The sequence below is a fragment of the Simochromis diagramma genome, unplaced genomic scaffold, assembly GCF_900408965.1.
Source record: "Simochromis diagramma unplaced genomic scaffold, fSimDia1.1 OVJJ01000604.1, whole genome shotgun sequence".
Classification (NCBI taxonomy): Eukaryota; Metazoa; Chordata; class Actinopteri; order Cichliformes; family Cichlidae; genus Simochromis; species Simochromis diagramma.
This window is the reverse complement of record NW_024387416.1, coordinates 147,155-213,667: the sequence shown is the minus strand read 5'-3', so window position 1 is coordinate 213,667 and position 66,513 is coordinate 147,155. Positions and strand designations below refer to the sequence as shown.

Below are 66,513 nucleotides of genomic sequence, written 5' to 3'. Positions count from 1 at the left end.
ACTGACTGGACACGGGGATATAGCAACTAAGGATACACAGAGACGTGAACTAGACAAGGGATACAGCTGACAGGGGAGACAGAGCAACTAGAGAAGACAGAGACATAAACCATAAGACAGAACTCAAAGAAACCAAAGACTAGAAATTATAAATAATATAATAAACTCAAAAACCCTGGGTCAACGACCCAGGCATCCTAACACAGGTCTCCACAGAACAGAACAAAGGAGACAGCAGTGTACCCCAAAGTAGCAAAAATGATTCACCAAAGTGACTGGACTAACTGGAGCCTGAATAAAAATAAAAACAAGAGAGAAAAACACTCCCGCCACCTTCCCTACTGTATAACAGTGTGCGCACAACAATAAACATGTACAAAACAAAACAAAACAAAACACCCCCGTTGTTGCTGAACATTTAACAAAAAACAACTACAACAGAAGTGCATAAAAAAACAAAACAAAACGAGTCCTGTGCAAATCAATGCAGTAAGCTTAGAAAATATTGTGCTGGACTGATCCGAAGTACATGAGTATAACATAGGATTTAGTCTCATTATATAACAATGAAAATAAAATGAAACAGCAGACCAACAGTACAATAACTAGCGCAACGCCCTAAGAAAATGATGCACAGGAAGCGTTAAACCTAACGAGAGCGTAAACCCTTAGTAGCATTACAGTACCAAACTGAATGGCTATTGAAGCTCACCCAGAGATCAAAGTTTTGACATAATTACTGGCTTCCTCCGCTGAAACAAAGTCCTTCTCAACACCCTTATGTGTGATGAGAAGTCGCACTAGATGAAACAGGCCATACCGAACACCTTCAGTGCCATGGAATTGCTGCCTGACCGTGTTGAATGCAGCACAAGCCCGTGCTACCATAGCAGTATAGTCGGGGAAGACTGAGATGGTCAGGTCTCCAACTTTAATCTGTCGGCGTTCTCTAGCATGTCGTAAAATGTCAACACAGTCAGTGTGGTAATGAAGCCTGCATACAATGGCTCGTGGACGGTCGCCAGGCTTAGGTCTGGGTTGGAGGTTCCTGTGGGACCGATCCAAAAGTACCTTCTTCCCCAGATCAAATGCTTCCTTTAGCAAGGAGGCTACGGCAGCATTGGTGCATGTGTCAGGGCCCTCCGGCACTCCCACTATCCTAACATTGTTACACTGCGTCCTAGACTCCAACTCTTCACATTTATTTTCCAGCTTGGCTACGTTAGCTGTGAGGCCCTTCATAGTGTTTTTCATCTCAGCTATATTATCAGAGCAAACAGTAACCGCGTGCTCCATCTCCCTGACCGTACCTTTTAGCTTGGACACGGTAGCGTCATTAGCAGTTTTATCGATTGCCAGCTGCGCTTTCACCGCTTGCTGGTAAAACTTAATGGTAGACAAAGCATCACCAAGAGTAACCTGAAGTTCTTTTTAAAAAATATTGGTGATATCTTTCCTCAGCGAAGCCAGCAACTCGACCTTGAGAGCTTCAATATCAGGATTAGCTTGGCACAAGGGGGGCTTTACAGGAGACAACGGCTCACTCGAGGATGTGGATGCGGTTTGCAAACTAGACCTTAGTGATGTTTGAATAGTACTGCGAGTTTTAATATTTTTTGCTGCCATTTTACGCAGGCCCAAGTAAAACTTCTCAACACAACAAACTACAGACTAAAACAGGATTAGGATTATGCAAGAATGAATAAAAATTTAATCGAAGTCGACAGGAGTTCCCAAACTCGTGTCCTAGTCCATCAAAGCTCAACCGGAAGTCCCAGACAAGGAATTTAATCTTAACAAACAACGTACTGTTGACTTGACCGAGAAACATGAATACAAAACAAAAGGCAAAAATGAACAGAGGCAAAACTAAAATTAAAATCTAAACTGGGAAAAGCTAGACAACTATGACAAAAGACATGAATATGATTTTGAGCAGGAGTATGAGAGTAACTATGACAATAACCTCACACAAAAGATCATCTTCTTTGGACACTAGCATTTCTCTTGAACTTTTGATTTGGACTGTCATTTTTATTTTCTTGTCTTGTTTGAGTGGTGCGACACAAACAACCTGGTGCTTAACACCGAGAAGACTAAGGAGCTCATCGTGGACTGCCCAGAGCATTGCCGGAACACCACTTCCTGCCATAAAGGACATCTACAGGAAGCGGTGTCTGAAAAGGGCTGGGAAAATCATCAAAGACCCCAGTCTCCCATCACATGGACTCTTCACCCTCCTGCCCTCTGGGAGGCGCTACAGGGGCCTCCGGACTAAGACCACCAGGTACCGGAACAGCTTCTTCCCCACAGCTGTCAGACTCCTGAACTCTGCCTCCTGACATCTGACCCACGTTAAACTCATGGACTGGACATACACACACCCACAACCACCTACACACACACACAATGGACAACTGTACCCTCAAACACAAAATAATAACATGGACTGAACCACCACTCACAACCACCAGCACTTTATATAGCAACCCGTTCTCACTCCCAAAGCGTAACATTTTACGCTAGGTGACAAATCGTCACCATATTACGTTTTCGGCTACCCACCACGTTCCTAAATGACGACCTCGGAAAAAGAGGAAATATGAGAACCGTCTGGACTGAACCTACACATGTTCGCTCTTTTTCTTCAAATCGCTTACAAACACGCTATTTAACATCATTAAAGTCCTGGTTAAGGTCAGGAATAAGGTTACGGTCAGGGCTAGGGATAAGGTTAGGTTTAGGGCTGGAATACAGGGCTGGAACGTCTACTACCGCGGGAGCATCATTGCACTGGATTCCAGCCATAACCCGCCGCGTACCATAAGAACGCCGAAGGTCTCCTTTCGCGTTCCTCAGGAACGCCGCGGGACGTGACAAAACGTCGACATGTTACGCCTCGGGAGTGAGAACGCTCTGTATATAGCCTCTGTAGAAATTATCCACATATCTCACTTATCTTAACTGCTACTGTATAGCTCTGTGTAAATAATCATTCTCTACATACAATAATTTTTAATCCCACAACTGTTTATAACCTGCATAGTTCACATTTCTGAATAACTGTATATCTCAGATTTCTTTTTTTAAATTTCATATTCTGCATAGTTTTTTTTTCATATTTATATCCTGGTCATAGCCTGTACATAGCTTGTACTCACTACAGCCTGTACATACTTATAGTTATAGAATATTCATAACATACTTCATACCGTGTACATTATAACATACCATAATAGACCCATTTCTGTAATATACTTACATATCTGTAATATCTCTAATATATATTGTAATATATCTCTATCATGGCTAAAGCACTTCTGGATGGATACAAACTGCATTTTATTGCCCTGTACCTGTAACATGTGCAATGACAATAAAGTTGAATTCTATTGTAATTCTATTCTATTCTATTGTTTTCCTGTTCTGTTCTGTTCTGTTCTGGGGTTTTTTTTGGGGTTTTTTGTGTGTGTTTTTTAGTTTTAGTTTTTGTCTTTCTTTTTGTGCTTAGATATCATTGCTTCCTTTGTCTGGTGTGATTTTATGTAATTGTCTTAAAATCTTATAAATAAACATAAAAAAAAGAATAGTACATGAATGTGACATTATATTAATACAAAAAAATACAAAAAATAAAAAACAACATAAAACGGTGGGTCACAGACCCAGCCCCTGACAGAATGTGCAAGTGAGTGTGCAATTGATCCAATCTGAGATGATCCGTGAGTTCAACAGGGAGGCAGGCAGGTGAGAATGTAAGTCGAGACCTTACCAGAGCTATGGCTGAGATTGGGCAGGTAGGTCAAGCGACCGGGTTGAAAGGAACTGTGCACTCGTGGAGAGAATGTCAGTGGATAAAACTAGAGACAAGAGAAAGCAAGGTGAGTCTAAGCACGAAGATAGCAAAATACATGAATCGCCTGATGCTAACGCTGGTTAGCTGACGTTCTGGTGAAAGGTAGTTGTCAAAGCTGGATTTAAATGCTGCTGCGTTAATCAGCTCCAGGTGCAGCTCACGAGAGAGAACAAGGACAGCTCTGCACAGAGGAGGAGACATGACACACAGTGGAAAAACCCTGCCACTCCCACGGACCATAACAGGTGACATTCTTAGGAATAGTAAGAGCTGTATAGAGAAAATAAGTAGGTAGACCTCGCACAGATGATAAGCTGACTGAGATATAGAGTTACAGGTACACTGGCATCCAGCAGCTCAAAAAGTGTGAAAGGCGACCTGTAATTTGACTTCAAAAGTGTCTAACTGAGGTGCAGTATCAAATAGTATGCAGGTAAATGTCAGGCATGTTTGGAGTACACAATTTACATTTGTTTGATTCACAAACAAATGGAACATCTAAAGTGTAGTCTCCACATCGCCACACGTGGCATTAGTTTGCCACATGTGGCGTCATCTTTTTAAAGTAAATGGCACACCCACCACTGAAATAATAAAATACTACAAGACAAAAAACAAAACAAAACTAATGCACAGTAAACAAGGAGCAAAGAAGGAAAAACCCAAAGGAAACAAAGAAAAAGAAAAGACCAGGTTTGATGTGAATGTCAGTAGACAGTGGGCGTAGCAGAACCACATGAATGTAATGGAAGGAGTAACAAGTTTTGCAGCTTTGCTCCCATAGTGGATTTCAAATCAAAATTCAATTTATGATAGATGTTTACACTCGTCCGTGTGAAAAAGAAAATCACACAATCAAAGAGCAGAACCTGCTCTAACAGATTGAATTTGAAGAATTGAAGCCCTGCCTGTTCAACCGCTAAGCTAATGACATCTGGTTAAGTCATGTGAAAGGAATGAACCACAGAACTCTGGATTGGCAATGAATCAGTTATTCAGGAAGTAAATGCTTTTGTTTCATATTTCACTGACGTGTCATAAGCTCAGAGGAACAGATATAAAACCTGAATAAATTAGTGGCATCATACAAGAACAGGGAGCAGTCACCCGAAGCAGCTGCTTTCACATTAGACCATTGCTCAGGGTAAGTGCATTGCTTCATATATAGTCCATATACAGGGAGTGCAAGTGTTTCTAATTGTATCTATAAAACAGATTATTGCTATTTATTTATGTTATTTTTGCTCGTGATTTTTTCTTTTCTTTTTTTTTTTTATGAAATGCAGTTTAAGAAATTGTTTAGTTTTTTTTTTTTGTTCTAGTCATGCTACAAAAAAACAGAACCAGTATCTTTAATAGTATTTTAAAAGTGAATAATTATCAGTAACAGGATTAGATTTCATAATCAGGGCAAATAAGTGTAGTGTTATAGTTAATGATAGCAGTTGAGGGTTTTGGTGATGTTAATTCTTTCTTTTTAGCATTGACCAACATAGTCCAAAACAGCAGCACAAATTAGTTTTGATTTTCGAAAAGCAAACTGAATTGCAAATAGCCTAAATAAGGAAAAGGTTAACATGTGCTTAAAACTAATATAAATATATCTATAGATTTGAAAGTACATTAATATGTTTGTTGTTTTGTTGTTGTTTATTGCTGTGTAAATACTTGTACTGTCAAATACTACAGGTTCAAGAGCCAGCCACAATGGGTGACAAACAAATCTTTAAAGTTTTATTGACATTTATAGGTAAGTTACTCCTTTATTAAAAAATAAAATAAAATACAAATACAAAAGAAAGCTTTATAAAAAGCCTTTATTGTTGTGATTTTTGCATACAGTGGTAATAAAGCTTGTGAGCACAGCAGTTACTGCCACAACAACTGGAGTTTCAACAACATCTGGAAATTCGACTACTAGCACTACAACACCAATGATGACTGCACCTACAAACACAAACACAAACACAAACACAACGACTCCTACAACAACCACACCTGTAATCAGTAAGCAATATTTCATGTTATTGTTCTTGAAAGTCACAATATCTTAACACCGTTTGTTCAAACAGGCTTGTTTTCTTTTTTTTTTTTGGCATTTACAGTGGCTTCAAACACAACTGTGAGCGCTACAACACCAATGATGACTACAGTTACAAACACAATCACAGCAAATGTTACGAACACCACACCTATAACAAACACATCTGCGGTGCCTACAACAGCTTTCAACTACACCTGTAAACACTGCAACACCAATGATGACTGCACCTACAAACACAAACACAACGACTCCTACAACAACCACACCTGTAATCAGTAAGCAATATTTCATGTTATTGTTCTTGAAAGTCACAATATCTTAACAGTGTTTGTTCAAACAGGCTTGTTTTCTTTTTTTTTTGGCATTTACAGTGGCTTCAAACACAACTGTGAGCGCTACAACACCAATGATGACTACAGTTACAAACACAATCACAGCAAATGTTACGAACACCACACCTATAACAAACACATCTGCGGTGCCTACAACAGCTTCAACTACACCTGTAAACACTGCAACACCAATGATGACTGCACCTACAAACACAAACACAACGACTCCTACAACAACCACACCTGTAATCAGTAAGCAATATTTCATGTTATTGTTCTTGAAAGTCACAATATCTTAACACCGTTTGTTCAAACAGGCTTGTTTTCTTTTTTTTTTTTGGCATTTACAGTGGCTTCAAACACAGCTGTGAGCGCTACAACACCAATGATGACTACAGTTACAAACACAATCACAGCAAATGTTACAAACATCACACCTATAACAAACACATCTGCGGTGCCTACAACAGCTTCAACTACACCTGTAAACACTGCAACACCAATGATGACTGCACCTACAAACACAAACACAACGACTCCTACAACCACCACACCTGTAACAACTACAACAGCTGAACCAGTAACAGGACTATTGTTGACATTCACCTCAAATGAAAACTTCACACAAGACTTGGCGGATTCTAACTCTCCAGCATTTGCAAGTCGAGGGATGCTCGTACAGACAACTGTAAGTATCCTTTTGAAGTTTCATACCCAAACATATGCATGCACATACACACATAACTTAAAAAAAAAGTAATTTTAGTGTGACATTACATGTACCTCTATATGATTGCATAGAGTAAGCAAGAGACAATTGGAATTATTCACATGATCACAGCAGTATAAACAAATGTGCATGCACATATAACTTTGTATTACTGGATCATGTTTTAAATTTGAATGCTTTTGAAAAGTCCTGCAAATTGGTATGCTTTTATTAGCATTTCTGTGTTGTTGAGTTTTTTCAAAAGATTAAAAATATTTAGTTAAAAAAGAAACAGATTCAATATGTAACCAAAGAAACTGAAATTCTATGAATTGTAAACAAACTTGACAAATGATTTATTGCAGCGTAAATGCAATGTTTGCTTTGGAAAATAAAGAAGCACAAACCCTAAAAATATAGCACATATATTCAGAGATTATTTTGTTTTTCTGCAGCTTACACCTTTTTACAAGGCAGCATTTAAATCATTCCGGTCACTGAGAGTGACTTCATTCAGGTAATTCCCTTTTTATATACAGATTAATTTTTAACAGTATGTGTCATACAGTAATGAAAATAAAACAATATTTTTGGTTATTCATTTTGCAGGAGTGGATCAATTATCAGTGACATAAGGATTGAGTTTGCATCTTCAGCTGTCCCGAATACAACTGATATTGCAAATGTTTTGATCAATTCAGCCTCAAATATAACGACCTTCAACATTACCACAAACTCTGTGGCTGTCAGTGAAATAGGTAAGCAATATTTCATGTTATTATACTTTAAACTCACAATATCTTAAAACTTTTTGTTAAACCATCGGCTTGTTTTCTTTTCTTGGCATTTAACAGTAGCTTCAACTACAACTGTGAGCGCTACAACACCAATGATGACTGCAGTTACAAATGCAATCACAGCAAATGTTACAAACACCACACCTATAACAAATACATCTGCGGTGCCTACAACAGCTTCAACTACACCTATAAACACTGCAACACCAATGAATACTACAAACACAACCACAACCACAACAACTCCTACAACCACCACACCTGTAACAATTACAACAGCTGAGCCAGTAACAGAAGTAAAGCTTACATTCACCTCAAATGAAACATTCACACAAGACTTGGCGAATTCTACATCTACAGCATTTATAAATCGAAAGATGCTCATAGAGAAAACAGTAAGTATCTTTCTTAAAATGTCATACCCAAACATATGCATATTATTAAAAAAAAGAAAACACGAGCTATTATAGTATTGCAGTATATGTGCATAATGATAGATTTCTTTGTATTTTTCATCTTCTTTACAAATATTTAGAATTTTCTTTTGAAATACAAGTGTAGTAAATTTCCCATCATAGTTTGGAACCTGATTGGATAGTGAAAATTAGAAAAAATTGCATGATCTTCACAGTAAAAACAAATGTGCAAACATATTTAATTTTCTATGTTAAAAAATGTGAGTGCTTCTGACAAGTCCTGTCTGCTATTATCAGTAAAATGAAAAGGGAAATGGATTCAATATGTGACCAACGAAATGGAAATTGTATGAACAGTTGATAAAATTATATATTATTGCATAAGGTTACATATTGCATTATAATTCAGTGTTTGTTTTGGAAAATAAATAAATGCAAAACCTAACAATATAGCACATGTATTCAGAGAATATTTTGTGTTTTTGCAGCTTACACCGTTTTATATACAACGATTGAACTCATTCCGGTCACTGACAGTGATTTTATTCAGGTAATTCCTGTTTTATATACGGATGGAAATTTACAAATGCAACAATAATAACAACAATAATAATAATATTAATACAATTATGAAAATAACACAATATTTTTATTTATTCATTTTACAGAAGTGGATCAATTATCAATGAAATGAACATTGGATTTCCATCTTCAGGGGTCCCTAATATAACTGACATTGGAAATGTTTTAATCAATGCAGCTTCAAACATAACAGCCTTCAACATTGACCCTACCAGTGTTGTTGTCAATGGCACAAGTAAGCAATTTTTAATGCAATCATATTAAAAAGGAATTGCAATATCTTAGAACCATTTGTTAAAGACTTTTCTCCCCCTTCCCATTTACAGAGGTAAATAGTGGAGTGATCCACAAGAGCAGTCTACTCACTGCATCCTGTATGGTGCTGCTGTCATGGCTCATGTCAGGCCACCAATAACATGTCCTGATGCTCTTGTGGAATTCCTTTTGGAAATGTCTGCTGTGATTGGCTATGAAAAAGGGACGTTGTTCACATTGAAAATCCAAGAGGACCTTCTGGTAAAGTGCAAAGAATGGCTTCGCAAGAATTAGATACTAAATTGGGTAACACACACAATAATAATGAAGCATATTTTTAAAAATGCATCTACTTCATCATGATTGCATATTTAAGTAGGAGATGGAATCCCATCTATGATGGGAATAACTTTATCCACTGAAAGGGTAATGTGTGTAACGTGTGTCATTAATGAGTAATACCCTATGAAATCGAGAGAAGAATTTGTGATATGTAATCGCCACACTCCTCGTCACCGCACTGCTCCTCCATCAAATGGACAGTTTGACTGACTGTGGCATTCCTGAAACATAAGCTATGTGAATAACGCCCTGTATGATTACCCAATCATGTTTCATATGTTTAAATCGTGTGATAGTGTGTGCAACTTTGCATTTATTTTGTATAATTATAATACAGCATAGTAATAATAAAAAATAGAAGTAGGTTACGCAAATTAGGAATAAAACCCCCCCAAAATGTATAGACTACATCAATGTAATAATTCCTTTTTCCTTCTAAAGAAAAAATCTGTCATGATATACTGAAACTGCTTGCATTAAACAAATTGAAGATTTATACAGAGAATTGAGCTCTGTTTCTCTTTATTTAAAGTAGTAGTTGTTTTTTTTAACGATCAACTCTACTCAGTACTGTCAGTGTTGTTCAGGATGATAAAGATAAAACATACACCCAAAAGTATTCAGACATGTAATGCTGCTTTGTAGATTACTATTGATTATTGACTTCAGGGCCTTCTATTAGTTGCCTTAAATCGCTTAGTTAAGGGCAACTGTAGAGCAAAAACAAGCTCAAAGACAAGGCTATCTTTTCTTGGATGGGGCAAGAAGACCACTCATGATATCAAGTGAACTGCAGAGGTACAATGAAGTATGTTGTAAAAAAGCAAAAAAGGGAAGATTAGTAACTGAGAACAGAGGGCACATTAAGAGAAAAATGGGACATCTAAATCATGATCAAACTAAAGAAAAGTCAAGAAATGGCATGAAAGACCACTGAAGAGATCAATATGATTTAAAAAATTAAACATGCAGATAAACTTAAAGTGTACTTTTTAATGGTGGGAGAAAAGTAGTACCAGCAGTATGAAGTCCTTGAGGCAAAAACAACAAGGAACCCCAATGGCATGGGAACACACGAAGGTAACAAACAGACACCTTCATAAACACATAGCACAAAGACAAGGCCCTGACTAAACTGTGTTTCATTACTCTAATTATCCTTCAGTCCCACTGAGAACTCATTAGGGAAATAAATAACAAACTAAAATAGTAAATAAATTACTGGAACACCACAAACTTAACACCAGAGAATAGACTTGAGCAAATCCCTGTGTCATGTGAGGTGCTGTGGCAGGTAGGATTGGACCCAAATGCAGGACACAGCATGCACAGGAATAACTCAAAAGATTCCCTGAAAAACCTTCAGTTGGTCCAAAATGCTACATTGAGACTACTGACAGTGACTAGAAAGAGAGAGCATATTTCACTGATTCTGGCTTCTTTCACTGGGTCATTGTTAAATCCAGACATGAATTTAAAATTCTTTTTCCTCACATACATCTTAAATAATCACTCGCTATATTATCTTAAAGTCCTCATAGTACCATATCACTCCATTAGAGCACTCTCAGACTGCTGGCTTACTTGTGGTAAGTTATTTAAAATTAGAATGGAAGGCAGAGCCCGGCCTCTCTTCTGTGGTACTAACCCCAAGTTTGGATTAGAAAGAGTGAGGGAGAGAGACACCCTCTACTTTTAAGGTTGGGCTTAAAACTTTCCTTTTTGATAAAGCACATCATTACAGCTGGATCAGGGGACCCTTCCATTATTTACAATGCTATAGGCCTAGGCTGCTGGGTTTCCCATGATGCACTTTCCTTCTTTTACTTGGTATGTATTTATAAAGCTCTTTGCATCTAATTTCTTTGCATTCGTTATTATTAGCCTCTGGCTCTGTACCACAGTGTGTCTTTGTTCTGTGTCACTCCCCTCACCCCCAACTGGTCATGGTAGAGGAGGTTTCTTCCTGTTAAAAGAGGGTTTTTGCTTCCCATTTCCCACCAAGACCTTGCTCACAGGGGGTTTGATTGTTGGAATTTTTGCTGTATTTCTGTAGGGTCTGCCTTACAACATGAAGCTCCTTTAAACTTGAATTAAAATTGTATTGAATGGAATCACTCTTGATCTACTGATCTATTGTGGTGAAAAGAGAGCTGAATGTAAAAGTGACGCTGATGATTTAGTGGTCAGTCTCTGTTCCTACCTTCATCTATACTGATGAGCGCTGGTTGGTGACCAAAAGAATGAGATTGGAAAAACAAGTGGCAGAAATTAGTTCCTTTCTTTTAATGGCTGGGCTCTCCCTTAGAGATGTGGTGACAACCTAGGCCATTCGAAAAGGCCTAGGTCGTAGAGAGGTTGTTCCTCTCATCAAAAGGAGCTGTATGAGGTGGTTCAGGCATCTGATTAGGATGCCTCCTAGGTGAGGTCTTCTGGGGACGTCCTACCAAGAGAAGGCACCAGGCAGATTCAGGACTCACAGGAACATCTTTGGGTCCCCCCCCCCACCCCAGATAAGCTGGAAGAGGTTGCTGGGGTGAGGGAAATCTGAGCTTTTCTTCTCAGACTGCTAGTCCTGCCACCCGAACACTGATAACTGGCAAAAAAATGGATGGATGGCACTTTGGATCTTTGGATCACTTTGAATCTTTATGCCTCTTACCAGATCAAAGCCTACTGACCTCATTCTTAAGTGGTTTTCTTAAGTCTCCACGAATGAACAAAATCATAAGGTTTACCATTGATATCGCCATGATGTTTGGCCTTAGGTCCTCAGTACTCTTGGGGGCTGCCAATGGCCTGGTTGCCCTGGATACATCTCTGTCTACCCCTGGCTTCTGGGGAGCTTCTTGTGGTTATTGTGTGGTTATTGTGGCTTTCCACCGTCATTTTCAGGTGCACACACATACACCTTTACTCTAAGATGACAATTGACGACTCCACCATTTGTAAGTGTTAGTGATGTATTTTACAGTAACAAAGTTGTGGTAGTTTCTAGTAGTTCAAGACATTATTAGCTAATAAAACATCATCTGTACACAAATATATATGTTAATCCATTTTTGAAAAAGTGGTTCCAGTCACTGTCACAACAACGTCACTGACACCAACTGCCAATTGCACTATGACAACAACTGCTGCCCCTTCAAAACCAGCATCAGTAACTGTGACAGCTATGACCGCCAATACAATGACAACAGAAAAAACTATTCAAGCAACAACTGCAGTAACTGTGACACCTGCTGCTACAACTAATACTTCAGCAACAACTGTACTTGAACCGGCAAATTTTGTGACTACTATGGCACAAGCTTCTACAGCAACCACCATGATGTTATACACACCTACAACAACAATAGTGGAAAATGCAACACTTCCTTCTTCAGCAGCTACTGCAGAAACAACAATCACTGTGAGAACAACAACAACTATAGAAGCACATATATCTGCTCCTTATATGAATATTACGAGTTCATCTGCTTATATTACTATTAAACATGGTTCAATGCAGTTTGCCTTTGTTTTGAAAATGTAAAATGTAAATTGTGATGCTGGTGAAGCAGTTAGTTGTAGTTCTAACATATTACAGTCCTTTTTGTTATGTGATGAACAAAAGATTTAAATTGCACAGTATTTTAAAATTGCTCATTGAAACAAACTTCCTTGAAACGTAATCCAACATTGAAATTGAATTTTAGCAAGCTTCACTACCTGTTGACCCGAAATAGATTCAGTATTTAAATAGATTTGCATGACTTACAAATAACTACTTTGAATAACAGCTCAAGGTTAGAATTTTTTATATTTATTATCACTAACAAAGAAGTTCTTTTGTGATACAAAGTTCACCACTGACTCATAGAACAAAAGAAGGGTGTATGGTAATGGACAAAGCCAATATATATTGACAGGCAGTATATTTGTTCTTCATTAAGGTCCTTCAGCTTTTCGATTCAACATATCCATGTGGACTGTTGCATAAGGTAAAAGGGTTGCAATATAGACATATCATAGATAAACATCAGATGAGAATCAGTAACTTTTCAATATATATTCTCATTTCAGGTAAGTAAATTTCTTATTATTTCACATATTTAAGAAAATTATTGATTTAGAGTTAGGCCGCAATCTAGAAACTCCCAAATTTTGCTCTCTTTGCATGAGATTATCAACTGATATTGATGTTTCTATGATACAACTTATATATATTCATATATGTGCAATCCAGCATGAAAGTTTAATGAAAAGGACATGTTCTTCGTTTTTGTGATCGAGAATTTCATGTTAAAAGGATTTTATGTGATCTCCTGGGAATAAACGAGCAGCCAGTTTATTATTATTTATTTTATTTAAATAAATGCATTATGTGAGTTATAGATTAAAATTTGATGTGTTGAATTGTTTTTACATGGTGAATAAATGTACTGTTTAATTTTACAGGTTAAATGGAAAGCAGAATGATTATTAAATGGTTTATATCTATGTTCTTGATTTTAATGGGTAAGATGGCGGCATATACAAACATAGCAACAATCATTCCTGTGATATTCCTGTGATTTTTCATTTACATCTAACACCTATACAGGAACAATGTCCATTTTTACGCCAATGACAATTACAGGAGCTGCAACCACAACCACAGAAGCTCCAACAACAACAGCTTCAACTATCACTGCAGCACCAACAACAACTATAGCAGCAGCTCCAACAACAACATCTGCTCCCACAACTACCACCACAGCTACAACTACCACAGCAGCTCCAACAACAACATCTCCTTCCACAACTACCACCACTGCTACAACTACCACAGTAGTGCCCACAACAACATCTGCTCCAACAACTACCACAGCAGCTCCAACAACAACATCCGCTCCCACAACTACCACCACAGCTACAACTACCACAGTAGTGCCCACAACAACAACTGCTCCAACAACTGCCACAGCAGCTCCAACAACAACATCCGCTCCCACAACTACCGCCACAGCTACAACTACCACAGTAGTACCAACAACAACAACTGCTCCAACAACTACCACAGCAGCTCCAACAACAACATCCGCTCCCACAGCTACCACCACAGCTACAACTACCACAGTAGTGCCCACAACAACAACTGCTCCAACAACTGCCACAGCAGCTCCAACAACAACATCCGCTCCCACAACTACCGCCACAGCTACAACTACCACAGTAGTACCAACAACAACAACTGCTCCAACAACTACCACAGCAGCTCCAACAACAACATCTGCTCCCACAACTACCGCCACAGCTACAACTACCACAGTAGTGCCCACAACAACAACTGCTCCAACAACTACCACAGCAGCTCCAACAACAACATCCGCTCCCACAACTACCGCCACAGCTACAACTACCACAGTAGTACCAACAACAACGTCTGCTCCCACAACTACCACCACAGCTACAACTACTACAGTAGTACCCACAACAACATCTGCTCCAACAACTACCACAGCAGTTCCAACAAATACCACAGCACCTCCAACAACCGCTCTAAGTAGTCCCACACCTGCTCTAACTAACACAACAACAGGAAAAACAACCACATCTGCAGCCACAACCACCGGACCTCTGACAATTAGATATGTTGTTTTCAGATCCATTCAAAGCAATCTTACAGCAGACTTGTTGAATTCATCATCTGAAGTTTTTCAAACTCGATCTTCATCAATAAAGGTGCAGGTAAGTCTTTCTTTTCCCCAAGAATCTGTGTACAAGAGCTTATCTGATCATTAAGGTAATGCAAATATTCAAATACAAATTTCTTCATTTTTTTCACATGAAGGTGGTAAAAAATTACAACTTAATTTATATAGAATAAGTGCAAAGTCTTAGGAAAAAATGCAAAAATTCCCATGAGAACTAAGTGCCAGGACAACCGTCCTGAATGAATGAATGAGAATTTCAAACTACAGCTACATGACAAATTGATGCAAGGCATCAGACCACTATATGGTGCTAAAAGTACTTCAATATGCTTTTGAACTGATTGTTCAATGCATTTTTTAAAGGCACATGCAGCTCCAGCAGAAACGTGTTTTAAGTACTTCAAACACAGCTCTCACTGTCAGCTCACACTGAACACAATTCCCTAATTCATGAGGGTTCACTAAAGGAAGAACAATGCAGAATGGACTTCTAAGCATTTGTCATTGACGTTGAAGGCAAAGTCGTGTTCTTATCTAATAGAAAGCAGAAAGAATTCTGTTTAAAGAATATAGTTTACATTTTTTAAACCCTAAATACTCAGACAAGTACAAGAATTTGACTGATTAAGAGCAGGAACAAGTCAAGAGGAGAACTTTTGCTACCAAGGTTATAAAACTTGGAAAACCTTTTTGCCAAGCTTTACACATCCAGGGATGGATAATTCATCCAGCGGTGTTTAGCTCATTTACCTACAGTCTGTTTTACTTGAAGTCAGTATTATTGCTGGATTTTTTTTCTTCTCTCAAAGGAGACAAGCTCTTAAACTTTGTTAAGAGTGGCCTTAAGGCTTGTTCTCACTGAATATGTCTTCATATTTGAACAAAGATTTTCAGTGATGAAGTTTAATGAATCCAGATACCGATTCTCTTTCACTCACCTGTCTACTGTCTTTCGCATCTTCACCTCATGCATTGAACCTGAGTTTATAGCACTTATTCCACCAAACACACTAAATTTATCTCACTGAATAAGGAAGAATCACTGCAAAACTGCACGCAGTAATTTAACTACTTAAATTTAAAATGGTAGCTTGGTGGTAAGCACTGTTATTTCACGGCAAAAAGGTCCTGAGTTTGAATCTTGGGTCTTTCTGTGTGGAAATTGCATGTTTTCTCCATTTTAACATGAGTTTTCTCCAGGTGCTCTGGCATCCTCCCACAGAAAGACATGTTAGTGCAATTAGATTAACTGGTGATTCTTAATTGCCCATACTGTGCATCTTGAAATGATTCACAGCACTTGACTTGTTCCATTTTATTTGTCATTTTACGGTTTTATTCCAAAATGGATTATATTCATTTTCACCTCAAAATTCTACACACATTACAAAACTTTATTGACAGTCTTTGCCATGACATTTGTGAATATGAGCGTGAATGGTTGTCAGTCTCTGTCTGTGTTAGCTCTGTGATCTACCAGAGCTACTCTCTGTAAGGGTCAAGACCTCAGCTTTTTCCTTTAAATAATCTTCTGTTAATGTATTTTAACATATAATATATATCACGTACACAAACAGATAAATGTGATTTTAAGAAAATCTGCTTTGTGACTGCAGATTGAACCTGCTTACAAAAACTCGTTCCCCTCTTCCTTTGTCTCCTTGGCCGTTGTCAACTTCAGGTAATTTCATTATTTTGACATTTGATGTTAAGAGCACTGACCTGAAGCCCTAAATATTCAAAAACTATAATTCTTGTTTCTGCATTTAAAGGAAAGGATCAGTCATCAACACCATGGAACTTCAGTTTGTAAACTTTTCTGTTCCAAATGACACTGATATTAGAAATGTTTTGATCAGTCAAGCCTCAAACGTGACAGGCTTTGACATCGAAAGGGCCTCCATCACTGTCAGTTCCACATGTGAGTAACATTTCGTTATGTTTGATCAAAAAGTCTCAAAGGTTTTAGAGGGACTTAGTTAAATTTTTTATGTCCATTTTGTCCTCATTTTAAATCTACCACAGTGATCCCAACAACTACCACAGTTACCCCAACAACAAACACAACACCATCAACTACATCTGCTGCAACAACACCAACATCTGCTCCAACAACTACCACAGTTACCCCAACAACAAACACAACACCATCAACTACTACATCTGCTGCAACAACAACAACATCTTCTCCAACAACTACCACAGTGATCCCAACAACAAACACAACAACATCAACGACCACAGCTACTCCAACCACTATCCCAACTACAAAAGCACCAACTGGACCTGTCCAAATTGTTCTGTTTCTACAGTTCCTTGAACCATATGTACCTGATCTCGAAGACCCCAACAGCATTGCATATCAAGATCGCAAAAAACGAGTTGAAGAGACGGTGAGTAATATTTGAACTTAATATATCTTTTATTGACTGACACTTTATCTAGAGAACAAATCTGAAATCATACATTTTATTTCATTTAAATAGGCATTTTTAGATAATGTAATTTTGAAGTTGTTTCACCTGGTTTAAATTTTCTTTTTGTGTTTATTTTTTGCAGTGTGATAGAATATACAGAGCACAATTTGCTAACTTCATCCGTGCCATTGTGATTCGGTTCAGGTAAAACGTGTTTTTAACAGTAATTAAGTTACTTTCCTCTAAATTATTATTTTAATTTCATTTTGAATGTTAAAAGTGCCATGCACCATAGTTAAACCATTCAATAATCTGCCATTATTATCTAACATCTGACTCACTTTCTTTCATGGCACAGTCTTGTTATAGTCCAAAAACGAGTGGATAGAACTGAGGCATTGGTGGAGCTTGTGTTCAATCAAACAATTCCCAATGCACAAGTCCCAGAAAATATTACTATTGTTCAAGCTTTAAAACATGCTATTAGCAGTTCCAGCAGCAATTTCAGCATTGCCATAGTTCCTGAGACAGTATCAGTAACTTCTGGTGAGTATTAGAAAATGCAAACAAAAGTTATTTTGACATTCATGAAGGATAAAGATAATAGTTTAGGTTGTACATAGATATATATTAATCTATTTTTGAAAAATATTTTATAGTTCCAGTCAGTGTTACACCTGCTACACCAACTCCTAATTGCACTATGACATCAACTGCTACCCCTTCAAAACCAGCATCAATAACTGTGACAACTACGACCATCATTTCTACGACAACAGAAAAAACTATTCAAACAACAACTGCAGTGACCGTGAAACCTGCTACAACTAATACTTCAGCAACAACAGTACTTGAACCAGCCACTTTTGTGGCTACTATGGCACAGGCTCCTACAGCAACCACCATGGTGTCATACACATCTACAACAACAATAGTGGAAAGTGCAAGACTTCCTTCTTCAGCAGCTACTGCAGAAACAACAATCACTGTGAGAACGACAACAATTATTGAAGCACGTATATCTGGAAACACATGTAAGATAGACTAATTGAAATGATAAGTGTTACATTTAAAGCTAATCAGCTAAATCAGCTAAGATTTTCTCATTGCTTTTTCTCTTCATTTCCAGCTTCAGGAGGATTGAGCCACAAGACAAGTTTCTACACTGCTTCCTGCCTCATGTTGTTGACATGGCTATTTGCAAACCATCAATAGCTAATTTACATTTGAAATACAAGTGCAGGAAAACAATTACATTTATTCCATTGTTATCAAAAATGCAGCATCCTTGAATGGCTTAACTGTTGCGTGAAACATCATGAAAATCTAGCCTTGCATTAACAGACACAGTGGTATATCTGGGGGGCATTTCTGTCTTTTATTCCTGTATTTTAAAATTACCATTACCTATGTTTAAGTGCAGTTCGTCTTTGTTTTGGAAAATGTAAACTGTGATGCTTATGAAACAGACAGTTGTTACTCTAACTAATAAAAGTCCTTCTCTCATTTGATGAACCAAAAGATGATTTAAATTAGACAGCATTCAAAAACGTCGTTATTTTCACCATCAATGCTTAGTTACAGTATATTAAAATTACTGGAGAGTTTTCCCCCAACTGATGTATTAAAAGCTACCATGGGATGACTCTTACAGCACACAAAAATGAAATTTCCTGCTCCTCACTTCATAGTAAAATAATCACCAAAGCAATGGAGGTCTTATCTTTGTAAATTCACGTCTGACAAGTTGTTATCATAGCATAGTGATATTTGACTCCTGTCTGGGCCTTGACTCCCATGTAAAATCTTTGTGTCGTTCCTGTTTCTATCATTTAAGAAACATCTTTAAACTGCGACATGTGGTCTATTCAGCTGAACTGGAAAAACTCATTCATGCATTTGTGTCATCACGCTTAGATTACTGTAAGTCCCTGTTTACTAGCTTGGATATCTCTCTCTCGCCTCCAGGCAATACAAAACGCAGCAGCCAGACAAACTCGTTCTATCAAAGCGTGTTCACATTACTCCCGTCTTATATTCTTTACATTGGCTTCCAATAGAGTTTAGAATTTGCTTTAAAATTCTTGTTTTAACATACAGAGCACTAAATGGCCAGGCCCCAGATTATTTATCCAAGCTTCTTAAAAAAATAAAGTAAAATAAAAATAAAATACACTGCTGCTCGTCATCTCCGCTCACAGACTCAGAGTCTGTTGGTTGTTCCCCCGTACACGAATGAAGACAAAAGGGGACAGAGCCTTTCAGTCTGTTGGCTGTGGAATAGTTTACCACTACAATTATGTTTGCTTGACTCTGTGGATTGTTTTAAAAAGCAGTTAAAAACGTTTATGTTCAAACAAGCCTTTTGCTGATCTATGTATTTTATATTCTTTACATTCTTTACATTTGATCTTTTACATTGTGTATAATGTCTATTGATTGTATTGTTTATTTTAATATTTGTGTACAGCACTTTGTGACTGCCTGTCTGTGAAAAGCGCTTAATAAATAAACTTTACTTACTTACTACTTACTTACATAGTATGACTGCTTTTAATGTTGCTCTTGTAATGATCTGTTAATGCATATAATTTACATGTGTGTGTTCACTTGTCTATACTAAATGTCAATTCAATAATGAGGGCTCATCATAATGAACTGAACATTGTTTATTGATAAACAGGTTTTCCACCAATAATTAAATTGCTAAATCAGACAAATATCTTTAAAGTGCAACCTAACTTTGATTTTGGGTTTTACATGCATTACTACCTGTTTTAGATACATTTACATCATAAAAAATGAATGCTTTGAAAAACAGTTCTTGCTGTGTGCACTGCCTGTTTGAAGAATGTGCAAGAATTTCAGTCTCTAGATGTGCAAAGCTGGTAGAGACATACCCTAAAAGACTGGCAGCTGTAATTGCAGCAAAAGGTGGTTCTACAAAGTATTGATTTAGGGGGCTGAATAATTACACACACCCCACTTTGCAGTTATTTATTTGTAAAAAATGTTTGGAATCATGTATGATTTTCATTCCACTTCTCACGTGTACACCACTTTGTGTTGGTCTTTGACGTGGAATTCCAATAAAATTGATTCGTGTTTGTGGCTGTAATGTGACAAAATGTGGAAAAGTTCAAAGGGGCTGAATACTTTTGCAAGCCACTGTATTGTTTATTATGACTGTGGTTTTACGTGGCCTCTCAACACAATTTAAAAACTGGTATATATCACCTTGTTGCTTTGTCATCTTAAAGTGGCCGTGTGATTGGCTTACCACGACTACTTTATTCTTCCTCAGTCAAAGAGCATCACTCATGCAATTGTTTTGCACGCTTAGCTTCAGGTGTTGTGCCAAAAAGTGATTGTTTGCCAGAAAGTGACTGTTTGCCAGAAAGTGATTGCCACCCGCGGGAGCCCACGCACCTGCTTAAAGCTGTAGCCCCCAGATTACTTACAGCTACTTCCATGCAACTGATACAAGATGCGGTAAACTGACGACAGCTTCAACCGTCTGTTTGTTGAAAAATAGTAACCGCATTTTGTTGTTAGTAACGGTAACTGCGTTGTAACGATAGAAATAGTAATTAGTTAGATTATTTGTTACTGAAAAAAGTAACGCCATTACTTGTAACGCTGTTATTCCCATCACTGCACAGGGCTAATGCAGAGAAGCACTCACATTCACAATTATGGGTAATTTAGAATCACCAGTTAACCTAACCACGCTAAAAGCATGTCTTTGGATGGTGGGAGGAAGCCAGAGAACTCATGCAACCACCGGGAGAACATGCAAACTCCACAGAGAAAGGCCTCGGCTAGTTGATGGAGTCAAACCCCTCAAGTTCCTTCTTGCTGTGTGACAACAGTGCAAACCGCACCACATAGCTGTCAATCCATACTTAAAAAAGAGTAGGAAAGCTGTGATTACTAGGCTTGATAAAGAATTATTTTTATATTTTTGTCCTTGTGCAATAGCGTGCACATGGTGTGTATGCTTTATCGCCTCTTATAACCCCAGTGATTCTCCTGTGGTTTGAAACCTCTATTTTCTTGTGATATTGCGAGTCCAGGCAACTCACCACCCTTGCTAGATATTATCACATCATCTCAACAAGAATAAATTAAATTGTTCCATTTCATGTAGATCCTACATGATATAATTACGTTTACCACAAAAACATAAAATTATTTTGTTCAAATTACAAGTTAGACTCTTGTAAATGTAACAACCACGCAATTTCACTTTTTTGAGTGTTGTGTACCACGATAAAATCACACTTCCTGCACAGCTCTCTCTCTCTCTCCCATTGTACTTCAAGAACAGTTTCCCATCTCAAATCGCTGTTTTCTACATTATTTGCTTGCTTTATACCCACCAGTCTACCGTTGTGTACAGTGCTGTCTGCCGCTGTTTTTTTCGTTTTTTGTTTTTTCAAAAATTACCTGCGACAAGAAAGCCTCACTTCTGCTGTTCAATACCGATGAAATTTAAACTTTTTAAAATTATACCAAATTGCAAAATTTTTAGCTGTGTCTCTAATAAAACCTCTGTAAGATTGCTCTGCTTCACTTCAGCATTATCAGATAATGTTCATATGTTGATTCATGGTTTTCTTCAGTTTTTGATCTACTGCAGAATATTCTTAAGGGGGTTATCTGCTATAAAAAGCCAGGCCTTCATGTTTTTCGGTGTTTTATCCTCAGTCACTTTGAGACAAAGGTACCTGCTGTGATGCTCCCACCTCTGATGAAGTCTCACAACTGTCAGTACTGATAAATGATCAGAATTATAATATTTCTGAAATTTCCCCTGTTCAAATTGAATCGAATCGAATTGGGACTGTGAATTGGAATTGAATTGATTATAGAAATCAATGATGATACCCAGCCCTGTGGACATTTATTTTCAGGTACATTCAAGTGCTGATACTTACATCATTTAATTTCTGAATATATAACTTTTTACTTGAAGTGCCTGAATAGTTTCTCCCACACTAAAAACACTAATGATAAAATTATTTTAAGATTACCTAATAAGACTGATTCAGGACAGATAATCACTTATTTTACTTTTCTAACAGTCCTTCACAAAGAGGGAACAGTCTGTCTATTCTCCTCATCTCTCAGCTGGTGCTGGCTCTTCCTCCTCATCTTCCTCACACACTGCTGAGTTTGTCCTGGTGCATCACTGATTGATTGATTGAAGCCTTTACTGAATCCTATTGAGATGAAGGCCATTGGTTGATTATGGGTTTGTGCAGTCTCCTGATCTCCAGTGCATAATTTGGATAAAACAATGAAGTGGATAGCCTCAGTGAAATAATTAATAATGGTTAGCACTGTGGTATTAACTAAGTAGGGTAGCAGCCCAGTGACAAAATCCATCCATCCCAAAGTCAATGGAATAATTACCAACACTTCTTCCCTGTAGGAGACTAAAATGCTGTGAGCATCAGCATCAGGATGAGATTCTTTATCAAAAACATTTTTACTTGTTAATGAAATCAGCATAAGTCAAACTACAATTTCTATTTATCATTTATTTATTTTGAACCAGTTTTAAAGCTCTGCCCGGAAGTAGGTTGACAATATGTGCTATCTTGGCATGATCTGACAAATATGTATGAGAGAGCTGTTTAAAAACTAAACAAGCACTGGGTTAAAACACACCGGCTTCATTCAGCTCACTCTGGAACACTTCAGGGACAGAAAGAGGTTGTTCCTGTTGCTCAGCTTCAGTGGGTGGTAGAGGACACAGGGCGAGATTATCCCGTGGCTCCAAAGGTGAAATTATTGTGGGTGAGGGTTTAGTTTGTGATCACAAAGCTTGCAGCATCCTTCCTATTTCAGCCACTTGTTGTGGTGTTAGGTTGCAATAACTGGTTCAGGTTCAAGAGATTTACTTGCTGCTTTAAGCTCAATATGTAAACTATTACTTAAAATAGATTAGTAAGAGCTTTAAAACTATGTTATCAATGTCCTTTAGCTTAATGATTGTTTACTGGAACAGTCCCTGTTAGTTCTTATGAACACCAATCTTGTGTATGGTTTTATTGTATAAATAAAGTGACAAAAGCTGACTAAATAACTATATAAACAGCAGCCGGTGCAAGTCACTTGCTGCTGATTCATCCCTGCATATGACCTTTTAACAAAGGCTGCTTAGTATTAACAGGACAAAAGGGCTTTCAGCTTGTTTGTTCAGGCCTTTATGTAATTAAAGCTTTTATTTACATTGTTTGGTAGTTACTTTTCTTAGGTAAGCACAACTGATGAAATTTAAAGGAATTTTTAGTGTGGAGCCACCTAAAGTCTTGTGACGCCCAGCCCTGCAGGTACTGTAGGTTTTTCATTCTGATGCAGCTGATGTTGAAACCGCATTTTAAAGAAAGTGTAAAGTAAAATTGGTTTTAAAAAATCTGTGTATGTGCACTTGTTATTTACTGGAAGTTTGTAGTGGCAAGGTGCAGACCAGGTTACCGTGTAAAAGCAGAAACCTAAACAGCTGTGATTTTCCACGAAATAGTCCAAAATGTGGCTAATTAGACAGAAACCTCCACTAGGTGTCAGTGACGCCTTCCACTACAGCCAACAATAACAAGGAAGAGTATTGGCCTTGGGAATCGCCTTAAGGTAAAACAATGAGCTGTTGTATGCAACCCCTTTTATACCTTTAAAAAGGTGAAGTAGAAAAGTCTTTGAAAACTCTGATTTCTTTGTAGAGCCAATTTATTGATTAAGAAGACTAAGAAGAAGAATGTGTCTTCTAGAGTTCATTTTAAAATTCTCATGTTTGTTTTTAAATGCCTTCACAGTCTTGCCCTGCCTTACCTCTCTGAGCTTCTTCATCCCCACACACCCTGTTGGTCTCTCAGGTCAGCTGACCAGCTGCTCCTGGAGGTACCGAGATCCAGGAGGAAACTCAGAGGGGACAGGGCCTTCTCTATCGTGGCTCCTAAATTATGGAATAATCTCACCTTGCACGTTAGAGAGGCTCCTTCACTGTCCACTTTTAAATCACGTCTTTCACCCACTTTTATTCTTTGGCTTTTTTATCTCAGTGAGACTTGGTTTCTCTTTTAATTGAAGTAGTTATTTAATTAATTATTTTACTTTTCTTTTATTTGGTTTTTATTTATATCTCATGTAATTTTATTTTACATTTCCAACGTACAGCACTTTGTGTCAGCTGTGGTTGTTTTAAAGTGCTTTATATATAAAGGTGATGATGATGACGAAGAAGCATTTACAGTCATGGTAAATATCAAGTACAGCCTCTTCATATTCTAAAGCTTTATTTATCCTGATCATTAGCAGGTCTTAAAATTAGCTTTAAAAAGGCATGTAAAGAGGCATTATTTATTTAAGAAAGGCTAAGCAAAAATGCAGAAGCATTGTGTGAAAAAATAAGTCCAGTCTTACGGAATTAAAAGAGTAAGTGGCAGCCATAACCATCACGTTATCAAATGCACTTGATTAACTGATAATAAGTATGTGTGACTACTTCTATTAAGAGAGTAATTTGTGGGTTTTACTGGTTTGGAGTATTCAGGTGTGTGTTAATGCAATACCAAAGAAAGAAAAACATCAGCTGTGTAGAGAAGCAAATCTCGCTGCTCATGAATGAATAATGAATAATCCCAAAGACAGAGAATGCTCAGAGAAACTGCCACAAGCCAGGAGCTACACGCTAGACTCTAGGCTTCAGTTAATTCAGTGTTGCCAGCAATAGTTGATTTAAAATCCAGTAATTCAGGTAAAGTTTGTTTATTTGTGAATCAAAATCAAAAGCACTGTACAATAAGCATGTGGTTACCAAATGTTTTATTTTCCTTCACTGCCACCATCTGAATTGCAAAAGAACATTACACAATATTTGTGGCAAACTGACAACAATGGGCTTTTTGTCCTGAACCGCAGCTGAACCGATAACAATAAAAGAGGAGCTTCTGGAACTTGAAGTTTTCAGGGTGGAGCCACCGTCTTGCTCTTAAAAGCAGACAGTTAGGGTGCTTGGGGACTGGCCTAATTAGTTTCCCATTGGGGAAGCGGGCTTAGGTGCACTAATACTGTTTCTCACTGAATTGCATCAACAAATGAAGCTTTACGGTTAGTTAAATGATGTGACTACAGGGCTGGAAGGAAATCTTCAGACTTGTGGTTTTCTTTCAGTAAAAAGAGACTTTTATGACTGTGCTCATCATTTCTAGTAGGTAAATTGTATTCTCACAGACTTCACATTTATGTTTATCTGCAGATTAATTTTCGTGCATATCTTGCTGACCTTCTGTAGTCTGACTAAAAGACCTATACTCGCAGTTGAGTAGAACAGATTAATCATTTTAATAGTAAAAGGAATTGCTTTGCTAAATGCCAACTGTTAATTAGGGGTTTAGTAAAAATATGAAAACAATGTTGTGGATGTCATTCAGTCTAATAATTGCTGTCTGCTATGAGGGTGTGACACAATTTTAATCTATTAGTCATATCCATGTGACACCTACGTGAGCACACACACCTACATGCACACAAACAGACAGACAGACAGACACACACACACACACACACACACACACACACACACACACTCTATTTACAAGTAGGTAAGTAGAGTCTCACGTCTACATAAATTATTGTCAGATGAGATTAAATGTAACAGCCAGTGGCACATTAAACCTTAAAATGGTGAGCAGTGTTTTGCTTTTATTCTGGGGATGAATAACGCTTGTGTGACAAAACTATGCATGAATTGGTTCAGGGTAAATTTCTCTCATTTAGTAAGTAGTGGCATGTATATAAACCCTGACATATAAAAATGTAGTTCTAATGTTAATTTCAGCTTTTATGGTGCACTCAGTGAACCATAATTTCCACAGAAATTTTGCTGCCTAATCTTTCATACTGATACTGATCTTTAACACTGTTAGTTTCACTTGGCAGGCACACAGCTTGAAACAATGAGGACATGGATGAAAAATGTCTTCACCAAATAAAAGACACCACTGTTTGTTTTTCATTGGTGTCTCTTAAAAATGTGCGTCAGGTTCTTCAAGTTATATTCATGAATTATTTTTACTTCTTCCTGTCACAAAAGAACAATAGTGTTTACACACTCAACTAACGTCATTGATGCTAGATGTTACCCGAATCTAACGTGAAAATGAAAATTTCCCATCAGTAGTTACTTCCTGAGTCAAGATCCAGCTCCAGATCATATGATGTGCTGCGTGTATAATTAGTATGAAAGAACAATGAGGTATCAAAATGTCCTGCTGTGATTTTTTTCAGCTTATGTCCTCTCTGATAGATTTATTCGCAGACAAATTCACTGGCCTATGAATTGAACTGCTTTTTGAAAAAAGCAGTGCTGTTTAAATCAAAAAAGCAGTGCTGTTTAAATCCAGTGAATTAAAAGCCCCAATGCAAATGTCATAACAAATTAAACCACTCTTCATTTTCTTCATTTCACTTCATGCCTTATATTGACTGAATTGGCCCAGTCTAAATGCTGTGCTTAAGATAGCCTGTTTCAGTCTTATCCACATTTTACTTTTAAATATTTTTTCTTTGTAATGCCTATTTTGTAAAACCCTCCAAAATGTTGATTTGTTAGGCCATGTTCATTTAACCCCTTAAAGCTTTTTAAAGCATTCCCATCACAGAAATCACTGTTTTTATTTTACCAAAACTAGAAAGAGTTTAAGTCTGGCTCTCTTTCTCTGACAAATAAATTCTTCATTAAATCCTTTTAGGCTACTTGTTTGCTGCTTTTAGTCATTCTTTGCCATGAGGTTCCTATCAGCATTGTAAGTCCGCATTCCACTGATGTGAACTGATCAGATGTCATAACATCCCATATGGAAAAGATATATATATAAATCTTATAAAGTTTGTATCTGTCTTGCGTGAAACTTGTATGAAAAGCATACAAGAGTGAAAATAGATATAAGATCCCTTGAAAAATTATATAATGAAACTTGTATGTTTTGGATACTTATTAAAACAATATATGAAAGTAATGAGAAAGTGGCCACTTTCATGAGTAAATCATGTAAGCCTTATATGATTCACTATATGAAGTAAGCCAAATCTTATGCAAATCTTTTATAAGTTTTTTCTATTTATTTTCCATATAGGATTATTTAACAAACTGAATACTTTGAATTTAAATACTTTTGATGAATAATGGAAAAATGCATAAAATATACAACAAGCATTTTGAGAATAAAAGTATATATTTCCACAATTCTTTTATAGCTTTTTTAAAATTTCCTCTTTCTAATTTCCTACAGTGATTAACAAAAAATACAGACAAACAGATGACGTCTGTCTTGTAAGTTAACCTTTGCCTTTCACTTTGGAAGAGGAACAAAAGAAAAGTATTTTAAAAATGTGATCTGTAGACATTGCAATGTTATCTTTTCAAAAGTTCCACTGACTTTCAACGTGAGATCTATTTGCCAAAAAGGAAACCAAACATGCACCACAACAAATGGCCCGAAAATATTGTCTTGTAGTACAACAGGTGCCCGAAAAGGAGTGGGAAGAAGTAATACTCATACTCACTGCCCTTCACATATTTATAGCTCAGTTGTGTAGTGAGTGATCTGATTTCAGAATGGTTTCTTGCCACTCTTAACTTTCTCTTCCAGTCATTTCCGTATTCTCAATAAAGCTTTAGTAGTTGCCAAATTTAGTCTATGTAACATGACCCCGAAATTGCCCAAAAAATCTAAGCAAAATCATATCAGAAAACATCAGACTGACAGCCTGATGTAATTGAAAAAAGAAAAACATTTTAATATGCATGTGATGGATCTCCTCAGATAAAAAAAAAAAATAAAAATCAATAGGTCTAAAATGACTAAGACACATTTCAAGTGGCACTTCATTGTACTTGGAATTTTACTATCACAAACAAAATCTATATCTTTCTGTTGCTCTGTTTCTCCTTTTGTACTTCAGGTACTGAACATATTAATCTCTCAAACAGCTCTATCTTAGCCATTGAAGGTTGTTATTCATATCAGGCATGATGGCATCTTTATTATCTAGAAAATATTTGTATTTGGGAACAAGGAAAAACTGCTCCACACAGCAAGAGAGAAGGGTCGGATGAGCGAAAAAAGGCTGAACTGCATCACTATTTTTGTTGAATAGATTTTTTTGTCCCATAACTGTGTTCTGGAGGCAGTTTATAACTTTTGCGAAGATCGGGAGATTATTCCATTGCGCTGCATTAATGACGTCTGCATTCGGGTGCTCTCATGTTCGCTCTGTTTACGTAGTTCTATTAGCTCGGTAATTTAGACAATAGGCTGTTGACAGAGTAACGTTAACGTTTGGTTTAAAAGGTTAAAACAATTATTGTGTAGTTGTGTCGAATTGTATGCACTTGTGGGAGTTATACAGTATGGTATATTTAAGTTACTGTGTCTTTTGCAGACAGCAAGATGTAGATTATAGGCTAGTTAACCTTAGCATAGTTTCCCGTCACTTATGGATTAGGGCAATCAAATAGAAAAGAGTGTTGCTGCTGCTGAGCCATCTCTTGATCCTAAATGAGACAAAAAACTTGATCAAGTTCTGTCTGGAAGCATTTTACCGTCGGTGCTGCAGATGAAACTAAAGTGATATGTAATGTGTGCAAAAGTCAAATCAGCAGAGGCGCACATATTAAACGTGTCAACATCTGCTATACATAATCACAGGCACTTAAAGCATCCTCTCCTGGTACTGTCTGCCAACTCCCCCCACCAGCACCAATTCATCATCACAACCATGTTCTGCCTCTGCAAGTCAGTTTCGTTGTCTGTTCAGCGTCCTCCAAGAAGCTAGAGTGGTGGTGGAGTTCATTATGTTCACAATGGTATTTTATTAGTTGTTGGTTTGGATGATGCAATGGCTGTTATGTTATTTTCTTTTCAATGACCTTTTTTGTTACATGTTCATTGCTGGATCTATGGAAAAACATCAACTAATATTGCATATCCATAATTACTGTAATGGATATGATTAAAGAATACTTACACTATAACATTAATTAGAAGTGTAATGCAAATAAAAAAGGATTTTTAAGCCTATTTTGAATTTTACTTGACAACGAATACAAATACAAATACTTTCCCCCCCCTCAACAAATACAAATATAGATACAAATACCGGCTGCTTTGCACATCTCTAATATTTACATACATATGATGTGTATCTATCTATCTATCTATCTGTCTGTCTGTCTGTCTGTCTGTCTATCTATCTATCTATCTATATATATATATATATATGAAATAGACTGTAGAAATGTAATTTTGTTTTAATGGTTCATGCTTTTTAACTTCCCAGTTACTGTTTGAATAAATTCACTAACTTTGACTTGCACTATTTAGTTAGAATTTTGTGATTTCACTTACTTTCATAATTTCAGATTATTTTAGATATTTCTTTAATTGTATATGTAATTTTAATTTTCTAATTCCAATCTGAGGAGATCATTACTATCTAATAATTTTTAAATTATGACTATATGAGTTAAAAGAAAATATAGCTTGTTATAAGAATATAGTATCATTATAATTTTTTAAATCTAATTATTTCAAATGCATATATTTAAAAGCTGTTTGACTTTAAGAAAGATACTTACTATTGCAACTACCAGATTTACTTGTTTAAATGCAAATAAACAGCAAATCGCTTGTAAATGTCTCATGAGTTTTAAATGACACTTAAACTTCTGTTTTTGTCACACAATTAGGGCAACAATAACAACAACAACAACAAGTGGAAGCTGGAGTTGAAGTTCCTAATGTTCTTCGACTTACAGTCATGGTAACTTGAGTTGTAGTTGTCCCTGTTGTAGTTGAAACGGGAGTTGTTGTTGATCCAGTTGTAGTTGACCCAGCGGTTGTTATTGTCCCTGTTGTAGTTGACCCAGGACCTGTTGTTGACCCACTTGTACTTGACTGAGCAGCTTTAGGTGACCCAGTTGTAGTTGGCCCAGTATTTATAGTTGTCACAGTCATAGTTGACTCAGAAGTCATCTTTGACCCAGCAGTTGTTGATGACCCTGGTGTAGTTGACTGAGTGGATCCAGCATTTGGATCCAGGACACATAACCCTAGTGACGGGGCTGCATCAAGGGGCTCTTTTATCGCGCCCATTTTTAGCATTTCAGCCAATTCTTATTAAACAATTTTCTCAGATAACCTGTAACGTCATGCACCTTCACATAAGGCCACCTTTCAAATGGTGTTCTATGAGATTAGTAGGACCGGTCAGCTGGAAGAACACATCTGCAAAACAACAGTGGAATGCAGAAACATTCACTCTGTGGGCCTGTGTGAGATGATCATCACAATGGAGTGAGGGGTTAATGATGAAATTTTGAACCTCTGGCCAAACTCATCTCTCTCTTTCACCAGAATCACCAGAGAAGTGATTTCAGCCTCTCTGTATGCTTTGAGGAGGTCAAGGTGATACACCTGGTTGACTGCTCCCGTGTCCAACTGTGCCACTTCATAGTTAAGGTATTTGTAATGTAGCAGCCTGACTTCTGTGTCATTATCAGGAAGTACAGAATGAATTGTTGTTGAACAGGACTGCATTATCACTGATCAACAGAAAAGATTCCCATAAGCCTGTAACTAAACATGGTTCCTTATCTTTTCATTTTTTTTCCGTACCAGCACAAAAGTTAGGCGCACCCAAATTTTTCAACTGCATCGCTTAACGCCGCAGTTTTGCATGTTCACTTTTTTGGGGGGAAATTGCTGTACATACAGACAATATTGATTTGTAAATGATTAACAACCTTTTTTTTAACACAAAGTTCTTTATTTGGAGCACAGTTCTACAAGAAAGATAAGTTAACCATCTTCACTTCCTGCTTGCTCTTGGGGCATTTTCCCTTCATTTTGTCTTCAGCAAGTGAAATGTATACTCAATTGGATTCCGGTCAGGTGATTGACTTGGCCATTGCAAAACAGTCCACTTCTTTCCCTTCAAAAACTCTTTGGTTGCTTTTGCAGTATGCTTTGGGTCATTGTCATCTGCACTGTGAAACCCCATCCAATGAGTTCTGAAGCATTTGGCTGAATATGAGCAGATAATATTGCCTGAAACCATTCAGAATTTATTGTGCTGCTTTTGTCGGTAGTCACACATCAATAAATAGAAGAGAACCAGTTCCACTGGAAGCCATATATGCTCACGCCATTACACTTCCACCACAATGCTTCACTGATGAGGTGGTATGCTTAGGATCATGAGCAGTTCCTTTCCTTCTCCATACTCTTCTCTTCCCATCATTCTGGTACAAGTTTATCTTGGTCTCATCTGTCCATAGTATGTTGTTCCAGAACTGTGAAGGCTTTTTTAGATGTCGTTTGGCAAACTCTAATCTGGTCTTCCTGTTTTGGGGGCTCACCAATGGTTTACATCTTGTGGTGAACCCTCTGTATTCACACTGGTGGAGTCTTCTCTTGATTATTGACTGACACACACACACCTACCTCCTGGAGAGTGTTCTTGATCTGGCCAACTTTTGTGAACTGTGTTTTCTTCACCAGGGAAAGGATTTTTCAGTCATCCACCACAGTTGTTTTCCGTTGTCTTCCGGGTCATTTGGTGTTGCTGAGCTCACCGGTGCGTTCCCTCTTTTCGAGAATGTTCCAAACAGTTGTTTTGCCACGCATAATGTTTTTGCTATCTCTCTGATGGGTTTGTTTTGTTTTTTCAACGTAGTGATGGCTTGCTTCACTGATAGTGACAGCTCTTTGGATCTCATCTTGTCAGCTGACAGCAACAGATTCCAAATGCAAATAGCACACTTGAAATGAACTCTGGACCTTTTATATGGTCATTGTAATTGGGATAATGAGGGGAATACCACACACCTGGCATCGGACAGCTGAGAAGCCAATTGTCCCATTACTTTTGGTCCCTTAACAAGTGGGAGGCACATATGCAAACTGTTTTAATTCCTACACCGTTCACCTGATTTGCATGTAAATACCCTCAAATAAGAGCTGACAGTCTGCAGTTAAAGCACATCGTTTAATTTGAAATCCATTGTGGTGGTAGAGTCAAAAATGTTAGAATTGTGTCGATGTCCCAATGGACCTGACTGTATATATATATATGTAAACACCCAGCACGCCCCTGCGGGCGGTTTATCCTTCAAGCTCGGGTCCTCTACCAGAGGCCTGGGAGCTTGAGGGTCCTGCGCAGTATCTTAGCTGTTCCCAGGACTGCGCTCTTCTGGATAGAGATCTCCGATGTTGTTCCCGGGATCTGCTGGAGCCACTCGCCTAGCTTGGGAGTCACCGCACCTAGTGCTCCGATTACCACGGGGACCACTGTTACCTTCACCCTCCACATCCTCTCGAGCTCTTCTCTGAGCCCTTGGTATTGCTCCAGCTTCTCGTGTTCCTTCTTCCTGATGTTGCTGTCATTCGGAACCGCTACATCGATCACTACGGCCGTCTTCTTCTGTTTGTCTACCACCACTATGTCTGGTTGGTTAGCCACCACCATTTTGTCCGTCTGTATCTGGAAGTCCCACAGGATCTTAGCTCGGTATCGGCAGCAGAAACCCAAGAAAGAGGACGGAGACGAGGAACCATCATGGAAGGCCCTGCACGGTATGTACCACCGGCAGATAGAGGAGGTGGCTGATATCCAGAAATCCTACCAGTGGCTGGACAAAGCTGGACTGAAAGACAGCTCAGAGGCACTAATCATGGCAGCACAAGAACAAGCTCTGAGATATATATATATATATATATATATATATATATATATATATATATATATATATATATATATATATATATATATATATATATATATATATATATATATTAGGGGTGCAACGATACTCGTATCGATATTGATACAGTGCTTTCCGTTCGGTACGCAAATGTATTGAACAGTACAAAATTTTTTTTGTATTGCTTTCCGTTCGGTACGCAAATGTATTGAACAATACAAAATTTTTAATTTATTTTATCACCTTTCCTTCTGACGATGCTGTCTGTTTTGAGCGCTCAGTGGATCTGCGCTCGACAGTGCAGCCTAGGCGGAGTAGTCGAACGCAGATTCACTGAGTGCAGGGCAAGCTAGCAAGACAGAAGTTAAGCTGTTGTTGCAACATAGCAAATTGAACCTCCCCCACCCTCATTCAGATCTGGCGTTTGGAACTATTTTGGTTTTCATGTGACATATGACCCTGAAGGTAAGCGCGTCATGGACAAAAGTAAAACAGTATGTTGGATGTGCCACGCAATGCTCAATTACGTTGGTGGGAGCTAGTGTGTTAGCGCAGTTAGCTCGTTAACGTGTTGGCCGTCCAGCCCCACGCACAGGGCGATCCGCGGTAGCTCGTTAACGGAGATTTGCCGTGTTGTGGCGTTAATCATCCATCACATGCATATTAAAATGTTTTTTCTTTTTTTCGATTACATCAGGCTGTCACTCTGATGTTTTCTGATATGATTTTGCTTAGATTTTTGGCCAATTTCTGGGTCAAGTTTCATAGGGTAAATTTAGCAACTACTAAAGCTTTATTGAGAATACTGAAATGATTGAAAGAAAAACACAGGATTGGCAAAAAACAGATTGTTGGGAAAAGCATTCTGAAATCAGATCAGGTGGAAATCATGCAAATAATAATACAAAGCTGCACAACTACACAACTGAGCTTTAAATATGTGAAGGGCGGTTAGTATATAAGTACTACTTCTTCCCACTCCTTTTCGAGCACCTGTTATAGTAGAAGACAATGGGTTGTTTTCATGTATATCACTCAATCAATCAATCAATACATGTCTTGTCACTCCGTGTGGACTTGCTGTTGTAGCTGTATGGAAAATTTGGTACAATACAACCTCAAGCAGAATAAATGTGACTGCCTGGAAAGACATTTTAAGCTTTATTTACCCTGAGTGGCACACAAATACTCCTTAAAACTTGTCATTGTGCATTTGTGGTTTCACTTTTAGCAAATAGATATCACATTGAAAGTCAGTGGATTGTATGAAAAGATAACATTGCAATGAATACATTTTTAAATACTTGTCTTTTGTTCCTCTTCCAAAGTGAAAGCCAACAAGACAGACATCATCTGGTTGTCTGTATTTTTTGTCACAGTGGGAAAGTAGGAAGAGGATATTAAAAACATCTATTGAAGATTTATGGAAATATATATAGTTAATCTCAAAATGCTTGTTATGTATTTTGTACATTTTCAGATTATTCATCATAAGTATTTGAATTCAAAGTATACAGCTTGTTAGATAATATTTTGACATCTGATTTGTTCACATCAGTGGAATGCTGACTAACAATGCTGATGACTGGACCATGAAACTGACTTAAAAGTTGTTCAGGAATGTTGTTGTTTTCTTTTCTTTTTAATCTTTTTATCTTTGCATCTTCAACTGGCAGTTCAAAACATTTCAATAGAATTGTGTGTGGGCATCACATACTTGTGAAGCAAATATATAATGCCCGAACAAACTGGTGGCATCACGAGAGAACAGACAGGCACAAGGGAGGCTGAATAAGGATTCTGTCAATTACGGCTCTAGGGTAAGGGTCTTTGGTCTATATGTAAATTTAGTGTTTGAGTTTGTGCTAGGCGTTTTGTATTACAATTTATTGTGTAATGGTTATTGTCATTTATTACACTTAACCTATTTTTTCACACCGTAGAAAACTTTTTTTCTCTGCAGACAGTACAGTTAACCTAAATCTTTTCAACTTTAGCTGTTGCCTAAAAGTGATGAAAAAAAAAAGTATCAAGGTAAAAAAAAAAAAGAAAAAAGCATGATTATTACTTCTACTGTCTATGTTATTGTAGTGTATCCAGTAAAAATGGCTATACTGTTAGAAAATCGGAAAAAGCACAGTAAATTAATAAACTGAAGTTGTTCTGTGTCTGTTCTGTTACAACTTTTAGAATACAGATTTGCTTTTTTGGACACTATTTTTTTTCTTGTCTCTGCAATATAAACTTTCCATTCTTGTTTTTGTGTCCCAGAACACACATTCTTTATCAGTCTGGTCTCACATTAGTATCAATGTACTTTTTTTTCACTTTTAAGAATGAAAAGTCAACTTTTTCGAAGTGTTTCAAATTATCCCCGGGCAAGATATTGAATTCAAGCTTGCCAAAAGTGTATTTACATGATTCTTTGTGAAACAGTGCTTGGGTAGGTATAGATTTGTGATGGCATGAATAAGGCTTGCAGCAAGTAGTTTTGGAACTAAACCTTAGTAAAAAGGTACTATATATATATATATATATATATATATATATATATATATATATATATTAGGGGTGCAACAATACACAAAATTCACGGTTCGGTTCGGTTCGGTTCAATACTTTGGTGTCACGGTTCGATATTTTTTCGATACAAAAAAAAATGTTCATGCCTTTTTAATTTGTCATTTATTAAAATTATAAATATATATTTTAACTCAAAAGTACAGTTTTTAAATTTAATGTTGCTGAAACAACAAAGTAATAAAAAATAAATAAATCTATCTGATCGAGAAATCACTCATCTTTGGAAAAGAGAGTTTATTACAGAGAAATGGCTCTTTCCAAAATAAAAGCTATACTATACGCTTCTTCTGGGCTATATTCTCAGCAGCATATTAAACATATCAGGTCCCCATGAGGAGAATCGTGTGCTAACGGCTGTCTAATGACTCTGGTAAAGTTTGTAGCATGCGTGCTTGTTGTTTTTGTCCGCTTCCACTTGTCTTTGCACTAGGATGATGTCGGAGTAAATGTGCAGTCATATTCGTTGTGTTCCCACTAGTGCTGTCAGCATTAATGTGAAATGACTTTAACGCCACAACACGGCAAATCTCCGTTAACGAGCTACCGCGGATCGCCCCGTGTGTGGGGCCGGACGGCCAACACGTTAACAAGCTAACTGCGCTAATGCACTAGTTCCCACCAATGTAATTGAGCATTGCGTGGCACATCCGACATACTGTTTTACTTTTAGCACATGATTCTCCTTATGGGGACCTGATATGTTTAATATGCTGCTGAGAATATAGCCCAGAAGAAGCGTATAGTATAGCTTTTATTTTGGAAAGAGCCATTTCTCTGTAATAAACTCTCTTTTCCAAAGATGAGTGATTTCTCGATAGATAGATTTATTATTTTATCCCTTTGTTGTTTCAGCAACATTAAATTTAAAAACTGTATGTTTGAGTTAAAATATATATTTATAATTTTAATAAATGACAAATTAAAAAGGCATGAACATTTTTTTTTGTATCGAAAAAATATCGAACCGTGACACCAAAGTATCGAACCGAACCTTGAATTTTGTGTATTGTTGCACCCCTAATATATATAATATATATATATATATATATATATATATATATATATATATATATATATATATATATATATATATATATATATATATCAGTCCATTTACAATTATTAATTAATTTATTCACATAATTAATAACAATGTAATAATGCATTATCAATTACAAAAATAATTAAGTACCATTAAGTACTTTTTTAAAATGAATCTACTAATGGTGGCAAAGATAATTTGTCAGGTTTAATTGCACTTTTGAACAAAAAAAGTGATTTCCTTTTTTTTTTTTTTTTTTTTTTTTTGCCTGTCCCGTTTGGCTCTTTTGCCATCAGAATTGTTGTCTAAAGGCAAAGAAAGATGCCCAACGGATTTACTTTACCAAATTGACCATCCCAGCCTTGCCGTAATGGTCCATTTGATTCACCTTTTATTGTTTATTTTATTTTCACTTACTGAATACGGGACAGACTTGACTGGGGGAAAGAAGGGGAGAAAGAAAGAGGGAAAGAGAAACAGCTGAGAAGAGGGACGGGGGAGAAGGGCAAAAGACAAAAACCAACAGAATGAGCAGAAAAAAAAAAAAGAAAAAAAAATGCATATATCAATCACCTGGATCACCTGCTGAGAAAGAAAAAAGAAAACAAGCAGAAGAGAACAAGAGTAATAGAATAAACAACATCACAATGATATATGGGAATATGACAGTAAATATTAAATATTAAACATTATTGTGCAGCACATAAGATCAACATAACACAGTGTGCTTTGAGGTAGAAGCCAAAAAGGGTGTAGTTTGTGGGTGTGATCACCCGTGTGTACACCTGTGAGCATGGACGCGCTTGTTTTTTCAAAAGGTTCCTTCATGTAATGATCTGCTAGAGGGTGTGGGGGGGCCGCAGCCCCGTCCTCCAGGGCATGAAGCAGGTATGGAGGAGATCAAAACTCCAGACATCCAGAGGCCCCCAGAACACAAGAGACCAAGGAAGACCAACAGAGGGGCAGCCGCGCCACTGTCCCAGTAAGAGCTGAGGAGAGTCCCAGATGAGGGCTCACTCAGCAGCCGCGGAGCAGAAGCCAGGGGGAGTTGTAGTGACGCGCCCGTGAGCTCCGCCGGCAGCCAGCCGTGCCTGAGTGACCGAGCCCCAGGCCGAGAGGCTGGGGGCACCCCACCTCCGAAGTGGCCCGAGCGAGCCCCAGGCTCCAGGCCCCGATAAGCGGCCGCCAAGGAGTGAGCCGGTGTGTACCTGGACGCCCACCCCCGGACACAAAGAACCACCAACGCACCGATGTCTGAGGGAGTCCGCCACTGGCAGGGGAAGTGGTGGTAGGGGGAGATAGGCCTCCAAACCTTGGAGGGCCTAAGATGTCCCCAGAGAGGTGGCGCCTGACACCCAACCTGACATATAGACACAGAAATACAGGCACGCACATATACAAACATCCATTCCCACCCTCATGCTCTCATATGCACTTACTCCACACTCAACCAACGTGGAGACAGACATAAAGAGACGCTGTACACACAATCACACTCCCCAAGCATACTCTACAAACCGGGTCTAGGTACCCTTGCCCCTGGAGGGGGGAACTGCACCCAGACCCAGGTGGTGTTACCCTTTTCCCTGCGGTGGGGGGAGGCAGACCGCCCAAAAAAAAAAAAAGTGATTTCCAAAGAGCATCGCATGAAGTGTGTTCTTTAAACATTTGAAAAAAAAAATCGAGGACAAAAGTAGAGGTTACAGGCCTAAAAAAAGACATGCTTCAAAAACAAAAAAAAAAAAAAAAAAAACAAAAAAAAAAACGCTTAGGGGTTGTGGTGTTTTAGATCAATGTGAAGAGCATTTGACTGGAAACAACTTCAACTTTCAGCATGATGATGATTCCAAACATGCAGTGGGAGTGTGTCTGAAGAGGGAGAGAGTATAAATAAAAGCTATGTCAATGCATAAATACTTCCACATCAATTTATAACAAACATTCATATTCTCAAATATTTCAGGTACATGAGGCTGTAATGGGGGCTTGTCGAACATTGACCGTTTTGTTAACCATTCTGGGTAAGTAACTGATTATTTTACAAAAATTAGAATGCAGCTCTTAAAAAATAAAATAAAATAAAAATACATACATACACAATGTGCCACACTTTTCAGTTATTAGCTTTTCAGATTTTAATTTGTCATATTTTAGTAACATCTGAACATATTGTGTAGTAACATGCTTTCATATCATGTCGATTAACAGCTTCTTTTAAGTGTTTTTCTTCTTCTTGATCAGTTTGGCGTATAGTAGCATGATCTATTATCTATTATAGATTATCTATCTATCTAAATGTATTCATAAATATCTATATATACATACATATGCATGTGTTTTCAGTAGCATGTGTGTTAAGTGTAATCATATGTCTACTTTTCACAAATAGTGGCAATTGAGCTTGCTACTACACCAACTGTTGCACAAAACTGTGGTTCTGAAGGTTCAACTGCAACTACAGCATCAACAACAACAACTGTCATTACGGCACAAACAACAACTGAAGGTTCAACTGCAACTACAGAAACAACAGCATCAACAACTACTGAAGGTATAACTGAAACTACAGAAACAACCCCAACTACAGCATCAACAACTGAAAGTACAACTGAAACTGCAGAAACAACAGCAACTACAGCATTAACAACAACAGCTGAAGGTTCAACTGCAACTACAGAAACAACAGCAACCACAGCCTTAACAACAACTGAAGGTACAACGGCAACCACACAATCAACAACTACTGAAGGTACAACTGAAACTACAGAAACAACAGCAACTTCAGCATCCACAACAACTGAAGGTTCAACTGCAACTGCAGAAAAAACAGTAACTACAGATTCAACAACAACTGAAGGTTCAACTACAACTACAGAAACGGGAGCATCAACAACTGAGGGTTCAACTGCAACTACAGAAACAACAGCAACTACAGCATCAACAACAACTGAAGGTTCAACAGCAAATACAGAAACAACAGCAACTACAGCATCAACAACAACTGAAGGTTCAACTGCAACTGCAGAAAAAACAGTAACTACAGATTCAACAACAACTGAAGGTTCAACTACAACTACAGAAACGGGAGCATCAACAACTGAAGGTTCAACTGCAACTACAGAAACAACAGCAACTACAGCATCAACAACAACTGAAGGTTCAACAGCAAATACAGAAACAACAGCAACTATAGCATCAACAACTACTGAAGGTACAACTGAAACTACAGAAACAACAGCAACTTCAGCATCCACAACAACTGAAGGTTCAACTACAACTACAGAAACGGGAGCATCAACAACAACTGAGGGTTCAACTGCAACTACAGAAACAACAGCAACTACAGCATCAACAACAACTGAAGGTTCAACAGCAAATACAGAAACAACAGCAACTACAGCATCAACAACAGGTGAAGGTACAACTCCAACTACAGTATCTGAAGAAACTACAGCATCAACAACTGAAGGTACAACAGTCATTACGGCACAAACAACAACTGAAGGTTCAACTGCAACTACAGAAACAACAGCATCGACAACTACTGAAGGTACAACTGAAACTGCAGAAACAACAGTCATTACGGCACAAACAACAACTGAAGGTTCAACTAGAACTACAGAAACAACAGCATCAACAACTACTGAAGGTACAACTGAAACTGCAGAAACAACAGTCATTACGGCACAAACAACAACTGAAGGTTCAACTGCAACTACAGAAACAACAGCATCGAGAACTACTGAAGGTACAACTGAAACTGCAGAAACAACAGTCATTACGGCACAAACAACAACTGAAGGTTCAACTAGAACTACAGAAACAACAACATCAACAACTACTGAAGATACAACTGAAACTGCAGAAACAACAGCAACTACAGCATCAACAACAGCTGAAGGTTCAACTGCAACTACAGAAACAACTGCAACCACAACCTTAACACCAGCTGAAGGTACAACTCCAACTACAGTATCTGAAGAAACTACAGCATCAACAACAACTGAAGGTTCAACTACAGCTACAGCATCATCAACAACAGAAACTTCAACTGCAAGTACAGAAACAACAGCAACTGAAGGTACATCAGCAACCACAGCATTAACAACAACTGAAGGTTCAACTGTAACTACAGAAACAACAGAATCTACAGAATCAACAACAACTGAAGGTACAACAGTCATTACGGCACAAACAACAACTGAAGGTTCAACTGCAACTACAGAAACAACAGCATCGACAACTACTGAAGGTACAACTGAAACTGCAGAAACAACAGTCAGTACGGCACAAACAACAACTGAAGGTTCAACTAGAACTACAGAAACAACAGCATCAACAACTACTGAAGATACAACTGAAACTGCAGAAACAACAGCAACTACAGCATCAACAACAGCTGAAGGTTCAACTGCAACTACAGAAACAACAGCAACCACAGCCTTAACACCAACTGAAGGTACAACTCCAACTACAGTATCTGAAGAAACTACAGCATCAACAACAACTGAAGGTTCAACTACAGCTACAGCATCATCAACAACAGAAACTTCAACTGCAAGTACAGAAACAACAGCAACTGAAGGTACATCAGCAACCACAGCATTAACAACAACTGAAGGTTCAACTGTAACTACAGAAACAACAGCAACTACAGCATCAACAAAAACTGAAGGTACAACTCCAACTACAGTATCTGAAGAAACTACAGAATCAACAGCAACTGAAGGTACAACAGTCATTACGGCAAAAACAACAACTGAAGGTTCAACTGCAACTACAGAAACAACAGCATCGAGAACTACTGAAGGTACAACTGAAACTGCAGAAACAACAGCAACTACAGCATCAACAACAGCTGAAGGTTCAACTAGAACTACAGAAACAACAGCATCGACAACTACTGAAGGTACAACTGAAACTGCAGAAACAACAGTCATTACGGCACAAACAACAACTGAAGGTTCAACTAGAACTACAGAAACAACAGCATCAACAACTACTGAAGATACAACTGAAACTGCAGAAACAACAGCAACTACAGCATCAACAACACCTGAAGGTTCAACTGCAACTACAGAAACAACAGCAACTACAGCATCAACAACAGCTGAAGGTTCAACTGCAACTACAGAAACAACAGCAACCACAGCCTTAACACCAGCTGAAGGTACAACTCCAACTACAGTATCTGAAGAAACTACAGCATCAACAACAACTGAAGGTTCAACTGCAACTACAGAAACAACAGCAACTACAGCATCAACAACAACTGAAGGTACAACTCCAACTACAGTATCTGAAGAAACTACAGAATCAACAACAACTGAAGAATCAACTGCAACTACAGCATCAACAACAACTGAAGGTTCAACTGCAACTACAGAAACAACAGCAACTACAGCGTCAACAACAACTGAAGGTTCAACTGCAACTACAGAAACAACAGCAACTAGAGCGTCAACAACAACTGAAGTTACAACGGCAACCACAGCCTTTACAACAACTGAAGGCACAACAGCAACTATGCCATCAACAACTACTGAAAGTACAACTGAAACTTCAGAAACAAAAGAAACTACAGCATCAACAACAACTGAAGGTTCAACAGCAGCTGCAGAAACAACAGTAACTACAGATTCAACAACAACTGAAGGTTCAACTGCAACTACAGAAACAACAGCAACTACAGAATCAACAACAACGGAAGTTACAACTTCAACAACAGCAGCTACAGCATCAACCAAAACTGAAGTTACAACAGCAACTACACTATCAACAACTACTGAAGGTACAACTGCAAGAACAGAATCAATAACAACTGAAGGTTTGACTGGAACTATAGAAACAAAAGCAACAACAGTTTCTGAAGCAACTACAGCTTCAACAACTACTGAAGGTACAACTGCAGCTACAGGATCAACAACAACTGTAGGATCAACTTCAACTACAGAAACAACAGCAACTACAGCATCAACAACAACTGAAGGTTCAACTGGAACTACAACCTCAACAGCAACTGAAGGTTCAACTGGAACTACAGAATCAAGAGCATCAACAACAACTGAGGGTACAACAACAAGTACAATATCAACAACAACTGAAGGTTCAACTGCAACTACAGAAACTACAGCAACTACAGATTCAACAACAACTGAAGGTTTAACTGCAGCTATCACAACAACTGACACAGTAACAACAACAAAGCCAACAACAACAGCAACAACAACAACAACAACAACAACAAAGACAACAACAACAGCAGCAACAACAACAAAGCCAACAACAACAGCAACAACAACAACAAAGCCAACAACAACAGCAGCAACAACAACACAGCCAACAACAACAGCAACAACAACAGCAACAACAACAACAAAGCCAACAACAACAACAGCAGCAACAACAACACAGCCAACAACAACAGCAACAACAACAACAACAAAGCCAACAACAACAACAGCAGCAACAACAACACAGCCAACAACAACAGCAACAACAACAACAGCAGCAACAACAACAACAAAGCCAACAACAACAGCAGCAACAACAACAAAGCCAACAACAACAGCAGCAACAACAACACAGCCAACAACAACAGCAACAACAACAACAACAACAACAAAGCCAACAACAACACAGCCAACAACAACAGCAACAACAACAGCAGCAACAACAGCAACAACAACAACAGCAGCAACAACAACAACAAAGCCAACAACAACAGCAACAACAACAACAAAGCCAACAACAACAGCAGCAACAACAACAACAACAGCAACAAAAACAACAACAACAACAACAAAGACAACAACGACAGCAGCAACAACAACACAGCCAACAACAACAGCAGCAACAACAACAAAGCCAACAACAACAGCAGCAACAACAACACAGCCAACAACAACAGCAACAACAACAACAACAACAACAACAACAACAACAACAGCAGCAACAACAACACAGCCAACAACAACAGCAACAACAACAACAAAGCCAACAACAACAACAGCAGCAACAACAACACAGCCAACAACAACAGCAACAACAACAACAGCAGCAACAACAACACAGCCAACAACAACAGCAACAACAACAACAAAGCCAACAACAACAGCAGCAACAACAACAAAGCCAACAACAACAGCAACAACAACAACAAAGCCAACAACAACAGTAGCAACAACAACACAGCCAACAACAACAGCAACAACAACAGCAGCAACAACAGCAACAACAACAACAGCAGCAACAACAACAACAAAGCCAACAACAACAGCAACAACAACAACAAAGCCAACAACAACAGCAGCAACAACAACAACACAGCCAACAACAACAGCAACAACAACAACAAAGCCAACAACAACAGCAGCAACAACAACAACAACAACAAGAACAGCATTAACAACAACAAAGCCAACAACAACAACAACACAGACAACAACAACAACAACAAAGCCAACAACAACAGCAGCAACAACAACAACAACAACAACAACAACAACAGCATCAACAACAACAAAGCCAACAACAACAACAACAACAACAACAACAAAGCCAACAACAAAGGCGACAACAACAGCAGTGCCGGTAGTTCGTGCACCAGTTGTTGTTCTTACAACAGTTTTGGTTACACCCTATGTGCCTCAACTCGAAGATAAAACCAGTCCACAATTTCAGGCACTTGCAGTGCAAGTGGTTGTAGTGGTGGGTAAAATACTAAGATTGATTTTCAAGTGCTTTAAAAATTCCAGCTGATTATAACTACATTTGAATTAATTAATTAATTTCTACTTTGCTTTGCACAGTATAAATACTGAGTTAAATACTGAGATGTATTCACAAGTTTTGTTAAATTTCCAGCTGATTACAACGACATCTGAATGAATTAATTTTCTACTTGTTTGTTTTGCACAGTATGAATTCATCTATAGAGCTCGATATGGTTTACTCTTCAGCCGTGTTATTGTCATAGCATTTAGGTAAGGTATTTACTTTTGTTCATTTATATCAACACTAATCTTATTATCAATAATGACTAAAAATAGTGTTGATTTAGGATATTTAATAAAAAATTGAAGTTTTTTTCTTTCTTTTTTTCATTCAGACGAGCTGGGACCAGAACACGAGCATCCGATACTGAAGCAGAAGTCGAGGTTGTGTTTAACAACACCATAACACCTGCAGAAATCCCAGAGGCTAAAGATGTTGAACAAACGTTAGTCACAGCTGTGTCTAATCCCAACAACACTTTCAATCTCTCTGTTGATACAACATCTGTCGTAGCAACCCAAGTAAACAGTGAGTAAACAGAAGTCACTCTTGTCACTCCTGAAAGATTGTTTTTGAAACAAGTCAACACAACTATTTATATTTAACATCAAATATTAACATCTGTGTGTGTGTGCAACCCCCCAATCCCCGACCCCCACTTAATTTTTTAATGTGCTACTCATAAGAAAGGCTACCTTTGACGGGATTTACAATGTATATATATATAAAAAGCATTGTGTGTTTATGAGAATTACTTTGTTGTCAATTGCTTGCTCTTTGTTTTCTACACTTGTAACAACTACAACTGCTGAGCCAGTTATAACAAAGCAGTTGAAGTTCACATCAGTTGGAGAGGCATTTACAGACAACTTGCTGAACTCATCATCTCCAGCGTTTACAGAAAGATCCTCCATGACAGTGACAACAGTAAGTTTTGATCTTCAAGTCAAGCAATGGTTAATTGCATGGATTCGTACTGACAGATCTTTGATTGTGTGTGTTTCTGTAGCTTGAACCTATCTATAACACAACGTTTCCTTCATACCTCTCAATGATAGTGACTGGATTCCGGTAATTTATTTTTTGTTTGCAGATTCCATATAATATATAATACATAATAAATTAATGCAAGTAAAACGATGTTTGGTTTATTCATTCTGCAGAAACGGATCCATCATCACTGATATTGACATTCGGTTTGCATCTACAGCAGTGCCTAATAACACTGACATTGCAAATGTTTTGATTAATGCAGCTCCAAACATAACGGTCTTCAACATTACCAATGTTACTGTCAGTGACCCTGGTAAGTAATATTGAATATTATCATATTTTAAATTCACAATAATCTCAGAACTGTGACATTTAAGTGACACCTGTTTCCTCTCTTTACATTTACAGTGGTTTCAACTACAACTGTGAGCACTACAACATCAATGATTACAGATACAAATGCAACCACAGCAAATCTTACAAACACCACACCTGTAACAAACACAACTACAGTGTCTACAACAGCTTCAACTACACCTGTGAACACTACAACGTCAATGCTGACAGGAGCTACAAACGCAACCACAACAAATCTTACAAATACAAATACAGTGTCTACAACAGCTTCAACTACACCTGTGAACACTACAACATCAATGCTGACTGCAGCTACAAACGCAACCACAACAAATCTTACAGACACCACACCTGTAACAAATACAACTACAGGGCTTACAACAGCTTCAACTACACCTGTGAACACTACAACATCAATGCTGACTGCAGCTACAAACGCAACCACAACAAATCTTACAAACACCACACCGGTAACAAATACAACTACAGGGCTTACAACAGCTTCAACTACACCTGTGAACACTACAACATCAATGCTGACGGCAGCTACAAACGCAACCACAACAAATCTTACAAATACAAATACAGTGTCTACAACAGCTTCAACTACACCTGTGAACACTACAACGTCAATGCTGACAGGAGCTACAAACGCAACCACAACAAATCTTACAAATACAAATACAGTGTCTACAACAGCTTCAACTACACCTGTGAACACTACAACATCAATGCTGACTGCAGCTACAAACGCAACCACAACAAATCTTACAGACACCACACCTGTAACAAATACAACTACAGGGCTTACAACAGCTTCAACTACACCTGTGAACACTACAACATCAATGCTGACTGCAGCTACAAACGCAACCACAACAAATCTTACAAACACCACACCGGTAACAAATACAACTACAGGGCTTACAACAGCTTCAACTACACCTGTGAACACTACAACATCAATGCTGACGGCAGCTACAAATGCAACCACAACAAATCTTACAGACACCACACCTGTAACAAATACAACTACAGGGCTTACAACAGCTTCAACTACACCTGTGAACACTACAACATCAATGCTGACGGCAGCTACAAATGCAACCACAACAAATCTTACAAACACCACACCTGTAACAAATACAACTACAGGGCTTACAACAGCTTCAACTACACCTGTGAACACTACAACATCAATGCTGACGGCAGCTACAAACACAACCACAACAAATCTTACAAACACCACACCGGTAACAAATACAACTACAGGGCTTACAACAGCTTCAACTACACCTGTGAACACTACAACATCAATGCTGACGGCAGCTACAAACACAACCACAACAAATCTTACACACACCACACCTGTAACAAATACAACTACAGTGTCTACAACAGCTTCAACTACACCTGTGAACGCTACAACACCAATGATCACTACCCCTACAAACGCAAAGACAACAAATCTTACAAATACAACTACAAGGCCTACAACATCTTCAACTACACCTGTGAACACTACAACATCAATGCTGACGACAGCTACAAATGCAACCACAACAAATCTTACAAACACCACAGCTGTAACAACTACAACTACAGGGCTTACAACAGTTTCAACTACACCTGTGAACACTACAACACCAATGCTGACGGCACCTACAAATGCAACCACAACAAATCTTACAAACACCAACCCAACAAGTACAACAACAGCAACAACAACAATGCCAACAACAACAACAAAGTCAACAACAATAACAACAATAACAACAACGCCAACAACAACAACGAAGTCAACAACAACAACAACGACAGCAGCAGTGGCAGTGGTCCGTGGACCAGTTTTTATTCTAGTAGCCGTTTTGGTTACACCCTTTGAAGATGCACTCACTAATACAACCAGTCCACAATTTAAGGCACTTGAGGCACAAGTGGTAGTAATGGTGAGTTAAAAACTGAGATGTATTCACAAGTTTTGTTAAAACAACGACATCTGAATTAATTAATTTTCTACTTGTTTGTTTTGCACAGTATGAATTCATCCATAGAGCTCGATATGGTTTACTCTTCAGCCATGTTATTGTCATAGCATTTAGGTAAGATTTTCACTTTTGTTCATTCTTAGCAACACTAATCTTATTATCGACAATGACTAAAAATAGTGTTAATTTAGGATATTAAATTAAATTTTTTTTTTTCTTCATTTAGACAAGCTGGGACCAGAACACGAGCATCTAATACTGAAGCAGAAGTGGAAGTTGTGTTTAACAACACGATAACACCTGCAGAAATCCCAGAGGCTGCAGATGTTGCAAAAACCTTAGTAGAAGCTGTGTCTAAGCCCAACAACTTCACATTAACTATTAATGTCACATCTGTCGTAGCAACCCAAGTAAACAGTAAGTAAACAGAAGTCACACATGTCACTCCTGAAGGATTCATTTTGAACAAGGCAATACACAGATTTATTTCTCACATCATATACATAATTAATTCATCGCTCCCACCTATCTCCCCTAAACTGTCTTATGGAGATTAGATCATGGCTCTCCTCCAATTTTCTCAAACTTAACAGTAATAAAACAGAAGTTTTCCTCGTTGGCATAACCTCTATCTTAATCAAATCTCACAGTCTCTCCAATAATATTGAAAATTCCCCAATCCTTCCTTCCCCGCAGGTAAAGAGTTTGGGTGTCATATTCGACAGTACTCTCTCATTTCAGTCTCACATTAATTACGTAACCCGGTCTGCATACTTTCACTTACGTAACATTAACCGACTTCGCCCCTTCCTTACTCCCCATGCTGCTGCCATCCTTGTCCATAGTCTTATTACTTCCCGGATCGATTACTCTCAGATCTCTGTGATCTGCTTCATATCACCACTGTTTCCTGCTCTCTCAGATCTTCATTTGCTACTCCTCTTGTTGTTCCATCTGCTCGTCTTATCACTATGGGGAACAGAGCTTTCAGTCACTCTGGTCTTTGGCTCTGGAACTCACTTCCTTCAGTCTTAAGAAATATAGATTACCTTCTCTTATTTAAGTCACAGTTCAAAACCCACGTTTAAACCGGCTTACTCGCTTTAATACATATCTTACTTGCTGTCAAATCTTGTTTTTTCTTTTTATTTGTTGTTTGTTGTATTTTAATTTATTTTAATCTATTTTAATCTACAGTTTTATTGATATCTTTTTCTCTTTGTAAGGTGACCTTGGGTTTTAGAAAGGTGCCCTCATATAAATATATTGTTATTATTATTATTATTATTATTATTATTATTATTATTATACATAATAATAATAATAACAATATATTTTCTATATTATTGTTATTATTACTAATATGATAGCTGGGACAGGCTCCAGCGCCCCCCGCGACCCTAAAAAGGAGAAGCAGATGGATGGATGGATGGATTATTATTATACAGTTTTGTTTGTGACATGAAAACCCATGTAGTTATTTATATAATAATTTTCTCAAAAAACTCAAAGATAACAATTTCATGCGATACACTTTAAATGAGATTTAATATGTATAAAAACAACAGACCGTTCAGTCAGTGATTTAGGTAAACAATATTTGATAAGATCATATTTAAAACTCATGATGTCTCAGAACTGTTTGTTAAAGCAACACCTTGTTTCCTTTATTGGCATTTACAACAGCTTCAACTACAACTACAGTGAGCACCACAACATCAGTGACTACACCTACAAATGCAACCACAACAAATCTTACAATCACCACACCTGTAACAAATACAACTACAGCTTCAACTACAACTGTGAACCCTACAACCACTACAACTGTAACAACTGCTGAGCCAGTCAAAATACTGGCGGTGAAATTCAGATCTGTTAAAGGGATATTTACGACTGACTTGCTGACTTCATCATCCACAGCGTTTAAACAACGAGCTGCACTGATAAGGACAGCAGTAAGTTTGTTTTCTTCAAGTTGAACAATATTTAAATGTCTGTATTCTAATTAATTGCATAATTTCTAGATAAAGTCCCATAACAGTATTTCTGTGGCATACCTTAAAAAAGCAAACAAATGATATGCTAGTCCTTTTTCTATCCCTACGTTCAGGTCTCCTTTCTAAAGTCAACAATTTTTCCGTTGTTACTAATATTATACAGACTGAGCTAAAAAAAATCATATACATTATATCCAATAAACAATGTGGAAAAATATTTGCACCATATAACTGAGCTAAAACTCCACAGTAAATACTGCTGGGGTTTCTATTTTTACCAACTGGATGCCATGATTTCTAAGAAAAAAGATAAAGCATAAATGTGACCTGTGACATATTCATTATGTGCTAACCATTCAAAAAATGGGCAGCTGGATGAACAGAAAGAAAATATTAAATATTAATTGCACTATGATATTACATAGTGCAAATAACATATCACAAATGACATGGAAGTGAAGGAGCACAAGCCCAAAAAGCAATGCATACATACTTACAGTGTGTTTATTCATATTTCTGCAGCTTGAACCTTTCTACCAGGAAAGATTTCCTTCATTCCGCTTCATCACCGTGACTGCATTCAGGTATATTGTTTATGGTATACGATTTCACAAATATTTAAACTAAATAAAGTAAAAAAATAAAGTTTGGGGTTATTTCTTTTGCAGTAATGGGTCCATTGTCAATGACATGGACATTGGATTTGCATTGTCACTGGTCCCTAATGCAAATGAGATTGCGCAAGTTTTGATTGATGCAGCCAAGATAACACCCTTCGACATTGAAACCAGTTCTATATTTGTGAACGGCACACGTAAGATATATTTAATACAATCATGTCAAACATGTTTCTATATTTTAGAACAGTTTCTGAAAGCAATGCATTTTTTTTCTCTTTTTGTCAACATTTACAAAAGTGTCACATGGAGTGAGCCACAAGATCAGTCTCCTCACTGCCTCCTGTATGGTGCTGCTGTCATGGCTCCTGTCAGGCCAGCAATAACATCTGTGCTGATGCTTTTGTGAAATAACTTGAGGAAATGTCTCCTGTGACTGGGTATGAAAAATAATTTTTACAACAGAAAATCCACGAGGAACTTCTGATGAAGAGCACTCATAGTATGATTTAGAAGTAACTAAAGCTAAAATGAACCTTTATGTAATCAATCAGTATAGATTTGAACATAATTTCTGACGAAGGTCATTGGGTGTCAATTTGTAATGTAAGAGATAAAGTCATAATGTAAGTTAGACATATCAGTGAGACAAAGTTTTTTTTTATCCATAAAGCATCTCCTCAGCTTAAGAATCTGACTGTGAAAGAAAAGAAGTGATACTCAACATAGCATCACCTCACCTGGCATACTGGAAATATAAGATGTGTGAAAATATCCTGTATGATTACCAGTCACTTTTACCAGTCAATATTTAAATATATTTGTTGTATGTATCTTATTCTTGTATTGCATGTATTATGTTTGTGTTGTATTGGATAACTCAGACAAAAATCTAAGTCTAAGTGATTCTGATATTTAAAATGATTTAAAATACTATTGTTATTAAAAAATAACATTAATATCACCTTTTTCCTTCTGAAGCAGGTTCTTTTGAAGTCTATCATGATAAACTGAAGAAGCTTCAATTAAAGACTCTTAATTTTTAAACACACTTTAATCCGCTATTCTCTTTCTCTCTCTCTCTCTTTTTTTTTAAATCAGGAAAAACAAATAGGAAATACTATCATGGGACTTTTAGGTTCCCATCAAAGATTTTTGATACACATATAATTAAATCAAATTCTTAGTTTTACATGTTACTTACATCTTACTTTTTAACCAACATCATTTCTTTTCAGCATTGTCAGTGTTTCAGTGAGGGGGCCTGTTTGTTGCGTAACTGGTGTAATTAAATAATAACTCATTGGTAATGGCATATTTATTTACAATTGTATATGATTAATGTTGTGTGTAGAAGTCAGTCAGTGACCTGGTGACATGGCTATGTTGTACACCTCCTGGGACTACCAAGAAGAGATATCCCAACTTACTTTGTAGGACTGTAATATCAACATTAAAATAAATAAATAAATAATAATGATAATAAATAAAATAAATAATAGGAAAAAAGAAAAAATTAAGGATGAATAAAGAATACACAAAAATAAAAACTGAAAAAATTAGTAATACCATTTCAGCAACCTTCTATGCCACTTTAAATACACATGTCTACATACAGACATATAAATAAACCAACACATGCATATACATTTCTTATATAGAATAGAATAATCCTTTAATTGTCCCACAAGGGGAAATTTGGTTGTAACAGCAGCCAGAAAGACACATATATAACAAACAGTACACAGGACACAGAACAGAAACATACACAATTTTTCTTACATTTTACATTAAGGACAGTGGTTACTATATACAGAGAGTACTGTACAGTTATTAAATTAAATAAAAATAACTACAGATAAGAGGCAAACCAGGTTGTAGTGCGAATCGGTTGATTAAATTATTGCAGTTACAGCGCAGATGTAAACATCTATGATTGTTGGGAGCAGTTTTGATTGTACAGTCTGACAGCTGCAGGGAGGAAGGACCTGCGGAAACGCTCCTTCATGCATCTAGGATGTAGCAGTCTGTCACTGAAGGAGGTCTGCAGTTCAGCAACATTTACATGCATGGGGTGGGAGACTCTGTCCATCAGAGATGTTATTTTGGCCAGAGTCCTTCTGTCTCCCACCACCTGCACTGGGTCCAGGGTGCATCCCAGAACAGAGCTGGCCTTCCTGATGAGTTTATCCAACCTCTTCCTCTCAGCTGCCGATAAACTGCTGCTCCAACATACAACACTGTAAAAAATGACGGATGCCACCACAGAGTCATAGAAGGTCTTTAAAAGCGCTCCCTGTACTCCAAATGACCTCAGCCGCCTCAGCAGGTAGAGTCTGCTTTGATCCTTCCTGTAAAGAGCATCAGTGTTGTGGCTCCAGTTCAGTTTATTATTCAGGTGAACACCCAGGTGCCTATAAGAGTCCACTATCTCAATGTCCACTCCCTGGATGTTCACCGGTGTCAGTGTGGTGGGTCTGCGTCTCCGGAAGTCCACCACCAACTCCTTGGCTTTCCCGGCGTTGATCAGCAGGTGGTTCTGCTGACACCAGTCAACAAAGTCCAGAGTCCACTATCTGTACTCTGAGTCGTCCTCACCTGTGATGAGGCTGACTATGGCAGAGTCGTCAGAGAACTTCCTGTGACCTCACATACTGTGGACGTTTTGTGAGGTAGTCCAGTATCCACTGGGACATGTGGTCCACTCCCGATAGCTCCAGCTTGTCTCTCAGAAGTCGTGGCTGGATGGTGTTAAAAGCACTGGAGAAATCAAAGAACATGATCCTCACAGTGCTTCCAGGCTTCTCCAGGTAAGTCAGAGCTCGGTGCAGGAGGTAGATGATGGCGTCCTCCACCCCAATGCCAGGCTGGTAAGCAAACTGCAGCGGATCCAATGAAGACCTCACCAGGGGGTGCAGATGGTTTAGAACCAACCTCTCGAGGGTCTTCATCAGATGTGATGTCAGGGCTACCGGCCTGTAGCTGCTGAGGTCCTTGGGATGGGAGGTCTTTGGTACCGGTACCACACAGGATGTCTTCCACAGCTGTGGTACTTTCCCCAGTGACAGGCTCAGGTTGAACAGATATCCTAGGATGCCACACAGTTCATCTGCACAGCACCTCAGGAGCCTGGAGCTGATGCCATCTGGACCTGCAGCCTTGTGCACCTTGATCTTGCGAAGCTCATTCCTCACTTGAAGTGCTGAGATAGAAAGAGTGGATTTTGGGGGAGGGGGGGTGTATGTTGGAGTGCACAGAAGCCGGGGGTGGGTGTAATGACTGGGAGCTGGGAGGTGTGAAGCTGAGAGGTGTGAAGTCCTGAGATGAAGGACAGGCAGTCCCTGAAGATGAAGGAAATTGCAGGAGGGGGGATGATGCTGTGGGAGGAGTCGGGGTTTGATCAAACCTATTAAAATATTTATTTAGGCCATTCACCCACCCCAAGTCTCCTGCAGCCTGGGGGGTTTGTTTTTGTCCTGAGATTTTCTTAAGGCTGTTCCAGACCCCTCTGATGTTGTCCTGTTGCAGCTGCTCTTCCATCTTCCTCCTGTAGTTTTCCTTCCCTTGCCTTATCTTCCATTTCAGCTTCTTCTGGACAACTCTCAGCTCCTGTTTGTCTCCAGATCTAAAGGCTCTCTTTTTCTCCTTGAGGAGAGCCTTAATTTCAGGATTTATCCATGGCTTGTTGTTAGAAAAACACCGTACCTTTATGCTGGGTATGGTGCTGTCCACACACAAGTTCATGTAATCCGTAATGCAGTCTGTGATGCTGTTGAGGTCATCCTCCAGGGGGCTGCAGAGGTTCTCCCACACAGTAGAACAGAAAAAGTCCCTCAGGGCCTCTTCAGTCTCTGCCGACCATTTCCCTACTGTGCGTTTCACAACTGGTTCTCTGTGTACTAGAGCAGCGGTCCCCAACTCCCGGGCCTCGGACCGGTACCGGTCCGTGAGTTGTTTGGTACCGGGCCGCGAGAGTTGAGGCTCAGGTGTGAAATGTATAGTTTTCAGGGTTTTTATCGGTTTTCAGCGTTATTTTGTTATCGTTTTTATTGTTAACTCTGTTTTCCTTGGTCTTTTCATGTATGTTATGAATAAATTTTCTTTTTTTCGGTACCGGTGCTGGTTTTATTTTGTTGTATTTATCCGTGACACCTTAAAGGCCGGTCCATGAAAATATTGTCGGGCATAAACCGGTCCGTGGCGCAAAAAAGGTTGGGGACCGCTGTACTAGAGGTTTATACACAGGCTGGAGATAAACCAGGTTGTGATCTGAGCTCCCCAGGGGAGGGAGAGGTGATGAGCTGTATGCCTCCTTGGTGTTGGCATACAATAAGTCCAATGTTTTATTGTCTCTGGTGTGGCAGGTGATATACTGGGTGAAGGTGGGGAGAGTGGAGGACAGGGAGATGTGATTAAAGTTCCCAGAGATCAGGAAAAGGGCCTGAGGGTGCTGTGTTTGGAGTCTGCTGGTTATATATCGATGATATAATAACAATGATATTTAAATGTATGTACAGTGAAATATGTTTTTGCACCCTTCCTGATTTCCTAGTGTTTTGCATGCTTTTCATACTTTGCCACACACGTTTCAGATCATCAAACAAATTTTATTATTAGACAAAGTAAATACAAAGAGTAAATGTAAAGAGTAAACACAAAATGCAGTTTGTAAATCATGATTTCATTGATTCAGGTAGCAAAGTAATCCTAGCTGGTCCCGTGTAGAAAAGTAATTGCTTCTGTTGTCAGATAATGAATTAATTATCTGCAGTGTTGGGTAAGTTACTTAAAAAAAAGTAATTAATTACTAATTACTATTAACTTAGTCAATATTGTATTTAAAATACTTATCCAATTACTGTGTCAGAAAAGTAACTTAATTACTAAATAAGTAATTTAACTAAATACTTCTTAAAATCCCTATAAACCTTGAGTGGGCAAACAATAGAAATTAAACTCTTTAAATAAAAAATAAATTGTTTTAAAGACGGAGACTCTACAGTACGCAGCGGTAGCATCTCTTCCACATCTCTTCAGAAAAGTGAAGACACGGGAATATGCCCATTTCATAAAACAGCCACTCGCTTCAGCCGAGTCCGACATCTTTAGAATACGACTATGCAGCAAACTGGCGCGAAATGACGTGCACCTGCACTACAGCGATGTTAAAGTGGCAGAGTTTACTTCTAGGTTCAGAAGACAAATTATTGAAATTAAATAATGATATTCAGCGAGTTTAATTATTTTACAATGTAATGCAAGTACATTGTAAGTAACTGTAATTAAAATACCTAAAAATGAATAGTAATTAGTTACTCTACTTTTTCAGTGGAAAAGTAATTTAATTACAGTAACGCGCTACTTAGTAACGCATTACACCCAACACTGATTATCTGACAACAGATAATGAAAGTGTCATTAACCATAGTTTTTGGAAAGCTTATTTCCACTTCAACAAACACACCCTGAATACTGGCAGAACTTTTGAATGAAGGAATCACTGAAACAGACTTGTCTGACAAAGTGAAGCTGGCTAAGAGATCTCAAAAAGCAACACATCATGCCACTATCTAAAAAAACACCTGTGAAACAAAGTCACTGCCATCTGTCAGTATGGAAAGGGTTACAAAGCCAGTTCTCAGGCTTTGGGCTTCGACGGCCGTTTAGGACGGAAGTGAGTGGCTGTGAAATTGGACAGCCTTCTACCCTTCGTTCAAGTCTGCCCTTACTTCGGGTCGCTGTTTTTCCGGTTGCTATCGCCACAGCGTGAAAACTTTAAAATGGACCCAGAAATGTCGCTCCATTTTTTTTTTGTACATTTTTAATTCTCGTGGAGCTAGAAAAACGTGATCATCGTCGCTGGCATTTTTTGTACCTTAGGCTCATCAGAAACAATCATATCCAGGTAAAATAATTTTCTTTAATCTACACGCATTAAGGAATTACTTAGGTAGTTTCATGGATAATTTCAGTGACTGAATTATTGCCGGTCATTCGTACACATGTACTGTATTATATAAAAAAATATAAACTAAATTTCTTTGAAACTTATAGAATCTAATCTTGTGGTTTCTTTTTTTTTTACATAGCACTTTATCAAACTGTTGTCTGTTACTGAGTTAGAGTATTATACTAATCTTAGTGGTGTGGCAGCCGACGATTGAGCCAGCACTGCAAAACTTGTGGATGGGCGATTCAGTGAACAGTGCGAGGAAGCATCCTAAAGCTCTCTTTGCAGACCACCCTGTGTGATTCTCCACTCCCTGACCAGAAAAGACAAACCGCATGCACATGCGCTACCCCATCCACGTCTATGGGGTTTTACAGCCTTAGAACATCTACAATAATTGTAAAAAATATAGCTAGCTACTTTGCAGATTTCACTTATCGCGGGTTATTTTTTAGAATGTAACTCCTGCAATAAATGAGGGACCACTGTAAACACAATAAATGCAACAAAAATATTTTAATTTGTAATTAAAGTAATTTTTAGGAATTGTTAGGTGATGGCATCATTAAAGATTAAAAGTCAAATCTGAGACCTGGAGCACCTTGCATAAGAATTGCTGCTGGAGGAATTTCCCTCAGTCCAGTTGCAAACATATGGACAAATTTCCACTTTTTTCTGAGGATGGAAAAGGGGAAAAAAAAAGTTATTTCTAATGAGAATAAACTGAAAAAAAGTCCCATTACACTATGCTGACATAAATATACACATTACTACAGTTTCAACCAAATTTAATACCTTCTACGGAAAGCAGGTAGTCTTGCCAGTGGCTTAGTACTCTCGACTGACGCCTGGTGCCGCCAGGTGGATGGAAGATGTTTTCTAGAACATCAGCTGTCAGCCTGGTCTCGGTGTAGCACATGGATGAGAAGAAGAGTGAAGGATGCTGTTCCAGGGCATTAACAAAACCCAGCATTGCTAGACCTTGTCTGAAACTACAAAACAGTATCATTTTTAAATAACTGATTCATGTTATTTCTCAAGGTTGTGGTGCCTTACCTACAGCATAATCTGCATCTCAACAAGCAAGCAGAGTTAACATGGCAATATACAGTGTTAAGAAATTAACCAGCATTTTAGCAAAGACATCCTCCTGAAAAAGCTCTTGCATTTGTAATATTTGTTTTCCTTCTTTTAAAGTTCTTCTCTTCTTCTTGTCCTTAGCGGGCGACCAGCGGCGGTGGTCTTAAGTACTGTTAAGTGCATGCCTGCTGGAGTAGGTGCCATAACGGCTGCGTCTGTTGTTTTTTCCTCAGGAGAGCGGAACACGGGACTGCAGGACGCACAGGGTGTGCGTAGGCACAGGAGCAGAGAGCACGGAATACCAGCACTTGGGAGAAGGCACAACACAGGAGTTGAGGGAGCACTCTGGAGACTTATTGTGTGGTGTACATTTACCCCCACTGTAAATAAATGCACTGTTCATTGCACTAAGTCCAGCGTTTGGGTCCTTTCTCCAACATCCCCCACGGCTTGCCCTGGCAAACCGTGACAGAACGATCCTACCAAATGGACCCAGCGGTCTCTGAGGAGAGGCTCAGGAAGGAGATTATGGACAGGGTTTACAGACTCTGTGAGTTAAGGTGGGAGAAGCCCGCGGAAGGTTTGCGTCACGCCATGGAGAGGTGGCTGCAGGAGACGCTTGTTAAATTCCCCTGGCTGGTGGACTCGCTTAATCCAGTCGTACTGGACTTCTTACTCTCTACCCTCCACCTCCACTCTCCTCTTCAGGCTGCTCACCGGCTCGGAAAGCTGGTGGATTCGCAGCCTAACACGCCGGCCCCGAAGGCCCCGACGTCTACACGGAAACGATGTTCGCGCTGCCGGCGTTTCTCACCGCAGCCTAATCCACGGACATCTCAAGAGCCGGCTGTGGTGAGAAATAAGGACACTTTTTCATTTCCCTCACCATCTGTTTGTGTGTCTGCAGTGGACGAGGACGCTGCCGTAAGCCATCCAACAGCGCAAGTAACATCACCTCGGTCAGAGGTCTCCACACCACTCGCTGCTTCACCATCTGCAGCGGTAGCACCGCCGTCGTCTCATCTGCCTGCAGCCACCATTCTGCCATCTTTTTCACCGCCTGCTACGTCGCCACCCGGACCTGCCCAGCCCGAGCCGGAGGAGCTCGCTCTGCCCGAGCAGGAGCTCAGCAAGCCGGAGGAGCTCGCGCTGCCCGAGCGGGTGCTCAGCGGGCCGGAGCGGGAGCCAGCGTCGCCGCCGGAGGAGCTCAGCCAGCAGGAGCTCAGCGAACTGGAGCAGAAGCTCAGAGAGCGGGAGGAGCCTGCGCCGCCAGCTGTGGAGCCCTGCGAGCCAGAGCAGGAGCTCGGAGAGTGGGTGGGGCCCTCGCCGCCAGCTGTGGAGCAGGAGCAGCTCGGCGCGCCGGAGCAGGAGCAGCACAGCGAGCCGGAGGAGCCAGCGCCGCTGCTAGCTGAGGAGCCAGCGCCACTGCCGGAGGAGCTCGGCGAGTGGGGAGAGCCTGCACCGCAGCCGGAGGGGCTCGGCAAGCGGGGAGAGCCCGCACCGCAGTCGGAGGGGCTCGGCGAGCTGGAGCAGGAGATCGGCGAGCCTGTGGAGCCCGTGCTGCCACCGGAGGACCTCGGAGGTCCGGAGGGACCCGCTCAGTCAGACCTGGAGGTCAGTGTGCCGGAGGGACCTCTGCGTCTGGCACGCCCTCCACACCGTCCATGTCTAGCGCGCCCTCCATGCCATCCACGTCCAGTGCGTCCACGTCAGCGACCAGCGCGTCATAGGCCATGTGCCACACCTCGCTGTTGCTCACCAGAGCAGCGCCGTTGCCGCCGGAGGAGCAGCGTCGCCGCCACTGGACCCGTGGCAGGCCACCAGAACCGTTCCGCCGCTGCTGCCGGACCCGTGGCCGCCCGCCAGACCTGCTGCGTTTCCATCAAGGGGTTAGAGGTAGGCCACCTGAACTGTTTTGCCGCCACTGCCTAACCCACAGCAGGTCCCGCTTGTTTTGCCGTCCTGCGGGTCGGCCGCCAGAACTGTGTTTGCTGCCACTGGACCGGGGGATTGGACTGTTGAACTGTGTTTTTCTTTTGTTGCTTTGTGGTGGCTGTTTGGCGGAGAGGTTTTAGCTAGAACTGTGGCTATTATTATCCATTTGGTGAGGAAACATGTTCCGATACATGTATATTAAGCACTTTAGTATTATGGTTTATTATTTAGTCTTCCCTTCCACCATGTCACATTAAGCAGTACAGAATGTGAAACATTTATGTTCGTTTTCATTGCAAAGTCAAAATCACACTCGTGATTCTTTCCCCCCTGTTTTCAGGGGTGACACAACTGATGAAATCAAAAATCAAATTATCAAAAGCATTGTACAATAAACATTGCTTTTTTTTATTTTCTTGCACTGCCACCACCTGGATTGTAAAAGAACATTACACTATATCTGTTGCAAACTGACAATCATAGCTGGACTGGCCATCGGGCATACCGGGCATTTGCCTGGTGGGCCGATGGTAATCTTTCGTTTTTATGGGCCGATGTTTTTTTGTTGTTGTTTTTTTCCCCGTAAAGGTGTAAACAGTGAAAGATGGTGGATTGGACAGATGCTGGCAAATGTGTTAAAATAACTCACTTGTTTGGTACTGGCTATGATGGAGCTTTCACAGATTCAGTAAAATTAGCAAGTGGTGGAGGCCAGCAGGTGGATGAGGGAAAGGGGAGGCTGAGGAGGAGAGACCCGAGGCGGCCGCCGGTCCGAGTGTCAGGTGAACTGAACTTCAGGTAAGAAGTTATGACCTGCAGTTTATCTGGGTCAGATTTAAACCAAGTTTTGGTGTAGTTTATTTTCGTTGTGCTGACTTTTTACAGTCAGTGACAATAACTCGTACTGTGTACTAGCTAGCATGACGGAGTTTCTATACTGCTGGGCAGGGGCTATGATGTTACTGATAGTGAACTTTATTTTATTCATAAGGTTAGTTAGTAGAGTTGCCAACTGTCCCGTAAAAAACGTAATCCTCTTGTATTCAGAGTTAATATTACGCATTTCGTATTGAGCTGAAAACAAACGTGATTTGTCCCGTACTTCAGCTAGAATGAAAAAAAAGACACAAAGCTGGAGTTATTCTGTGTCTTTAAGCTATCAGCTGCCTCTTCTTCTCTCTTCTCTCCTTTTGTTACTTCAATCACGAAACTTATAAATGATCAGCTGATCGGCGTTTCTGCCGCAAGTCCTGTCTCTGTTGTTTGTTTATTGCCCACTTTGCGCCAGAAAGAGGAAACTAGCGGAGGTCGCATTAAACAACAGCAGCACGTTTAAGCTTGATCAGCTGTTGTTAGAATTTGTTTAATATTACTTTCTAGTATCAGCTGATGTTTGTTGGCGCCACAGCTGTAAAAGCTGTTGGTCATGATATCGGCTTGGATATCTGGTGAGAGGCAAACATGAAGATGAAACCAGGAGATGTCCTTACTGAATCATCAGAGCTTAACAGGTGATGGAGAAACAGGTTTACCTTTTAGGTGACGTGAATGAGTTGAAGGGAAGTGATGAACTGTTTCTGAGAGACAAATAACACCAGGATCCTTTTCTAAGTAGCGGACAGTACAGTACAGGACAGTAGCGGATATATATATATATGTTTAGTTAAATGTAGCATTAAGTCATAAGTCTTGCTTAAAGTAAACCTTGTATTCTGATTCATCAAATCAGCAGTTCGGTTGGATGATGTCAGCAACTGCAGCAAGTGTCTTGCTGACTGAATAATTTCATCTTGCATAATCTGAAACAAACACATAAAGACAGAAACAATTTATAAATTAACGTTCGATAAAATCTAAGAATTAATCATTTATTAGATACCAATATGATTATGTCTACCATAAAACTTGTGCGGAGCAAAGTTAGATTCAATCAAGATGGTCTGGCATGCTGCAACTTTATAGTTGTTAAATTCTGGGTACAAGTATACATGCCCATCTTGTACATGTTTTTTAATATTATTATTATTATTATTATTATTATTATCCTACCCAATTACATGTTTCTTTTAATCAGAGTATGCTGTTTTAATGACTTTACAATATAATTTACATTGTGTTCCTTACATTTATCCCTAATTGTATGTTATATTAATCCTATATTTCTGTTTTAATATTTACACCTAAATTTCCCCAACAAAGGATGTTTTAATTCACCACTATTCCAGTGAAACACGAGTCTCCCATCTTCCTGCTACTGGTATGGAGTTTTTGTTCACCAAAGCACACACCAACTTCATACTGACGGACAGATCACTGCCCTTTTCCCGCCTTGTCTGACCGTGTTTTGTGGCTTTGGTTCACTTCACCTCACTCTTCTCCATTCTTGTCATTAAATCAGGCCGTTCTGCAACCATGGCAGCCATTCACTCTATGGCTTTATTCATGGTGTATTTTACCCCTTCACTAAATGCCGTTCTCATTTCCAACATTATATTTGCAGTGTTCGTCTATTTATCAATATCTGTGAAGTATGGTTTTGTACCGAGTATCCTATTTTCTAAAGCACAGCATGTAATGGTTAGCTCGGTTAGCAGGATGCTAGCATGTAGCGCTTAGTGAGACACGCCTCAGACGAGTTGAGCAAAGACCCCCTTCTGTGTATTTTATATGTGAGCAATGGATTTAAATAAAATTAACGTTTCAAAAGACAAACTTGAAGATAAAAAACAATATACTTACCGGAGAACCGCCAGGGTTTGCCGCTGCCATCTTGCTGTTCCTAAATTCAAAACTGCCTCTGCAGTCAGGCAGGGGAGGCGTGGAAATTGTCTTTGAGTTAGTCAAATGTTTTCCTTAGTTCAAGTAGATGATAAAATAAAATAAAAATGAATGGGATTTTAAGTAGGACTAGGCGTTCTGTAATGATCTCTATTTAGGAGAAAAACTTAATCACTCACCTTTAAACAGCTCTCTTTTAGGAGACACGCTGCTGGCTAACGGTGTCATGTGATCAAACAGCGTAATTTAATTGGCTGAGAGCTGCTCGACTCGATCTAGTGCTGATTGCTCTGGATCATTCAAGTTCATCACTTTTGCAGGTGAATTTTTTGCAGGTGAATATTTGATGGTGAATTTTTTGCAGTTGAATTTGGAGAATAAAAATTCAGTGTTATAAATTCAATGTCTAAAAATAGTTGAATTCTGATGATACTATATTTCTTTCATAACATTTCTCACATATGGATCTCAACACTGCGCTCAGTGCAAGGGTGTAGATTTGGCATGGACGGAAGGGACATGTCCCCAACAATATCCAGCGATTATTGAATTTTCCCCACCAATAATTTGATCTCTTCGAGTAAAGAAAAACAAAACCGATAGAAATAAAAAAAAGCAATCTGTCAATGTCTCATTCACCCAGCGGTGCAGAAAGAGTTAAATTACTTCTCTACTGGAGTCCTATATCATGTGACAAATATGGCCAATGTGATTGGCTGTGCCTTTCAGGGTGCTCTGTTTAGTTTTAGCAGCGGCAATCCTGCGCTGCAAGGACCTGCAAGGAGGAGAGGAGAATGGCAGCAAAAAGAACCTGGATATAAGAAAGTATTTTTCAAAGAAACCTGTAAGTCACTTAAAGTCAAGTTCACTCATAAAATGTGTCCATCATAATAACGTTACAGGCTATGCAAGGTAATACATGCCAACCCTCCCGTTTTTTTCTTGGACAATCCCAAATTTCAGTGCCCCTCTTATTACTCTTCCTGGGTTGCAAAATAAACTTTTAAAAAATTTTCAGGCGAGAATGTAGTTGTGCAAACTTCAAATATCTGAGCCGGGAAGAACAGCAAACTCCCGGCACATCGTTTTAGGCTTTGGCCCACATCAGTCTAAAATTGTATGTAACCATGAATAACGTGTTACCATGTCCACCAGGAGAGACTGGACAGTATAGATGTAAAACAAATATGCCAGCAGTTCATCTCAGTTAACGAGAGGAGAAGGCATGTGTTTGGCTCCTTCACATAGTGGACATTGAGTTGTTGTGTGGGACACCAGTACTCCATGTCTGTTGCTGTAACAGTAGTTCATGTTTAGAGTAAAACATCCCAGCTCACTGACTTGATCGGGGCAATAGTGCCTAAAATGTTGCATAATTTTGCTAAGAGATCTTTTACTTTGTTGTAATCTTAGATGAGTAGCTTTATGGACAAAAACCACCAGGTCATTCAGTGTTCCCTTAATGCTAATGTATCAGAGATGTTGTTGTAGTATAAATGAAGTAATGTTGTTAAGTCCTTAAAGTCATATTCTTTTATTGTCATGACTGTATTTTAAGCTATTTTTATTTTTGTATGATATCTGATTTATATGGAATATGGTTGAAGTAAACTAAAGTATAAAATACTTAGTCGTTTGTTTAATAGTAACTTAACATTATATAATTCACATATAAAACTATGAATTGTAATTTTAAATGGTTTAAAAGCATGTAGAATAGCATATGTAGGCAAGTATATTTCTCCTTTTTTTTTTTTTTTATTATCAAGAAGCAAAGACGAAAAGGAAAAAAAAGAAACAGGGCAGGTGTTTGGTGGTGGTCATCTGTCCCCAACAATACCAAAACCAAATCTACGCCCTTGGCTCAGTGAACCATAATTTCCATGGAAATGTTTTGCTGCCTAATCTTTGATACTGATCTTTAACTCTCTAACTTCATTCATGAATTATTGTTGCTCCTTCCTAACACAAAAGAATAGCAGTGTTCACACACTCAACTAACGTCATTGATGCTAGATATTTTCTGAATCTAAATTCCTAATGAAGATTTAACGTAAGCTGTTACTTCCTGAATCAAGATCCAGATCATATGATGGGCTGTGTGTATATTTTGTATATAAAAAAAAGAGTCATCAAAATATCCTTCAGTGCTTTTTTCAGCTGGATTCCTCTCTGATAGGTGTATATACAGACATATTAACTGACCTGTGAATTGGAAAAGAAAAGCAGTGCTGCTTAAATCCAGTAAATAAAAGCCCCAATGCAAATGTCATAACTAATTACACTATTCTTCATTTTCTTCATTTTACTTCATGCCTTAGATAGATGGCACCAATTCAGTCAAAGTGCTGTGCTTAAGAACACCTGTCTCTGTCATGGTCCCTGTGCCTGCTCAGCTGACTCAGTATGGCTACAAGTGTTTTTGTTTATTTTTTGTCCCTCTCGCTCCCCTCTCGGGGAGAGGGCTCTACCGGGGCGGAGTCAGGGTGACTCCTGCCTCTGGCTCCTGCACCTGCGAACGATCAACTAATCAACGCTCTCACTACTTAAGGCAGCCGCTGGGAATGCCTTGTCGCTGGATTATTGTGTAACACTTGTCAGTGTCTTCACTAAGGCTCATGCTTCTCTCTGAGTTTCCTTCGTGCCGTGATTTAACCTGCTCTCTTCTCCCTGTATCAGACCCTACCTGCCAGCTTGAGGACCGGCACTACTGTGAGAGTAAGACCTGTGTGAAAGAGCTAAGCCCGAGCGTTGGAGGAGGATTGCTGTAAATAGCCTGCCTGTGTTTCCCTCACCGTGCCTGTGTTCCCCGGAGACCCCGACAAGCTACCTGTTTCGTGTATTAATAAACTGTGAACTTTCAATCTCAGTCTGCCTACGAGTCCCTCCTGAGCCTTGACAGTCTCATTCTTATCCACATTTTCATTTTTAAATATTTTTTCTTTGCAATGTCTAAAATGTAACCCTCCAAAAATGTAAAATTAAAAAGCTTTAAGTCAACATTAAAACATTTGCTACTAGGCCATGTTCTTTTCCCTTAAAGCTTTTTAAAGTCTACCCTGTGTAGAAGTCACTGTATTTTACCAAACCTAGAAAGCGTTCTGGCTCTCTTTCCCTGACAAATAAACCCTTCATTAAATCCTTTTAGATAACTTGTTTGTTGTTGATGCCCCTTTTTGTCACACTTTGAAATGGGGCTCACAGAAGTGAAAAAGAAATAGAACACATAGACATGAAATATGTTCTGGCTTCTACAACATGTCTTCACATTTTATCATTTCTACAGATTGGTCTTAAATTTAAATATGTGTTAAATTTGTTATTAATTAAGGTGACTTAGGAAGCATAAGAAGTCTATTATTCCACACTGGCATGTATATAAAAATTGGTTTAGATAAAAATTTGTTTCGGAATATCATTTATCTGCCACTGTAGCGGTAGCAGCTGGAGTGCTAATGACTTGGATTGAGGACATTATTGAGCAGCAAAAGGAATACTTTAAGGACATACTCCTTCCACTGACACGTCTTGGATAGAGGAAGCAGAGTCTTGGGACGATAGGGACAACTCGTCCATCACCACAGGTGAGGTCACTGAGGCTCTGGTTGTTGTTAGGCTTTCTTCCAAACCAATCAAACTTTATTTATAAAGCACTTTAAAATAGCTAGCACAGGACCAAGGTGCTGTAAATAAATTAAAAACAATAGAATGAAAGATAACAGAAAAAAATAAAACACATAAAACAACATAGAATAAACTAATAAAAACTAATAAAAATAAACAAAAAACTAACATGTTACAAGGTAAGGCCAGGGTGAAGTGGTGGATTTTCAGAAGTGATTTAAGAGATTTACTTCCTGTCTTCACTTCACTGTGCAAGCTATTATTTAAGGTAGATCAGTAATGGCATTAAAACCAAAATGAAAGAGAGGGCCTTCAGCAGGGTGCTGGTTCATAGCCTCTAAAGATGAATAGCACAGGACTTCTATAAAATTAATACAGGTCAGAACAAAAGGTATTCCACAGCTCATCCATGAACCCCCCCAGAGGGAGAGAAAGTTTACAACCTTTATCTCCTCTTACAGTTTCACCTAAAGATTGCTTCTTGCCTTTTTCCCCTTTCCTGAAAGGCCCCACCACCTATCCCACATATATACAATTAAGTGACACAAAAGGGATATTACTAAAACATGTGAACAATAGATAAAATAAAA

At 38.8% G+C, this 66,513-nt stretch overlaps 5 protein-coding genes across 10 annotated transcripts; all 5 read left to right on the top strand.

The window, feature by feature from the left end:
• Positions 1-4,883: 4,883 nt before the first annotated feature.
• On the top strand, positions 4,884-9,829 carry LOC120721817 (cell wall protein DAN4-like). 4 transcript variants are annotated; one of them, XM_040012445.1, is made up of 10 exons: positions 4,885-5,000; positions 5,546-5,606; positions 5,699-5,863; positions 6,583-6,920; positions 7,397-7,458; positions 7,551-7,699; positions 7,796-8,133; positions 8,643-8,704; positions 8,823-8,971; positions 9,063-9,829. In XM_040012445.1, exons 2-10 carry the CDS (start codon positions 5,564-5,566, stop codon positions 9,149-9,151), a joined length of 1,395 nt encoding a protein of 464 aa, XP_039868379.1. In that variant the 5' UTR covers positions 4,885-5,000; positions 5,546-5,563; the 3' UTR covers positions 9,152-9,829. The 4 variants fall into 4 exon arrangements, with proteins under 4 accessions (XP_039868381.1, XP_039868382.1, XP_039868379.1 ...); XM_040012447.1 differs by lacking the exons at positions 7,397-7,458; positions 7,551-7,699; positions 8,643-8,704; positions 8,823-8,971; positions 9,063-9,829 and adding exons at positions 5,962-6,175; positions 6,272-6,484 and having other exon boundaries at positions 4,884-5,000; positions 6,700-6,795; positions 7,796-8,124; XM_040012446.1 differs by lacking the exons at positions 7,397-7,458; positions 7,551-7,699; positions 8,643-8,704; positions 8,823-8,971; positions 9,063-9,829 and adding exons at positions 5,962-6,175; positions 6,272-6,484 and having other exon boundaries at positions 6,583-6,795; positions 7,796-8,124.
• Positions 9,830-9,952: 123 nt separating this feature from the next.
• On the top strand, positions 9,953-14,978 carry LOC120721819 (GATA zinc finger domain-containing protein 14-like). Of its 3 annotated transcripts, none has more exons than XM_040012452.1 (3): positions 9,953-13,398; positions 13,774-13,833; positions 13,955-14,978. In XM_040012452.1, exons 2-3 carry the CDS (start codon positions 13,802-13,804, stop codon positions 14,862-14,864), a joined length of 942 nt encoding a protein of 313 aa, XP_039868386.1. In that variant the 5' UTR covers positions 9,953-13,398; positions 13,774-13,801; the 3' UTR covers positions 14,865-14,978. The 3 variants fall into 3 exon arrangements, with proteins under 3 accessions (XP_039868386.1, XP_039868384.1, XP_039868385.1); XM_040012450.1 differs by having other exon boundaries at positions 13,919-14,978; XM_040012451.1 differs by having other exon boundaries at positions 9,953-13,833; positions 13,919-14,978.
• A 1,827-nt stretch (positions 14,979-16,805) lies between these two features.
• On the top strand, positions 16,806-18,934 carry LOC120721732 (integumentary mucin C.1-like). Its single transcript, XM_040012239.1, has 7 exons — positions 16,806-16,932; positions 17,037-17,215; positions 17,276-17,404; positions 17,571-17,632; positions 17,787-17,974; positions 18,094-18,462; positions 18,558-18,934. The coding sequence occupies exons 1-7, from the start codon at positions 16,806-16,808 to the stop codon at positions 18,641-18,643; spliced, it is 1,140 nt and encodes a 379-aa protein (XP_039868173.1). The 3' UTR covers positions 18,644-18,934.
• A 20,595-nt stretch (positions 18,935-39,529) lies between these two features.
• On the top strand, positions 39,530-40,881 carry LOC120721731 (putative mediator of RNA polymerase II transcription subunit 26; the record flags this gene model as incomplete). The annotated part of the gene is made up of 2 exons (XM_040012238.1): positions 39,530-39,628; positions 40,091-40,881. Coding segments are annotated over 2 exons (777 nt in total), but the record flags the coding sequence as incomplete, so codon positions are not given.
• Positions 40,882-42,998: 2,117 nt separating this feature from the next.
• On the top strand, positions 42,999-48,053 carry LOC120721730 (putative uncharacterized protein DDB_G0282133; the record flags this gene model as incomplete). Its single annotated transcript, XM_040012237.1, is given in 4 exon segments — positions 42,999-44,418; positions 44,936-44,984; positions 46,003-47,900; positions 47,989-48,053. Coding segments are annotated over 3 exon segments (3,303 nt in total), but the record flags the coding sequence as incomplete, so codon positions are not given.
• Positions 48,054-66,513: the final 18,460 nt, after the last annotated feature.

Bases quoted from the DNA above. Each gene is read 5' to 3' on its own strand.
- LOC120721817 (XM_040012445.1), top strand. From the start codon at position 5,564: ATGGGTGACAAACAAATCTTTAAAGTTTTATTGACATTTATAG. The intron at 5,607-5,698 runs GTAAGTTACTCC...TTTTGCATACAG, and splicing joins AGTTTTATTGACATTTATAG to TGGTAATAAAGCTTGTGAGC. The intron at 5,864-6,582 runs GTAAGCAATATT...TGGCATTTACAG, and splicing joins AACAACCACACCTGTAATCA to TGGCTTCAAACACAGCTGTG.
- LOC120721819 (XM_040012450.1), top strand. From the start codon at position 13,802: ATGGTTTATATCTATGTTCTTGATTTTAATGG. The intron at 13,834-13,918 runs GTAAGATGGCGG...ACACCTATACAG, and splicing joins TATGTTCTTGATTTTAATGG to GAACAATGTCCATTTTTACG.
- LOC120721732 (XM_040012239.1), top strand. From the start codon at position 16,806: ATGGAACTTCAGTTTGTAAACTTTTCTGTTCCAAATGACACTGATATT. The intron at 17,216-17,275 runs GTGATCCCAACA...ACCACTATCCCA, and splicing joins CTTCTCCAACAACTACCACA to ACTACAAAAGCACCAACTGG. The intron at 17,405-17,570 runs GTGAGTAATATT...TATTTTTTGCAG, and splicing joins AAAAACGAGTTGAAGAGACG to TGTGATAGAATATACAGAGC.